This window comes from Diuraphis noxia, unplaced genomic scaffold, assembly GCF_037042655.1.
Source record: "Diuraphis noxia isolate RWA-SAM2 unplaced genomic scaffold, SU_Dnox_SAM2 contig0004, whole genome shotgun sequence".
Lineage (NCBI taxonomy): Eukaryota > Metazoa > Arthropoda > Insecta > Hemiptera > Aphididae > Diuraphis > Diuraphis noxia.
Genome location: NW_028301714.1, coordinates 7752235 through 7824323, shown reverse-complemented (window position 1 = coordinate 7824323; position 72089 = coordinate 7752235). Strand labels below are relative to the sequence as shown.

General features: G+C 29.1%; 3 protein-coding genes and 1 long non-coding RNA gene across 9 annotated transcripts in view; 2 read left to right on the top strand and 2 right to left on the bottom strand.

Annotated features, from left to right (window-relative positions):
- LOC107169480 (uncharacterized) overlaps positions 1-11383 on the top strand; it is a 16035-nt gene extending 4652 nt beyond the window's left edge. Inside the window, exons 11-30 of the mRNA XM_089225788.1 lie at positions 35-267; positions 329-512; positions 582-688; positions 744-1637; positions 1705-1936; positions 1992-2100; positions 2364-2507; positions 2574-2728; positions 2800-2989; positions 3200-3377; positions 3447-3554; positions 3622-3882; positions 3954-4163; positions 4236-4313; positions 4786-4939; positions 5999-6199; positions 6274-6381; positions 6464-6690; positions 6764-6989; positions 10309-11383. Of these exons, the coding sequence (XP_089081914.1) occupies positions 35-267; positions 329-512; positions 582-688; positions 744-1637; positions 1705-1936; positions 1992-2100; positions 2364-2507; positions 2574-2728; positions 2800-2989; positions 3200-3377; positions 3447-3554; positions 3622-3882; positions 3954-4163; positions 4236-4313; positions 4786-4939; positions 5999-6199; positions 6274-6381; positions 6464-6690; positions 6764-6989; positions 10309-11099 (4790 nt within the window). The 3' untranslated portion in view covers positions 11100-11383. The remainder of the gene's footprint in view (positions 1-34; positions 268-328; positions 513-581; positions 689-743; positions 1638-1704; positions 1937-1991; positions 2101-2363; positions 2508-2573; positions 2729-2799; positions 2990-3199; positions 3378-3446; positions 3555-3621; positions 3883-3953; positions 4164-4235; positions 4314-4785; positions 4940-5998; positions 6200-6273; positions 6382-6463; positions 6691-6763; positions 6990-10308) is intronic.
- Positions 11384-22922: 11539 nt separating this feature from the next.
- On the bottom strand, positions 22923-27947 carry LOC149055631 (uncharacterized). Its single transcript, XM_089227793.1, has 3 exons — positions 27795-27947; positions 24417-24570; positions 22923-23673 (listed from the first exon to the last, which is right to left on the bottom strand). Exons 1-3 carry the CDS (start codon positions 27898-27900, stop codon positions 23139-23141), a joined length of 795 nt encoding a protein of 264 aa, XP_089083919.1. The 5' UTR covers positions 27901-27947; the 3' UTR covers positions 22923-23138.
- A 14578-nt stretch (positions 27948-42525) lies between these two features.
- Positions 42526-71875, top strand: LOC107172030 (uncharacterized). Of its 6 annotated transcripts, XM_089225873.1 has the most exons (26): positions 45434-46041; positions 46115-46265; positions 46982-47017; positions 48030-48108; positions 48335-48402; positions 48524-53559; positions 53618-53983; positions 54052-54177; positions 56229-56318; positions 57972-58057; positions 58136-58529; positions 58603-58775; positions 58845-58983; positions 66009-66160; positions 66424-66573; positions 66651-67233; positions 67311-67861; positions 68334-68654; positions 68841-69037; positions 69172-69428; positions 69500-69726; positions 69910-70283; positions 70351-70471; positions 71111-71248; positions 71308-71413; positions 71533-71875. In XM_089225873.1, exons 1-25 carry the CDS (start codon positions 45972-45974, stop codon positions 71407-71409), a joined length of 9987 nt encoding a protein of 3328 aa, XP_089081999.1. In that variant the 5' UTR covers positions 45434-45971; the 3' UTR covers positions 71410-71413; positions 71533-71875. The 6 variants fall into 6 exon arrangements, with proteins under 6 accessions (XP_089082002.1, XP_089082003.1, XP_089081999.1 ...); XM_089225872.1 differs by having other exon boundaries at positions 45435-46041; positions 71308-71875; XM_089225875.1 differs by lacking the exon at positions 56229-56318 and having other exon boundaries at positions 71308-71875.
- LOC149055630 (uncharacterized) lies at positions 43511-44841 on the bottom strand. The gene is made up of 2 exons (XR_016191416.1): positions 44729-44841; positions 43511-44663 (listed from the first exon to the last, which is right to left on the bottom strand). It is a non-coding gene; the product is annotated as an uncharacterized LOC149055630 (long non-coding RNA).
- Positions 71876-72089: the final 214 nt, after the last annotated feature.

The following is a 72089-nucleotide window of genomic DNA, read 5'->3' as shown; positions in this document are numbered from 1 at the left end:
TATGCTATTATTATCGTAATAAATTTGTTTTAAGCTATATCACATATGACAAAAAGTCTTCAAGCAAAACTCCGTGCCTTAGGCAATATTGGAGATATTCTTATTAAAATGAACGACACAGAGGAGGCCCTTAAAATGTATCATCGACAATTCACACTTGCCAGACAAATTAGAGATACAAACATGGAAGCAGCAGCATGTAGTTCTTTAGGACTAGCTAACAGATATATCAAATGTTATGACAAGGCTCTATCTTACCATTGCCAAGTATGATTTGTACAATATAATACTGACTACTGAGCACAGTACTATTTATTGTGATTTTCAGGAATTAGCTCTAAGACAAGAAGTAAGTGACTTAAAAGGTGAATGTTGTGCTCATGGACATATTGGAGCAGTGTATATGTCTCTTAGAAATTATACAAATGCAATAAAATGTTACCAATTACAGCTTGAAAGAGCAAAAGAACTTAGGGATAATGCAATTGAGGCTGAAGCTTTTGGAAATTTAGGTATTATTCAAAAAATATAAAATGTATTTTTGAATGTTAGAAAAATATTTTATTATTTTTTTAATATAGGTATTGCAAGAATGAATATGGGAATTTATGAAGGAGCAATTGGATATTTTGAACAACAATTAGCTACTTTGGAACAGTTATCATCTCACACATCTTTGATAGATAAAGTATATATAATTAATAAGCTAAAAGAAATAAGTTTTGATTATTTTTAATTAACAGGGTCGAGCGTTTGGAAATCTTGGTGACTGTTATGACGCATTAGGAGATTTCGATGAAGCTGTTAAATGTCATGAACAATTTTTAACCATTGCTGTACAACTTCAAAACCTTCGAGACCTTGAAAAAGCCTATTGTTGTCTAGGTCAATCATACAGACGAATTGGACATCTTGATCAAAGTCTAGTTTGTTTTGAAAAAATACTAGTCATTGCCCATGAACTTAACAATTCAGAGATGAAAGCTTCTGCGTATGGTGAATTAGGTTCCAATCATGTTATGATGGGCAATTACCAACAAGCAGTGTCCTGTTTGCAAAATCAAATATCAATAGCAAGAGAATTAGGTGATAGAAATGTTGAAGCAAACGCAGCATCTGCTCTTGGATATGCACATCAATTGATGGGTCAGAATAGTGTAGCCCTTCACTACCATAAATTAGATTTAGAAATTGGCAAAGAACTTAATCAACCACTGTTGCAATGCAGAGCAAATGGAAACATTGGAAATGTAGAAGAAATTTTAGGGAACTTAAATGAGGCTATTAAATACCAAGAAGAACATTTGTCAATCGCTAGCCAAATCGATGAGAAAACAGCAAAGGCTGCAGCATATGGAAGTTTAGGATCATTACATCATACATTAGGACATACTAGTCAAGCAGTCATATATCTCACCCAAGCCTTACAGAGTATTGATATGACAGGAAAACCAGATGAAGAAGGGCGTATAAGATATAAGCTTGGAATGGCATTATTAGCTGATGGACAGTCTGATGCAGCTAGAGGTCATTTAGAACAAGCGTCTGAATTATTAGATAATGCTCTTAACACTATTACCTTAGAACATTCTCATTCTATTACTCAACTAAGATTAGAATGTTATCAAGCTTTACAAGTAAGTATATTAGAGTTTTACTTATAAATCTCTACGAAATCTTTATTTTAAATTTATTTATTTTTAGACTGTGTTAGTACAACTAAATAGATGCGAGGAAGCTCTTTTAGTCACAGAAAAATATCGTATTAGAGCAAAAACTTCTAGTCACAATATGAGAATAAAATCTTCTCCAGATTACCATAAAATAAATTCTGTAGAAAGTTTACTTGACATTGTGAATAAACAAAAAGCTTCAGTTCTTTACTTCAGTATAGCATCTGGTTATTTGTTTTCTTGGCTTATTATTCCTAATAAAGGTAAGTCTATTCAACATTAAACTTATAAAAATATTCATACATATTTGTCATTTAGGTGTTGTTAAATTCCATGAAACTTTAATTCAAACTGAAAATGGCATGGATAATCTATTGACACAGTATCTAAAAGATGTGAAAAGTACACTCAATGTTCAGCAACCAATGTAAGTCTTACCAAATTCTATATATTTGACATGTGTGAATCCAGAATAGAGTATATGGGGAGGGGGAGGAGTAATCTTGGATAACATTTTGTAATCAGCAAGACAATTAACTATTGTATCAACCTGCTGAAAACTGACATTCTATAATTCAACATAGTCTATGGGTGGGAGCTTTAAACCTTACCTCCGCTTGGATCCATGCTTGACATGTGATAAGTTCATGTTCAAACAAACATACATTATTGTAAGTTTTTTAATTTCAGAATTGATTCAGATTTGAATGAAGCTTGTCACTTAGACGAACTAGGAGATAGACTAGCTCAAGAAAATGAACGTAGTTATTTAAGAATGGTGAATCGAAACCATTTATATAACTCTAGTAACTACAGTTTGAGTAGTTTGTTCAGGTACTTAGTTTTTGTAACAATCTTAGTGTATGAAATACAACCAATAATAATTGTATTGTTTTTTAGTGTTGGAAGCTTAGGCGGAAGTACTGTTGGATCTGCTAGTCGACCTGGTAGTGTTAGAGCAAAGAAAACAAAAGCATGGCTAATTCCTGATAGTCTGAACAAACTGTACGAGTTACTGATAGCTCCTTTTGAAGATTTTCTATTTGCACCATGTGGTAATTATTAAAAACTAAAGATAATTAATAGCACATCAATTAAAATATTCTTATTACATTTTTTGATTTAGCTTCTCATAGTAAAGGTTGTTCAGCTAGAAAGGAATTATTATTAGTTCTTGAACAAGATTTATTGTTGGTGCCTTTTTCAATGTTACACCCGAAGATAGATGATGATAGTCATTTATCAGGAGAATATCTAAGTGAAAAATTCAGCTTACTCGTTACACCTTCCCTAATGAAATTCAAAGAAAATCAAAGGTTAGTATTGTGTTGATATCAAATCTAATATTTTTGAAATAGATCAAACTGTTTTGTGGACACACTACATAGTATTAAATTAACTACAGAAACCCTAATTCAAAACTTTTAAATCAAATAGATCAAGAGGATAAATTTCATTGTAAAACCAGCCTTAACGCTTAAGTTAGTTTAAAATCAAAAATTGATAACATTTAAATTTATTTTTAGAGCACAAAAGAAAGCTGGAGTCAATGAATCTTCAAATATGACTACGCTTGTGGTTGGTAACCCATTACTTCCAAATTGTGTCAATGAACAACTAAGTCTAAATGAACTACCACATACAGAACAGGAAGCTAGTATGGTGGCTGAAATGTTACAAACAAAACCTTTAATTAAAGCGCAAGTAAGTAAAATTTAAATATTTATTAGTTATATTTTAAATAAAAATTCATTATATGACATTCTTCTTTAGGCGAATAAGCATAACATTTTAGAACAACTTGTTAAAGCAGAGTGCATTCATTTAGCTACCCATGTTAGTTGGGAATTATCGGCCATCATATTATCTCCAGATGAAACTGTAATGATATTTTAAAATGATGTTCTATTTGTAATGGTTTATCTAATAAGTAATTATGTGTTTGTAGGAAACCAACCCGCAATCTGATATGAATATATCTGAAGTATTATTAACTACAGAAGATTTATTGTCTCTAAAGTTAAATGCAAGACTGGTAGTTTTAAGTTGGTCACATGCACGAGATGATTGGGCTACATCAAAAGGACTATACGACCTTACGAACGGTTTGCTCATGGCTGGAGCTCAATGTATACTTGTATCCTTATGGCCAGTACCAAGTACTGCTGCTAAAATTTTATTAAGAGCATTTTACTCTGCTTTATTACAGGTAATTTTTTGGATAAATTGTTTTTCATACAACATTGTTATAGTATAATTAATATATGAATTATTAATTAGGGATCAAGAGTATGCCGTGCTCTGTGTGATGCAATGCAAACAGTTCAACACACAAAACATTTTTCTCATCCATCAAACTGGGCTGGATATTTTTTAATTGGTTCAGATGTACGTTTATCTAGTAAAGTAGCATTAATGGGGCAAGCTTTATGTGAACTTTTAAAAACACCTGACCGATGTAGAGACGCTTTACGAGTTACTCTCCACCTGGTATTTATATTTATTACTATTTTTATTTTTATTAAAAACATTTTAAGTTATTTTTTATTTTAATATGTTCAGGTTGAAAAATCTTTGCAACGTATTCATAGAGGACAGAAAAACGCAATGTACACCACTCAAAAAAGCATCGAAAATAAAGTGTGTAGAAAAAATTATTTTTGAATACCTAAGTAGTAAACTAAAAGATTTATTGGTGGATTAAGTATATTATTATTTTCTCTTTCAGACCCACACAAAATATAGATAAAATGCATTTACATAAAATTATAATTTTTTTTATGTTTGTTAAATAATCTAAGACTAAAATCACCTATTATGAACTATAGAAGATAATATTTTGGAGGATTTAACATATTTAACGGTTTTATATTCCCTATAATTCTTTTGAACACAATTTTATGCAAGATTAAAAACAAAAAATAAATATTTTGTGTGAATACTTTTTGTCTATGATACATGTGGGCCAGAGAAAGAAAACAATACACCGACATCCTCTTAACATTTTTATTTTAATATGAGCATTGCAATATTAACAAATACAATAAATATACAATCACTGTATAATATAGAAGAACTGTAGAAGTATTTTTTAATTTAATTCTTCTTAAAGGTTGGTGATGTTACTGGATGGAAAGAACTTCTACAATCAGTTGGATTTCGTTTTGAACCTGCTGCTAATGGTATACCTTCTTCAGTATTCTTCCCTCAGAGTGATCCTGAAGATAGACTTACTCAATGCAGTGCTAGTCTACAAGCGTTGCTTGGTATGTTTTTAATTTTTCTATATGTTTTTTAAATTAGATATTACTAGTTTATAATAGCCATTTAAATTTACTAACTGTTAGGTATGTTTAATTTGTTAATAATTTAATATTATCAAAAATTGTTTTAATACTACATAAAACAAAACTAACACATATATCATTGCATTGAACAATATAAAAACCCATTAATAAATAGCACAATGTGTCAACCGATAGCATTGAATATCAACAATTGAGTTTGGTAAACTTAAGTTTTAACTAGATCAACAGGTAGTACTACAACTACATTATAATAATTTATTTTTTAAAACATTTATTAAGTTTAAATAATTAACTCTATGTGTCTACTTGTTTACCTAACACATTTAAGCATTGGCTAGATTTAAATGTACAATTTTGGTTAAACAATCTTTATATAATTTGAATAACAATGAAATAATAATTGTGAGGTCAAATATGTGGGTTTTAAGCGATTCAATTTTAAATAAAATCATAAGCTGGTGAAAAATAAACACTTCTTGTAATACCATTTTAATTTTGAAAAATAATTAGAAATCATTAGCATATTATCCAAATTTTTTTATGTTTTGTAGGTGAAACAATTTTTCGTTTTTTAAGGTGTACATTTTTATTTGAGAAATTAAGTAAATTAATTCGCCAGCCTATCGGCACAATGTAAATATAAAAAAAATGAATTCCATGTTTTAGTATTTTATACATTTTGGCTATTTAAAGATTAGATCTCAGGCATTGACGACTCATCAGAAGTTGCCTATATTTTGACCCTTTAAAATATCCAGTAAGAGACACCTTACGGGGATTATTGGTGTATATTTAGGAATTCATTAAGGGCTTGCGTGTGTAACTTTCGACTGTGTATAAAAATGTATAATAAATAATAATTGATAAATGATTATTAGTGTGTGTGATATGCAGTCCCAGGAACAAGTCAATATATATAATACATATATGATTATATGGATAATACAATGTTAATATTATATTATTTACAGTTAAAAAGTCGAAAAATAAATTTTAAAAATGTTATGTTATTATTAGGTCTGAACAGTACCACATTAAGCGCAATTTCGAAATTGATATTGACGTCTGATGTTACGGACGATGTGATTGCCGTCATACGGCATGTAGTCGAACAATTGAATAATAGACTTCTATCTGAAAATGAACAGTCAGTTGAGATGCCAGTCAACGTAAAACTATGGCACACTCCTGGGTGTCACGAGCTTTTAGCATCTCTAGGTAAACATTTTTGTTATAATATTTATTTATTTTACTACTATATAATTATTTACTTATCAAATTTCCTTATACAGGTTTCGACTTAATTGAAGTTGGAATAGACGAAGTAACACTGCGCACTGGCAAACAAGCCAATAAACGCAGTATTCAATTTGTTCTTCAAGCTCTGTTAGCCTTATTTGGTAAGTTTATAATATATTTAATTAATTGTGTCATTTTTATAAATTTCACATTGTTTTAAAATTGTCGTTTTGAAACGTATAGACACCCAAGAAGCCCCTAAAAGCCTTTCCTTGTGTTCATCAAGTTCACTCGAAAGTGTAGTGACTGTTGAAGACGATAGGCAAAAGGATTCTCCGTTAAAACCTAGTTCAACCAACGCACTGCGAGTGTCTGGAAGTAATGGATCCGGAGCATTTACCAGTTATGTTAGGAAAAGAGGAGAACCAGATGGTAGAACTGCTTCAGATGCGTCCACTCAAATCACTAAGGTAAGCTATATGACAACGCGCATATTATTGTATTTATTTCGCATACTATTGTTTTTTTTTTTTTGTACTCCAGAACTCTACTGGAGTGCTAGTTATGCCTACGATATTGAGTCGCAGATCCGGTGGTACTAATGGCGGCGGAGAAAGTGACGCTGCATTTACACCATCACCACCAGTTCCTGGATTAGGGGATGCATTAAGCAAAACTCTAGCACACCAAACTAAAATCAGAAATCTATATTCTACTCCCGTCAGACCAGATTCGTCGAGTTCGGCTAGCTCGGCCACGGATTGGGAAGGTTAGTGTTTAAAAAATTTTGAACTAAATACGAACCTCTAGTTGCATTTTACCCAACCACCGATCACACATGAATTTACTGTACATATGATACATATTATATATGTCTATCCTATATTATATATATATGTATAGAGTCTATCCCATGAGAGAATATGCCAGTTCCGCTCTTATAGAACGAGGTCTGTCCACCGAATTCCCTTCATGTGGCCAGCTGTCACCGTCGACGTCAAGCGACATTGATCGCGGACCACCCATTGAGAATTTGGTGGTTGTGGTGCACTCACTGAGTGACAGAGCTGGCCCATTATTGCTATCGCGCCTCATGTTCTCTCGAGGAACATAGTACTTAGATATTATAGTTAGCGTGACCACAATTTATTTTATTCAAAGCGGGACACCTGTATATTTTAATAAGAAAACCATAATTTTACGTAAAATAGCAATTTTTTTATTAATTGTTTCTATAAAAAATGACAACAGGAAAACGCAGATAATATATTAATCATATTAGTGCCCCAACAATCTATGGACTATGGGTTTTAGTGTTTTACAGTATATGTAAAATATGTAGGTATACATATATTGTAAACTGTATAGGTATAGTATAAATGTATGATTGTAATTTGTAATATGTGATCAATAAATACCTACCATAAGTCGACTTTTCTAAAAGCAGGACATTTTTAGGTTCTTTGGGGGCAGTGGCAGCGAGACACTTATCTCGAAAGCTAGACGTATGGTCACGCTAAGTATAGTCCTTTAGTAAAAATCATTATACCTATGTAGTATAATAAAATATTGAAGGTTAATCAGTCATTAAAAAGAATTTCAAACAGAAAATACCATGTGTGGATAGACTATAATAAATATCTCGGCAAATCAATAAATGTGTGTACATGTTAGGTATATATTAATTAGTATTGAATTTAGATACGCACATAATAGCATCAAAGTACAAAACCAACTTATTGTGTCGGAGGGTGGCACATTAATTTCTTCGTAAATATATTATTATGCTATTTTCTATTATAATATTATGTTTTTCGTTTAAATCAGTACAAATTATATTAACTATTGTCGACTCTATTTGTACATTATTGTAGAAATACATTACATTAGTCACTCCATTACTTATGTCACGTAACTGTCACTTATTGTCAGTGTACTGTGCTGTACTGCTGTAGTTACTGAACATTATAGCATTTATGGTATTACAGCAGTCTTAGCATTCTTAGCTTGAATGCGTTTAGGTGTGGTCGAGTGGACGCAGCTTAATGAGTGTGTAAAAATAGATTTCTGTTTGGGATATTCGAAGTTTTTAATGGAAAATGTAGACGAGAGAATATTGTGATTATCTAGATTTTGGGACAAAAAAAAATAACAATCATTTGACATTTAGAAGCCGCCAGCCGGTGGAAATAATACCTAAATTTCAAAATAAGCATAAGGCACAATAACTTGGTAATTTTCTTTATTTTTATTTTTAAGTAGGTAGGTATTATTTGTTTTTTATTATGATTTTGATAAGAATTAAGAAATATACAATATATGGTATATACGTACAACAAGTACAATAAATATCTATATGTGATGTATGATAATTATTATATAAACATCATGTTATAAAAGTCATAACTGATCATGAATTAAGGCTCGGAACTTAATGCACTTCAAAAGTACTAAAATAATATGCTTTAAAAATATACAGAATTTTTTTTTCTAATCCAACATTTTCATAAATACAAATATTTTAATAAATTATATACACATAGTTAATATTCTTGGGCTGCTGGATCTAATGTATCTTTTGTTTTAAAAAGTACAAAAATGTTAAAATAATACAAATATTAGTAAATATATATTTTTGATTAATGAACACAATTTCCAGATATTAAACATATAAAATAAAATAATTAATGGTAGTATTTATAGTATGCAAATAAAATAAATAGTATTTTATTATTTTAATAACATATATTTTACGCTAGCGTACGCATATTAATAGATTATGTTTACTTGAAATTTTAAAATTATCATATAATATACCTATAATAGCTACAACACCTAATGAAAACTTAAAAGAAATATTTTATTTTGTTGAAAAATTTTCAAATTATCAATTTTTCATAAATCATCAAATATGCTCAAAAAATAACTACATAAATAATTTGCTCTTAAAACTTCAAAATCACTAATATGCATAAATATTCACTTAAAGCACATAATTTTTTTTCAAGATGTTTTGAAACTAACTTCGAGCTTGTTTGGCAATAAATTTACCACACAAAATATATGCAAATGCAACAACTTCCGAACCCTAAGTTATGACTTATGTTTTTTCTCAATAATTTTAATCCTAAGGTCCAATTAAAAATAAAGGACAAAACATACTTATTTGCTAAGTGCGGTATTATGAAAATGAAATGCTTGAATTTGGTTATATTTGATTTTCTAGCCGATCCCCAAAATTAAATTGGCTCTAAGCATAACATTTAAATTTAATCGCTTTAGCTTTTGTGATGCTCTTAAAACCTATAAGTACAATAAGTGGTGAATATATAGGTACATGGGTAGAAAAGGCAAATTAATTTATTAGACAAGACATTTCTTATTATTAAATAATTCTTCTATTTTTACATATTATGTGGAAAATTTATAACAGTATTTACTAAATAATAATTAGCAATACATTAAAATTAACTTGCCGTTGTACTTGTACGTCCTAACATAGTAACATAATATAATGATTGTTGATAAATGATAATTATACATTTATACCGATCTATTAGTTATTACTTATTTTTTTTTTTTATATATAAAGAATTCGATGTTGACGCCGTAATTTTACTCTACGACTTAAAACATATTATATAGACATATTATTCCCGTACATATAGTAACGCTAGTATTAACTTACCATATTCGGCGATCGTTGACGGCACAAAAATCTTTTTATTTTCGTACGCCACTTATATGGACGCCCATTGGATAATTTTAAAGGGAGGGGAGGCAAAATGAAACTAGATTTTAAAACCTATTTTATATGTTCTAACATATTATTAAATGACTGGTTCACTAATGGAGTAATTAGTATTAAGCATAAGTCTATCTATGGACCTATGGTATCAAGTATAATGGAGGATCAAATATTAATGATGGTATTAAACTATATGAAAAAGTTGATAGATTTAAAGCACATAGAATTTTCTAGGAGTACGCCCCCCCCTTGCTCCCTCAATGGGTGCCCTTAGCCAATTATACTGTTGTCCACGTTGGTTGAACGACTTCTGATAAGTGTTTTTTTTTCGATCTTACAGGAAACGGGCACTCTACCATACTCCGACGTGGAACTCATTCGCTACCTCCTATACCTCCGATCAAGAAACTACACAAGGCCAACGACATTCTGGACAAGATCGTGGCGGTGGACACCGAACCGAACCACCAGTCGGACGACGCAGACAAGATGTCCCTGTATCTTGCCCAGGTGCTGGACATATCGGAAAAGGAACCGCCGCCGTCAAAGGTTCAGCCTAACGTAGACGTGGTGAACAGCGGTCTGCAGGACCACATCAGAACGTCGCAGCTGCGGAAGCTCAACTACGAACCTAAACCGACGATCTCGGAAGTGTACCATGAGCGGAAAATCGGACTTGGTCTGGCGCCGTCCCTGCTCAAGCTGCTGTCCCTCGACAAACAGCAGAATCACCACAATCACGTTCATCACCAACAGCAGCACGCCGGCAAGGACAGCCGGTCCGGTTGGCTGTCGCCGTCGATGCTGAAGAGGTTCGGTGGCGGGGACAGCGCGCAGGAAACGGCGTACGGCGAGCTGAACAAGAGGGACGAGGGCGACGGCCGGTCAGTTGCGGAGTCTCAGTCGAGCACCGGCAGCTACAGAAAGCGGGCCGACCACCTGAGTGCCGCTGCCGCCGCCGCCGCCGGGATACGCAATTTCGAGAGCCTCGTCGAGGAGGACAACGGCGGCGCGTCCAAAGAACCGAAAATCAGGATCAAGAAAAAATCCTCTTACGCGCCCCCTCCGCCACCGGGCACATCGTCGTCTTCTTCTTCTGTTACCAAACCTGCATCTATGACCGACTCGTAACGTGTCACTCATCGCCGCGTTCTGCGATGAGTAGCGGACGACGTGGATTAACCGCGTGCGAGTCGTCTGTTAACGTGTTATTATATTTTTCGTTTTTTTTTTTTTTTTTTTTCATCGTTTGAACAATATTTTCTTTGCAAAAATCTACTACTGGTGTATATAATTATTATTAAAGTTATTTTGTGTACCTATATGTTAATGGGGAGTACACATGTTCTTCCCCTCATAGTCTTAATGTGTATTAAGTTTGTTTTACCTATTGAATACAAAAAAGTTACAAACTATTTTTCGTTTATTTTTATTTTTGCTGCAATGAACTGTCCAATGATATACCTATTCTCCTTATTATATGTATATTATTATGACATCCGTGACGTGTATTTTATTATGTTTAATTTGATTTTGAAATTAATTTTCCTTTAACATTTTATTTATGGTATAAGTTTGTCAGTAGGTAATAAATCATAAATACAAAAATAAAAATAAAATATTCGACTGGTTTGGTAGTTAATGTTTAGTTACTATGACGCCGAATGGTCACCGATGACACTAACAAATAATAATATGTTGGCAATGTTATGTAGAGATTTAAATTAAATTATATTACTGTTGATTTATCATACATATAAAAATGTATACTACTATTCTCGAAAACTGAATTATCGTAAAAATACTTCCAACAAAACACAGATAATATTCTTACCATCAAGTTTTATATTAGGTTTATTTACTAAAATGTTTAAGGTAACGGAGTAAAACAGAAACTGCTGAGCGTAAATGTGTCATGATATACCTATGCGTTTGTAGGACTGAGTCACTGAGACAACAAAACGGGTGTGGCGTCCTCTCAATATTATTGTATTACACATAATAATTATTATTTTAAAAACATTATTATTATTCAAAACAATACAAGCGATCACACACATTTTTGGGTTATTATGGCTCGTGGACGTATTCATGTTGGCCACCCCTGCGTACTATATACAGTGTCCCGCGAGGATTTACCTATTGCGATATCTCACAAAATAATGGAGATATCAAAATTCTGGTTTTATAATAAGATTCACAGGGATAAGAACTACAATTGTTTCATTTTTAAATTTATTTTAATGTTTTTGTAAAAAATTTAAAAAATATATATTTTTATTTAATCATTTCCAAAAAATTTTGTAGAGTTTATTTTTCTAAAAATATTGACGTTTCAAAATGTTATTTTCATAAATTTCCCGATTTTTAATATTTTTTCTAGTTTTAAAGAAATAAAATATGATTATAAATGTATAAACTATTAGGAACATAGAAAGTATTCGGCTGGCCATATGGGAATGCCGCGCGGCGCGGTGGGTCGCATGTTTGATAACATTACGGTGCTAAATAATTCGCAATTTTTCTCGAAACTAAAAAAATATTAAAAATCGGGAAATTAATGAAAATAAAATTTTGAAACGTCAATATTTTCAGAAAAATAAACTCAACAAAATGGCTATCCTTTATTTATTTTTTTTGAAATAATTAAATAAAAAATATATTCTTTAACTTTTTTACCAAAACATTAAAATAAATTAAAATATGAAATAATAGTAGTTCTTATCCCTGTGAGTCTTATTACAAAACCTGAATTTCGATATCACCATTATTTCGGGAGATATCGCAATGGGTAAATCCTCACGGGACACCCTGTATACTGTCAACTTTATTAGTGACGCACTGACGCCATACCTTCGAGCAATTTAAAGCGACTTACTGATGCCTGTCGGTTCGTACACGGGCTGCGGATATTGACTATTTCACAATATATAATAATATGCTGATTTTTGTGTATATAATTATGATAATGTGCATCGAGTTAATCATTAATTGAAAACTGCAGGCGATAAGTGGAAACTCGCGTGTTTCATATTTCTCGACGAATAATTTAATCATACAATTTAAAATATGAACATTTAATGATACGCCTGAGAAATCAATTTAAAAATAAGTACCTATACATATAGTCTGCTGTATAGGCTCTGTGCAATTTATTAAGTTATATACACTTCGGTCGTATTGGACGTATTGGTATTATATGAATATAAAATATTGTGCTTTATACCAAAAAAAAAAATATATATATATAATATATAAATCAGTCCCTAAAATATCTTAATTTTCGTACTACACACATATTATAGTCTCAAATCAGTCCAATCTAAATTATACATAGTACCTATCAATTAATAATAATATGTGTTTACAATAAATAATTTTTTTTAAATAAAGTAGAATCTCTATTTAACAAATTTAAAGGTTCTATAAAAAAATGTGTGAAATATAATTTTTTATTTAAAACTCATTTTAAGTGTACAAAATGCGTGAAAATAATAATACATAATATCAGTAAATAAATAAAAATAAAAATAAATTACCTATAATATAGAATGCAAATTATAGTTTTTTTTTTTATTCTTTGTGGTCGAAGAACTTACTGATAACCTGTATTAATATTGTTGTTTTAAAATTTTATAGAATATTATCATAAAAGTTTAATGTGAATAACACACTTTTAAAGAAAAATTTGAACATCCAACGCCGAAAAGATTTTAATTTCAGACGCTCATAAAAAATTTATTTGAGTAACTTAATTTTTTTTTTTTTTTTTTGAAGTATAAAACTTTTAAGGATTTTATCAAAATTCTAACCGGTTTTTTTCTTTAGTCATTGACTAGAGCGTGCAAGCCAGTGGCGCCGAAGTGTTTAAAATATACTATGACATCGTACTTCAAGGCGCTCCCATCATTCACCCTATTTTAATAATTTAACGTCAATTGCAAATCAAAGCATCTACAAATAAGTAATGTAACGTTTGATCGTATATTTTTTAAGTTTAAACGTATATATTCTGGATGCAGAACACGACAGTGTCTTATGGTGCCCCCCCCCCCCCCCCTATCTAAAAAATCTAATATGACATATTGTGTCATATAATAATATTATGTATAAATTGAGTGATCGGCGCTACTGAGGCAAGCGTAAAAACGATGTGATGCCGTCGATTCGTGTGAGAATACTTTTACCCAGAGTATTTATTTTTACATTTAAGATAACATTTAAAAAAAAATTTTTAAAAGCCCGGATTTTGAAGAAAGCAAAACCATTTTAAAAAAAAAAACAAAAAAATCTTTACTGGTAATAGAGCATAACAGCGAGTACGCATATTATACTGATTATTAGTGATTGACTTCATCCATTACAGATTTACATGAACACTTTTATTATAAATTATGATTTATAACTGTTTAATTTTTTTAATTAACGCTTTACATAAATATTATGATTGTTATATCTTACTTTGTTGAATTTTTTAATTTTGATTTAAATGTACTCGTAATATGATGTATTAGCTATTATTCGATGTAGAAAATAAATCTAAAAACTTTTTGGCTGAACTACTATCATTAATATAAGTTCACTGCAGGCGAACGCACGGGGTATGCAGGGTATGCGTTTGCATACCCTGCGGGCAGACGCTTGGGAGCACATCAACAAATTACTAATTAGTAACCAAAAGTGTAAGATGAAATATCATGCTCATTAATTTCAGGGTCATTTATATCTGTGGGAGAGGGTCATATTTTATCAGCCGCATAGGTACCCTGCAAACAGTGCAAACAAAGTCTGCGCACATGATTATTGAATAGTTTGACGCATAGAGGTATTAGGGGTTCTCAATTCTGAAAACATAATCGTGTATACATTATATTATATCAAAGAAAACTAGTTAGTCGTGTTGATATGCATTATTACTACAACGACTGTATACAATAAAATAAATAATTATAGGATTATGTTCTCTAATAAAAACCATAAATATTTAGTTTGGTAATTTTAGCATATTTACTGCAGACTGTAATAATGTAATGTATTGCAAGTTTCCACACCACCTTAGCTTATTAAACGATGACAATGTATAATATGTCGCATTTAACGTCACATGAGGTATTGCAAGAGGCGCGTTTTTTTTATTGTGGTGTCCCCATGTAGGCCTATTCCACAAAGAGGAGAATGGGAGTGAACTGCCGGCCAACTAAAATGAGACAAACTGAGAAACCGTAAGAAATTTATTATGTCATATCATTATTTTAGCCAATATAATAATGCAGATTAATATAAATATAAAGATGATTTAATAATGTATCTTTTTGCTAACCATAATTCTCCCAATGTCCCCTGTACCGTATTAAATTCAAAACGTGGATATCGTTATCGGTAGTCCTTAAAACGCTTAACACGAGACAAAAGAAAATAATTACAAAATAAATGTATTCTATATACACAAAATATATAATTATTTATATACTGAATTTAACTCGGCAATATTATATTAATTCTACTTATACATAATTTAGATTATACATTAAATAAAAAATGTAATAATAGTAGGTATAGCTACTATTATTGTATACTTTATCTATAGTATTACGCTATACTACTTATAGCTAATTGTTGTAAATTACAGTTAATAATATTATTCCTGGAAAAAACAAACCAACAATAACAATAAACTTAAACAAATAAAATTATCATCTACCAAAAAATTATCAAATTTTATTCACGTACCATTTTTAATCCAGTTTAATTTTTTTTCAATAAAACCATAGCTTGATGATTTGTATATTTAGAAAAATCAATACATCTGAATTATATAATCGTGCCTTATTACGATATATTCTTGTATCTGAAAAATAATTCCCTGCAATAACTGAATAAGAAAACATTAAAATACATTTTCCTAAAACAACTATTTAAACGAAAAATTGACTCTAAAAGTATTAAATAAAAATATTATATTCATGTTTGAAAGTATGAGTATAAAATAAATAGAATTAATAATTATGTACAAAATCACAATAACCGAGAGTCTCAAAACACTTAACAAAATAAACATACTTTCGTTATAATATAGGCACTGAACTCTATAGAGTTCAGTGAATATAGGTAATGCAAATATGTGTATAATAGCCAGCACAGTTTTTAATTTGTTTACTTAATTCCAGCCAACATAATAATAAAATAAGTTGGTTCAATTATTAAATTAAAAATTAAAAACTACCGCAACCGCACTATAATTATCTCTATCGAATTTTAATATTATACACAATAATAGTTGCTTATGTTTAAGTTGGTGTCTCCGTGGAAATTGTCGTCGTTGTTATAATTAGATTTGCGACATTTGCGTATTGCGTGTATTGCATCATCGTACCTTATAAATTTTGTCAGTAATCAACGGTTAACTCAATACCCGACCAGACTTTATGGTTATGGCGGATTGAGTGCTTTAGGCCGTCACGTCGTATATCCGATATACCTTTTCGTATATTATGTAAGCAATTTAAAGTCATAAAGGCCGTGTTTGAGTACCTATCTAGCAAGTCGGTCGTCATCGGCAATAGTCTATAGGTAACTGACTATTAATTTTAGACAACACGTTGAACAACAATAAGTAACATTGCAGTGTTTCGCAGAAACTATAGTTTAAATATTATACATTATAGTCATAAGATCACATAATATAATAATATATGGAGGTCGAGTGTAGTCGAGACCTCCGGGCAGACGCTTGGGAGCACATGAACAAATTAGTAACCAAAAGTGTAAGATGATGTCATGCTCATTAATTTTAGGATCATTTATATCTGTGGGAGAGGGGCATATTTTATCAGCCGCATACCCTGCAAATAAAGTCTGCGCACGCCTATGTATAAGTTACAAACTTTTGTGATCCTCCACAAACTCGTTAACAGAAATAAATACATCGCCCAGTTTACTCAGATAATCTTTTAATGATTCAATGTTTATTTTTTGAAGTGTTAGATAAAATACTTACATTATTCAGATTTCAAAAGTAATTTCATATTGTAGTATGCAAATAGAACCATTATTTATAATTTTAAAAAAACTATCCTGTAATAAATGATAAAAGTTAAAAAAAAACATATTATTAGGTATGAGATGCAATAATAAAAACGGGTCGCTGTAAATTGCAGCCTAGGTATAATTTTTATTACCTACCCAAATATTTTTTATTTAAAGTAATAATTACGTCTAAGGCTTTTTTTGAAAAATCAATATTTTCCTTCTCATTTTTCAGACTTAGGACTGCCAATATAATTATATCAATATTGGTATGATTAAAAATATTGGTTTTGCTGTTTTTAATTAAAAAATATATTATTAGCAATTATAGTACCTAATAATGTGTCTGTAAAAATGTTTATGGTTAAAAATGTGTTATTAAATAATAAGGTTTCGATCAAATGCATACTGACTGCTCATATTAGTGAACATATTATTATTATTATTTTTTTTTATATTAAGCCTCGGCGTCAAAGGCCATCGGCGTTGGTTTACAATAGGTTACATAATATATATACAATTATTTACAGGTTATATACAATTTATAAGCTTGGACTTAATTTTAAATGTTATCAAATTATTAATATTGTTTGGGTGTAAGGCTTCTGATAAAATGTTGGATACACCTGCTTCCCGTTTGTCCGTTTCGTATATGTGGCATTCGGATATGATGTGTTTAATTGTGAGAGGAATACCACAACTGGCACAAATGGGAGGGTCTTCGGTCTTCCTTTTTCATTAGATATGTGTGTCCGAACATATTATTATTATCTACACCGATAATTCAAAAATTAATACTTATATTTAAATTGTATAGCTGACCGGAAATTGGAATATTCTAGACCGCAATTTACGTACATTTCAAATATACCCGGGACGCAATTTACGTATGTTTTGAAGTACATGGGCTGCAATTTACGTCATATATAAATATGACCTTTTTTGGGGGAAACAATTTACCGACTCCGATAAAAACACAGAAGTAATAACGATTAACGATTGTTGTATATAGAGCTATTGTTAAACAGTAATAGTTCCTATACCAAATAATACAAAAAATATAAATCACATGATTGTAATTTGTATTTTGATATGGATGTGTTTAATGTCATTAAATTTAACATAATATAAAAACATTAAATTAAAAATATTATATAAGTAATTTAACTCTTAAGTAGGTATTGATATTAATAAATTAACGGAATATTAATATTTAATGGAGGCATGTTGCAAAGTATGAAAATCAATTGTAAAATAAATGCATCTTATTAATCACGTTAATACTTTTAAGGGCGATTAACAGTTTTTCAGATTGTAAAATTAAATTGGAGTTGAGATAGTATGTCGTTTGAACAATATAGTATAATTTGGATGGAGCTCAGAAGATAAATGCTGATAAGTGATAGAAGAACATCTATAGTCAGGGAACAAAATATTATGAAAAAAAGACCCATAACCTGTCATACAATGTGGCTCAAAATCAAGAGAAGGCCAAAAATCATTAGAATCTAATATTCTAATGTAAATCTAATGACGTTTAATTTTAATTCAATTATAATTTAAAATATTTTTAATTATAAAATGTAGTACTTAATTCATTTCATAATGGTTTTTAACTTTAACTTGTTGGAACATTTACGGAACGTTGTATATAATTTAAAATAATAAAATAAATAATATTATTCATCGATAATTGATTTTATCGTTCTTTCTTTCTAATCTTTTATTTTTACAAATTAGAGTCAGGACGTATTTTCATAATAACATCACTCAATCGACTAACAACTGACATATTCCGTGATTGTCGTATAATATTATAATATTGTGTTGATTCTAGAGCATTCGACGGAAACACCAGATCGTTATCGAATTGCTTATGTCCCGATAAGTGTTCCGCCGAACATTTCAGAATAGACGCTACACGCTAACAAACTATATAATATAAAATTCAACAGTTTTCATTATTTTATTTTAAAAGAATTTTTCTAAATTATAATTTAGTGTGCATAATTACTTTTAATTTATTTATTATATTTGTATGACAATATTGTTGGGTCTTCATAGTTTTTACGTAGGATATTATTATTATTTTAATTATACAAATATAGGTACTTAGTTATAATATTACTTATTTTTAATCAATGAATAATTATATAGGTAGATACAAGTTTAAAATTAAGAATATATTTTAATAAGTACTTTACTGTTTGTTTTAAGATTGCTGTTAAAAGTTGAAGGTACCAAACTAACCTTGAGTCCCTCAGTATTGATTGTAAAATTAAATATTTTGATCTCGTTTAAGATTTTGTTTTATTTAAAAAAATATATTTATAATTTATACGAGACAAAAATATAAAAAGTAAGTGTGAGAAAGTTTCGATTTTAATAAGAGTCTCAGGAGATGCAGTCTCGAGTTCAAAGATTTACGTTTTTATTTTAGATGCGAGCTTCGTTTAAGGCGTTTATCAAATATTAACCCTAAGTACTCGACTTCGTCTGATGAAGGAATTACTTTGTTTTTAAACGTGACAGGTTGGCAATCGGGATTGCGCAATGAAAAAATTACATGAAAATGAATAGACTTGTTTTCATTGATTAAGAATTTATTTAAAAATATAAATATATAAATTTAAAATTTATAAGCATCATAATAATATGTGTATTCACAGCGGAAAGGGATCAGTATTGTGTATATAGGTGTATTAATTATGACTGCGCAAACATTTTTTATCGACGTTAACTGATCAAATTTTTAAATTCGACTTACGTACAAATTGATTATTTATACAAATGGAGAAAATTTCAAGTAGGTATGTACAGTGATTCGAATGATTTTAATTATATCGAAATTAGAAAATCTTTTGGTGGGAATTCGAATAACTATCTAAATTAGACATTATTTAAAACGTTTTACTTACGCACAATTATTGATTTATACAGGCAAAACTTTAGATAGGTACGAATACACAACTCGGCGGATAACGTATTAGGTTATTTGTGTAATTCTGAAATCAATATTTATTAATTCTAAGGTAAAATACTAAAACCTTGAAATGGAAATATTGACGGAATACGAAACGATATAATGACATAAATTATTTAAAAAAAGATTGTTAATGCAATATATAACATAGAATAATAATAATAACCAAGAAATAAAAAATAGGTATTCAGACAATAATATTTAAACAATAAAATCTTTATATCAATAAACAAATACAACCACTAGATGGCGTGACAATAATAAACAAAGTGCGTGTTGCAAGTTCGTGCGGATGAAGTGAACCTTCGGAGGGCATGAAAATATAAAGATTATCGCCCGTCACGGTCATACCCAATGTTAATTTTCATAAAGGTTCACTTTTGTTGATAAATTAATTTCAAGTGGCCTACATCCTGCATGTAACCTATTTTTTTGCTCAAAGCATGCTTTACAGAAAAAATTCTTACGACTCGTACGATTTTAAATAAGGTCAATTTTCACAAGCTTTTGTTATTTTTTGTATGTCTGTTGTGAGCAACAAAATTTAAAATCCAAATCAAGTGCGCTCTATACGAAACTGTCCTTTTTTTAACAAAAAAAAAAAAAAATGAATAAAATGAGACTTCTCAATGATGCGCGAGGGACGTGAGTTTTTCCTGAAAAGCATTTTTTTACTGTTTTGAGCAAAAAATTAATTTCTGGCCATTGACGTGTGGGTGCGACAGATGCATTTTTGCGTGTTTATAAAATGTAGATAGAATGGTACCCGCATACAATGACACGTAAACTAATCTTCATTAACAACACAGTTGCATCAACACAAAGCCAGGGTCAGCGGCAACGAAATTGTAAGTATATCGCCTCTCAATAAAGACACACGACACACGAGCAGGCACCTTAATCGCTAAATATTCAAATCATCAATAGTCCCATATTTTACAATCCCATTATCGTGATTCGTGAACCCTTATAGTACATAAAATTAAAAAACTACTCGAATGTATAATGTATTGATTGATTCTTATATACAAGATTTTCAGAAAAATTATTCACTAAAAAGTTTGCACCTCCTCAGGACACTCATGAGTTAAACTAACATTTTCCAAAATTTTAAAAATCATTTTTTGAATAACTACACTATTGATTTCTTGATGAACTTGTTGAATCACTATTCACTGTGTATAATTATTTTTTTTATCTTATTTTTAGCAAAAAGTCAAAAACTAAATTCAGAAGTTATTGTCTGCAGAATATAGGTGCATGTTTAGAAACTCCTTTCCTTTTGGGGGAAGAGAGAAAGTTCAATATCTATGAGAGAGATAGACTATAAGAGTTCTTGTTTGAGGTTAAGTTATAAAAATTAATAATTTAAGATTCTAATGGTATCTTTGATAAAAATTTGAAATAACAATATATTTTACATTTTACACTATAAGTATTATAGATTATTATATTATTTTAAAATTGTATAATTCTTATTAGTATATAATATCAACTATCAAGTATTAACTAATGACTTCTTCTCCTCTTCTGATTACTAACTATTTTCCATAGTTATCAATAGTAAAGAAACCTTTATAAGTTCAGAAATGATATGGCTTTATTCTCAGTTAATAAGCCCAATCCTATCCATTCTTATAACATATATGATTGCATCATGACCAGTATGAAGTATTTTTGTAATATTGTGTAGATTTGTTATTGTTGTTATTAATGTCGACAGAAGGGAGTCAATTGTTACGACATAACACATAAACCTACCGGCTGCTATCATGTTTACATATTGACTATACGCATTGTGTGCAAATATATTATGTACGACTTGACGAATTTTAAATAACATTCATTATAATAGATAGGTACCAACTTATTATGTAGATTGAAAAGTAACATACTTTATACGACACAGTGCCAGGGCCGGATTAAAGGGGGGGCAGAGGGGGCATCTGCCCCCGGCGCAAAGTTTTGAAATATCGTAGGTACCATTTAGTGCCGGATCACACTATGCGTTTTGTCGGTTGCCGATAAAACGCAACCGATCGGTAAACGACTGCGACATCCATAAATTAACATTAAACCGCATTATCAGAACCAGACTGACCGATTCGGCGAACTGATTTAAAATCGTCAGGAACCGGCCGCAACATGTTGCGGTTGACTTTGCCGATGCGTTTCGGAAAATACCCCAAAACACTTTAGTTAATATTGAGCCGACCACACATGCGGATCATCGGTTGCGGTTTTTTAATATAAATTATAATTTTTTTAAAGTTTAATTAAAATCGGCAACCGATAAAACGCGTAGTGTGGTCGGTCTTCTCGCTTGCGGTTAATCGGGATACATTTTATCGGCAACCGACAAAACGCATAGTGTGATCCGGCACTTAGGCCGGGGCTATACACAGCGTATTCCGCCGCGTTTCGAACGCGGCGTATTCCGCGGCGTTTTCCGACGGCCGAGCTATACAAGACGTATCCGTCGAGCGTATTCCGCCTCATATATTTATACAATATTTAAAAATAATGGTAAATCCCATAATTATTGTATCAATAATATAAATAATAAATATATTAATCGCAATCGAATAGCACAAATTAATAAATAGACACTCATCGATCGATCATTTGCACTAGTCAGTTCGTAGGAGTAGGTTTATCAATTATCATTATGCCAAAAATTACACCAGCTCTAATAATTGCCATAAATGAGGCATTGGAAGAAAAAGGAGAGAAATCTGTACACAGGAAGTTTGCGGTACATCCCTACGGGAAAAAAAGGGCAGAAAAGGGCCAATTCAATATAATATATGAGGACTTACGACGATTTCCTGAAAAATTTTTTAGTTATTATAAAATGTCTGTAAAAACATTTGATGAACTTTTAAATATTGTAAAAAGTGATTTGGAAAAAGAACAAAACATCAAAGGTGATACAATACCGGCAGTGGAAAGGTTATCGATTACTCTAAAGTAAGTACCAATTTTTTATTTGAATAAATACTTTATTACCTATTATTTCTAATTAAATCAAAATTGAACACTTTATATGCAACTTATAAAATCAAATTAAATAAATGAAAAATACCTAGTATCATATTTAAACAAAATAATATTAACACCTGTGCTTAACAAAATAATAAAAAATGAAAATAAATTTTGATCTAATAGTGGGGTGGCCAATTATTACTTGAGCCAGGAATTACATTCTCAGGAACCTGCAGGCCATATTCGTGAGATGTATTCAAAGTTGGCATAGATGGTGGATATTGAATTGGTTGTATGGGTAGACAATATGGTGAAGTTGATTCAGCGGGACGTTTCCTGGCATATTTCTGTATGACCTGCATCAATTCAATCCTAGCATCCATTTTACTGGCGTTATCAATTGCCTTCATTCTGGGTAATAATGACAGAAGAAAATGTTTGTCGTCATCATCATCTTCGTTCTGAGATTTATCCAAAACTTTTAAAAGTTTCTGTTGGAATAAAGAAGGCGAATCACTATTTTTTCTATTCGTGTTTTTTTTTGTTCCCGAGATGGATGTTGGCAAAGGCGTGTTCATGGTGGGTGTATCGATTTGTGCAGTTAAATCACAAGAAGGATCAGCGTCAATGTCTGGTGAATCTTCTGTTGGATTTTCATCTTCCATATTCATAGTATTTTCGAGTGAAAATAGTGAAATATTACCTGATGTTCTGAAATAAAAAAAGTGAGGACTGAGGAAGTGGGTTAGGTTGGGTGGTATCGATAGTGATCGGTCACTGAGTGTCAATTTTGAATTCAATGGTATATTATCATTGTAAACAAAATACGATTCTGAGCGTAATAAGTAATAACGATCTGTCAGCCTATTTCATAATAATATGTTTATCATATTATACTATTGTTATTCACTTTTGAGTCAATATACTACCTTGCTCTAGAACAGTGTGTATAAATTCATGGCATTTGGGCATTAGTTTAAAAGTTAAAATTAATCTAAACATTTTGAAAATGTCATTGTGTATTATAAAATACCTATACGTAAAATATATTATAATATATTTAATTTTTACAAAAATTTAAAGTTCAAATGTGTATAAAAAAAGTTGTAAAAAAACATTTTTTTTTTTTTGATTTTTAGTTTTTAGCATGTCATATGAAGATTCTACTATTAAATTTTCAGCTCCTAGATATATATAAAAAAAAAAAATTTGTTACTAAAAAATATAATTTGCAAATTTTAGGAATTTTGACGAAAATTGTAAAAATTGTGACTTCAACCACTTAAAAAAAATTCCGAAAAATTCTCATGTCTATAGAAAGTTCAAATTAAGTCAAAGCATTTAGAACATTTTATCATGTATGTATAGTATATAGCCTAAAAATTAATTCTATATAAAAAGTAGCTAATGTAGGTATATATTGTTATTTTGTAACCAAAGTAGGCTAAACTTACTGTCGAACTGTAAATGTCGGTGTTAAAAATGACAAAGCATCGTAATAACAATATTTCGGTTTTTTTGATGCTTGAGAACCAGATCTATCATACTTGGTGTGTTCTTTTCTGAAAGCATCGCGTAAACTCTTCCATTTCTTCTGAAGTTCTTTAACTAAAAAAATATGAATTTCAATTAAAATTGCAAGCATATTCTTAGATTTGAAAATAAAAGTTTTTATACATTTCTTACTCAAAATAATTTGAAAATATTCGACATTTTTACGTAATTTGTCAATATTTTAACTTTAAATGCTTATAAAAAAAAACTTAATTTGACTTTCTTATGGACATTTTTTTTTTGATAAAGGTAGTTATCTTATAAGGAATCTTGTATTACATTTTAAAATCTTAGATTTTAAAAGAAAAATTTTTACGAATTTTCAACACAAAATAATTTGCTAATTTTCGTGATTTTTCCGTATTTTGTCAATATTTGAACTTTAAATGCTTATAAATAAAAACTGTGACTAACGATTTTTAATTTTTTTCATATGCCTTTGAAACAATATACTAGGAGCCTTCTATCAAATTTTCAAGCTTTTTTAACCAACAAATAAAATTTTATTGATATTTATAGAAAAAAAAACTAAAAAAATCGAAAACTGACAATGTCCGTAAACAGTTCAAAAAGGGTCGAATTATTTTCAAAACTGTATCGTGTATAGAAACTGCAAATATAAACAACCAGTTAAAATTTCATGCATCTACGATTATTTGTTTAAGAGTTGCACCAAAAACCAAAATCGATTTTCTCGAAAACAGATTTTGCGTCAAAATTCCCGTTTTTCCTTAATTTTTCTTTTGTTTTTCCGGTCGCTTTTGAAAACTAATGAGAAATATTTGACCTCCCTAAGTACCAATTAGATTCACTTTCCTATCAGAAAAGATACTGGTGAAAAAAATCTAAGCATTTTTACTGTCCTAAAATGTAATGACAGGCACAAAAAAAATAAAAAAACACATTATTGTAATATCAATACATTCATCGCTCCACTCAGAATCCTAAATTTGTTAATAAATTAATACTCGAGGCTAGGCATTTATGAGTTTTAGATTCTGAGCGAAGCGATGAATGTATTGATTTTACAATGATGTGTGTTTTTTTTTATTTTTTTTTGTGTCTGTCATCACCTTTTAGGACAGTAAAAATGCTTCGATTTTCTTCAACAGTAACTTTTCTGATAGGAAAGTGAATCTAGTTGGTACTTTGGGGGGTCAAAAGTAAAAATTTCTCAGTAGTTTTCAAAAGCGACGTGAAAAACAAAAGAAAAATTAAGGAAAAACGGGAATTTTTACGCAAAATTGATTTTTATCAAAATCGATTTTGGTTTTTGGTGTAACTCTGAAACAAATGATCGTAGATGCATGAAATTTTAACTGGTTGTTTATATTTGCAGTTTCTATACACGATACAATTTTGAAAATAATTCGACCCTTTTTGAACTGTTTACGGACATTGTCAGTTTTCAATTTTTTTAGTTTTTTTTTCTATAAATATCAATAAAATTTTATTTGTTGGTTAAAAAAGCGTGAAAAATTAATGCAAGGCTCCTGCTATATTGTTACAATAGCAGTTGAAAAATATTAAAAATACATAGGCACAATTTTTTTTTTATAAGCATTTAAAGTTCAAATTTGGACAACATTTATCAAATTTAAAATTTAATAATTATTTTGTAGTTAATCATTTATAAAATGTTCAACTTTTATAGCTTAGGATTGAAAATTTAAAACAAGGTTCCACGTAAGTAGATAATTATGTTAAGAAAAAATCTAAAAAATACATAAACACAGTTTATTTTTATAGTCATTTTAAGTTCAAATTTGGACGAATTACAAATTAAAAAACCTAGAATATTCTTTTTAGTTATTTTGTTGTGATTGTACAATATTATTTTTGGGTACTTGAAACTTCTAAAGTAAACTATTATATATCTGTGATAGTGTCACGGTTTGTTGTTGATGTATTTGGAATTTATTATAGGTGAATTATTTTTTTAATACCATAGATAAGTATATAATATGTCTTAAACCTAGACTGACATACCGTCTCCGCTCAGAATCGTTTTTCTTATACAATGATATTATATCATTGAATTCAAATTTAATACCATCCATTATACAGTGACCCACTTGTAACCTACTGTACAGCAGAGCGACATCCACTTGCCCACCTTTTTTTTTTTAAATTTTAAGTTAAGTAAATCTTATTATTTTTACCAGGTACTTATCAACTGGAGCTACTTTCAATCAATTACATTTGGATTTCTTTGTTGGAAAAAGCACTATTCGTGTGATAATAAAGGAAACTTTATTGGTACTGTGGACAAAGTTACAACCCTTAGAGATGCCTGTACCAACAAATGAAATATGGTTGAATACTGCGGAAGGTTTTTATAAGAATGCGAACTTTCCAAACTGCTTAGGAGCAGTGGACGGAAAGCATATTCGTATAATAAGTCCACAACATAGTGGAACAGACTTTTTTAACTATAAAAAGTTCTTTTCTATCGTACTTATGGCGTTGGTTGATTCTAATTATTGTTTTCTGACAGTGGATGTAGGTGCATATGGTCGAGAAGGAGATAGTAATATATTTAAAAGATCTCCCCTAGGACAACAATTATACGACAATAAATTAAATGTACCCGGAGTTAAGAAGCTACCAAACGACGACCACGGTCAAGAACAACCCTTCGTAATTGTTGGTGATGAAGCGTTTGGTCTACACCAAAATCTATTGAGGCCGTATCCTAAAAAAAACTTGGATGTCCAGAAAAAAGTTTTTAATTTGCGACTGTCAAGAGCTAGGCGTTTTGTGGAATGCGCATTTGGGATACTATCCAATAAATGGAGGGTGTTTCATACCCCTTTACTAGTTGAACCTGATTTTGCAGAAATAATAGTTAAAGGTGCTTGTGTTTTGCATAATTTTGTGAGAAGACGTGATGGTATTAATTATGAAGAAACACTTTGTTGTGAATTGGATTCAATAGACACTGTATTTCGAGGATCATCAGGTACAAACGCTAAAGACGTCAGAGAATATTATGCTAAATATTTTAATAGCCCAGAAGGCTTGTTGGAGTGGCAGTATTTTAAAATTTAATAATTTCTTACTAAATAATAAATATATTTTTATGTATTAGGTACATTAATATTTAATAATAATACTATTATCATGTTACAATAAGTAGCATTACGTGATTAAATTAAGGTGGAACATTATAATAATAATTTTTTTCTATTATGTTATATTATGATCACACAAATGCGTATTATTAAATAAATTTTGGTTATAAATACTATTGTTATTATTATAATGTAGATACTCACTGTAGTCATCCTTTTGTTTCGCAGTGAAATCATTAAAATTAAGATTCATAGTTTTTCCAATATCTTCCCAATCTTTTAACTTTAAATCACGGTTTCTGTACTCCATACATGATGTGTTCCAAATACTTATTTTTTGTTCAATAGATATAATGAAAAAATCAGTATCAAATGTCATATTTTTCTGTAATGTAGAAAATTAAGTTAAATAATGTATACAAATAATTTATAATACATTTTATTATTTTAAACACAATTAAAAAATTAATAATTTTACTTACCTTAGTAAAGGTATAATACTGGTGCACAAAATGTGATATACCTACTTATTAATTATAATAAATGATTAGTTGACCACGAGTCCGTAGATGTCAACGTCACAGTGTCGAACACTCAAATAAAGAAAATAATATGATCACACGTTTATATTTTTCCAATAGTTATTTTAAAATAACAATTCTATTTAAATACTTTGGTAGCTTTTAATTTTATTATACATATTCAAAACAAGACTACCTACAGCTCGAAGGTACGGCTCGAGTCACACAGCTAACCAGCACGGTGGTATGAAAAATAATGCACAATATATTAAAATAATTTATATAAATAGTTTTAATATCCCATCATATTATATAATATAATATTAGTTTAAAAATAAAACAGAAATTATTTAATTTTGTCTTATTATTAGCTGGTTTCATGTTTATGGCTTATATTTGAGTACCTATAACTTATAATTTATATGATGGACAATATTGTACTGTTCCATACTTTCATTGGGGTTTACATAGGTAAATTAGTATTTTTTTGTTTTTAACATAGGCCATTTTATTCACAAAGTTGTTTTAAGTTACAAATGCTCTTCCTAGTGTCCTCGCAACTAGCATCACTCAATTTTCAAGTTATTGTCAGGGGGGAAATAGGAGGAAGCTTCAATGCACTTTGATATACCAATAATTTCTACCAATAATTATTTCTATAATTTCTTTAATTACAACACCACCTATTGAACTTTTCTACGATTGTTCTTTACAAAACTGTTCTTAATACTTCCATAAATTAAAATTAGGTAACCAACACAAATTATAAACATCAATTACTAATTAAACTAATTAAAATATTTACTTAGATATTTTGATACTACATATCAAATATGAAATAATTTAACATTTTTCTTTACATATATTAAAATTAATATAATATAATACCTACCTATATATAAAATATACAATCTATTTATTATTTATGAGTAGGTAGTTAAATTAAATAGATAAAATATTGAATATCCTCGTCAAATTATTGTATTCATAAAATTATGGTGTAAACGCAGCGTTTTCCGTCACCAGTATAGCCCATCCTAATATAAAACAATGTAAAATTAGGAGTTTGCGTTTTTATTACTTCGGCGTTCGTCCGCCAAAACGCAAGCCGACCGGCGTTTTCCGCCGCGGATGAAAACGCGGCGTATTACATCCGTCGTGTATAGCTACTCCGATATAAACCAATGCATTTTGAATTCGACGGAAAACGCCGCGGAATACGCCGCGTTCGAAACGCGGCGGAATACGCTGTGTATAGCCCCGGCCTTAGAGTGAAAAAACTATTAGCGATTACGACAGTGTAGACAGCGCGCAAACTCACATACGCGTTTCCACGAATTTACCAATGTCTGAATTACAAGTTATAACTACTGTCACAGAGTCCACGCAATAATAATAATTATTATTAAACGACTATAATATAATATAGATAACATTTCCACCGACAACTGCGACCGATTATTCAAACGTATAAAAATAGATTATAAATTACCGGATTATATTTCTTACCGCTTACGCGATAAACACAGTACGAGTGAACAATTAAATTCGTTCGTATCTCGACACAATGATTTCTGATTTGACTAAAAGAAAAATTGCTTATGATAAAATTTATAATCAATTTGATTTTTTATTTAATCTTGGGAATCTAAAATCGGATGATATTGAAAAGAAGGCAGATCACTTTCAAAATATTTATTGCGATCTTATAGAAGAAGATTTTGTTCAAGAAGCATTGCAATTGAGTTTAATAGTGATTTTATTTTTCCCAAATCAGACGAATCGAACCAAGATAAACCAAATACACAAAATGTATTAACAATTCTAAGAAACAAAAAGTTGGATAGTTTATTTCCTAATACTAAAATTGCATTAAGATTGTATTATACTCTACCTATGTCTAACTGTTCCGGCGAAAGATCGTTTTCGACTTAAAAAGGGTCAAGAGCTATTTGCGATCTATTCTTTCAAAAGAAAAATTAAATCCATTTGCTATTCTTAATATTGAAAATGTGAAATCTATACTTGAATCTATGTCATGGGATGAATGTATTGACCAATTCGCTAAACAGAAATCAAGAAAAACGTTTTTATAAAAATATGATAAAAAATAACAAAAATAAAATATATTTTTATTTTTATTTACTTACATAATTAATCCCAGTGTTTTATATATCATTTTAATAAATAAATTAAAATTAAATTAAATCATGTTCACAAAATTGTTATTTTAATAAATACATTTACATTATTTATTGTTTAGGTATATAGTAATATTAAAAAGATTGTTATCATATAATTTTAATATATTTCTAATATTATTTAATAAATGTCAAATTATATTAAAACAATGTTATGTTTATGTATCATTAAAAAGTAGTTCTTAATTTGGCTGTATGTAAACTGCGGCAAAATTTACCTTTTTCTAAAAGTCGATGTGTAAGCGGGCGAGACCGTTTTCGACCAAAAACGTACCCTTCCCTTTTCGGCCGATTCACTTTTCGACCAAATTTAAAAAAAACGCCAATTCCCTTTTCGACTAAAATCGTACCCTTCCCTTTTCGGCCGATTCACTTTTCGACCAAATTTAAAAAACATCGATTCCCTTTTCGACCAAAACAAAAAGTTTTGTAATATGATATGTAAAATAAAGAAAATAATATACAATATAATAATATACTTCAGAGTTTAGTTTATACTTACAGAAAATTATTAAAAGTATAAGTTGTATAAGATGTGTAAAATATATAAATAAATATTTATAATATTATAATAATATACTTATATATTATTAACATTAGTTTTGTACTAATATGTCACACTGTACATAATATTTTATAAAAAGAATAACATAATAATATACAATTTTTGTCAATAATTATTACGTATAATAGTAATGTGTATAATATAATATTAAGAAATAAACTAATAGGTGTATAATTGTTGTAAAATAATGGCAAATATTATTAAAAATATAAGATATATTATATAAAAAAAAATGATATAAGGTCAATATAATTGTGTTCTATCGTCGTCTGAGTTTTGTTAGCGCTTTTCATTACATTTGTTTGAAATAATTGTTTCATAATCTGTCGTTACATACTGAGGCAATAATGTTACACTTAAAGAAGTGCATTTCTGTAATATCAAGTGAAATGCATGAATGTAAGTTTCGGTAGTCTTGTTTGGAAGTAAACAAAATATTAATGGAATATAGTTTCCGTTTTTAAGACCATGGATAGTGAACATTTGTGTAAAAAAACGAGCCGAATATTTAAATGTCCCGTCCATATATAATGTCTTGATTTCTTTTAAGAATAAAATGTTCGAGGTACACGAAAATATAATTATGTTTTTCTCTGTATCGTTCACTAGTAAAAAAGGCTCACCTTGTTTAGTTTTTATGTCCATTTTTTCCAACGATGAATGAACTTCTTCTAAACTTGTGGGACACGATGGCAATACTTTGCGCCGAGCGTCGTATACATTTTTCCTTATTCTTTTAATGTCCGTTGTAGTAAATTGTGAAGACTCAATATTTTCACCAACTTCTTTCAAGATAATTGTTTTCGGTCTAACTGAGGGTGCGTCGACTGCTTTCCGCTTGCACGCTGAGCTAACAATTTGCCTCGATATTGTATTCCGATCATATGGCTCATGTCTGTGTGATAAATTTTCACGATGGTCTTGTACGACAATTTTATTTACTGTAAATACTTTAGCATCACAATCTCTTCGAATACATCGCCAACGTGTTGAATTAGTTTTTTTGTTCACTGATCCGATACTAAATTTATAACAATCTAAAACTAATAACGGTTTACCACGATTACTTTCGATAAATTCAGCCATATTAAGTAAAATATAATAATTTTGAACGTTGAAAACTATAAAACCGATGCAACGAGTATGATACACGCACAGACACTAAAGTATTATTGCACGAGCATCGGTTTTACAAAAATTAAACAAGTAACGAGAGAATTTAATCAGTTATTGATATTTTATCTTGGCTATAAAAGATAGAGACTCTCTACAATACGTACAACGATCAGTCTATCAGGTACATACTACATAATATACTGATATAACTATATATTATGGTAGTAACCATCACAGTCGACGATCACCGATCAAATGATTAATGACAACAATTATATATATATAGGTTTTAATAATTTTCAATATGTACCTATAACATAAAATATAATACCTAGGTAGGTATATTAAACTTTTTGTATTGTATAATTTTGTTGTTGTATTTTTTATAAAATATTATACGCATTATGACATATTAACATAACATAGAAATAATGCTAATATATAGGTATTCTATTTTACAAAAATTATATACCAATTATTTTCTTTATTTTACATATCATATTACAAAACTTTTTGTTTTGGTCGAAAAGGGAATCGATGTTTTTTAAATTTGGTCGAAAAGTGAATCGGCCGAAAAGGGAAGGGTACGATTTTAGTCGAAAAGGGAATTGGCGTTTTTTTTAAATTTGGTCGAAAAGGGAAGGGTACAATTTTGGTCGAAAAGGGAATAGACTTTTTTTAAATTTGGTCGAAAAGTGAATCAGCCGAAAAGGGAAGGGTACGTTTTTGGTCGAAAACGGCTATGCCCGTGTAAGCTGCGGCAAAAAAAAAAATTAAGATTATACAATCTGCGACAAAACCGATAAGATACATCATACAAACTGCGGCAATGTATTTTATATACTTTCTATATATACTATATATAGTACATACCTGTATGTACGTATATCGTTAAATTAATTATGTGATGAGTACAAATTGGTAAGGTAAATCCAAATGTATTTTTAAGTTTTAAAGAAACATATCGGTATTATCGATTCCTTTACTTTTGATTATACTAGTTAGTACCTACTTACAAGTGTTAGATGTTACTTAATAAAAGTAGTTAAAAGTTTTGTATATTTTATTCAACGTCATGGAATTTTCAACAATGTTTAGCCAGAATGGCAAAGTATTAACAGTGTTAAACGATTTTAAATTCAAATTTATATGATACCTCGTGTCAATGTACAATGAGTCGTTTCGATAATATAAAAGTGTAGGATTGCATCACACATTTTTCAAACATTGATCATTTACATATTTTGAATTAATAACTACTTCGACTTTTATTAGCACCCCAGGGAAATAATGTTTGGCACCCTGATTAAACGTATGAATAGGTACATATTTAAACATTAGCCACGTTTTAAAATGTTACAACTTTTACCGCTCTGGGACTTGTCCCATTTACCATAATAGCTCTGATTAATTTATTGAGCCTTTTCACTTACCAACGAGTCGTTGGTCAAACTTCACAAATATGCCACCCCAATTATTCAAGAATGATGTCCTCGACCACATTTTTCTTATATGTCTTACATAACTATTTTTTTTATCTTAAATCACTATTGTTAAAAGTGGAATGCCCGTTAAATTATAAACGACGTTTCAAAATTTTAGTTTCATTAATTTCTTGATTTTTAGTATTTTTTCTAGTTAAGAAGAAATAAAATATGACTATATAACTAGTTACATATATAACTCAATGTGAAAACATTAATGCACATAGGAATTTACTCACATATATTTTAATAAAAACAATATGCGTAATTTATTATTTTTATATCTTATATTTTTTTTTATCATTGTTGGTAGGTACTTATTAATTTCTTTATTTCGATTACCTATATACATAAATTTGGGAAAACGCGAGTTGGGTCCCGAGATATTTGATCCCTTAAAAAAAACACGAGTTGGTCCGCGGTATTATTTGATAATACTCGAATTGGGTCAATGGTAATATTGTCGGTACCGGTCGCACACGCCTTCCATCGGCACTGAATATTTTGTATATTATTTTAATAAGATATATAAGATATAACACGATGCAATCAATAATGGACGATGTCCATCTAATAATATATATATATGACGCAACTAGGCTAGTCCCAACTCGTGTACTCCATAAAATCAATGGTCAGCATTAACTAGTTAAAAAGTTAAAGTTCTGTTAAAAAGTTATTTTTTTTTTTAAATTTTTAACTTAAGAGGACGCCACACCCGCATGTGATGTCTTAGTCGTACAAGCATAGCAAATTTTACGCTCATCAGATCACGTTTATCTCCGTTATTTTAAAATTTAGAGTGAATTGACCTATTATAAAAATTAAAGGCAAGATTATTACCGAGTGCATCTCATGGGCTTTTTATTATATTTTAATTTTAAGCCGAGTAATGAGTATTTTTAGGTATAAAAATTATTTACAATTTTAAAATACTCATTACTCGTTTTAAAATTAAAATATAAGAGTGAAGACTAGTTAGTTATTTTTTTTTTTAACTTATGAAACTTATTCAGTTAAATTGTGTATTGTTTTAACTGAAGCTTTTTATAGTTAATTATCATTATTGTATAGTTGTTTTTATGTATAGATGTGGCTTATAACATTCTAGTAAATAGTAATAGTGTAGTACCTATGTACTATAATAATAATTTTAAGTTTTATGTTTACAACAGTAAAGGTTAACTTGGTAAATGTTTATACAAACCAAAATACTCATGCAATTTATGACTTATGAATATTATGACTTGGAAAAAAATTAATAAAATTGTTTACTGGGTTAAGTTAGGTTAGGTAACCTTGTCCATAAATTTTACTTTGATTTTGGTAATTATTATCCACTAATTAATCATGTGTAGGTGAACTATAATATTATATTGTATTACCTATTTTGTCGATATACATATTATACGCGCAGTGACGGTAAGATTGGGTAGAATACGATTGCGTGTGTTAAATACTATTACAACGATTGTCATAGGCGCACATAGGGGGGTGCTTAGCTCTCCCAGGTTTAAAATTAGCACCGCATAAACTATTTAAAATATTTATTATTATATAAATCTGTTTATGTATATCAGGATATTTTGAAAATATCAACAGTTAGTTTATCAGCAGAAATGATGGTTTTAATGAATAGTCTTCCAGCCAGCTTTATATATGAAGGCATGAAAAATCAATGTTATAAAAGTTCGTTTCCAAATGTCTGTATAAGCTATTGGGAATAACAATTCCAATTTCTTCGTCAACGTGTGAACGCTCCTTCTCAGCTATGCGTAGATTGAAAAACTGGTTACGCACCAATATGGGCCAAGAAAGATAGAAAGATTTACCAAGCTATCTACGCTTAGCATTGAGAGTGATCTTACCAATAAAATAGAGGGGGAAATTATATTGCAAACATTTGCAATATCAAACAGAAAATTAAATCTTGTCTAACATTAATAATTAATGATTACATGTTATTATAACTTGTAATATAATTACAAAATATTTATTTTTATTTTTAATAAAATTTATAATTATTGCAATGCAATTATTATGGTATTAGGGTGGTGTAGTGGGGGGCTTCGCTCCCCACGGGTCTGTGTACTATAAATTATTTCAGCACCCCCTAAATTCACACCCTATGTGTGCCTATGACGATTGTGCAATATTGCTAAATTTAATAACACGATTATGCAAATTCTAAGATAATTAATGTCGTATTTATCTGATTATCTCATCTTTTATCGTAATTTTGAATTCCCACCATATGTATGTATATAGTTGAGTTACCTACTAATATCTGCTGTAATATAATTTATCATCATGGAACCAGTAAACGAAGTACGTTCTGAATGAAGACATTTTTTTTCTAACTAAAATTTACATTTTCACTTTTAATTTAAGAACTACAAATAGTCCGGAGTTTTCACCGTACTTTTAACGGACAGTTTTATGCGTGTCATCCTGCAGTTCCAGTAATCATTTCAGTTTTAATTCAAACGCTAGCCGAAACGTCCACAAAATTGTATTCGATCGTCCAAAAAGGTTCTAATAATAAAATGGTAAAAAGAGATAAGCTATATTCAATAATAAAACTACAAGTTTATATAACAATTACAAAAATAACAAGACCCCTGACGAATAAGTATTTATTTAAGTGAACTTGGCCAGCTTTATAAACCTAAGAAATTGTAAAAATAATATTATAATCTTGTTTTATTTTTTGACTGTTAATGGTATACATTAATTAACATATCAGGGTATTTTTTATATGTATTTTATGATTTGTTCGTCTATTTTATTACTAATTGTATTGAATCTGTATGAATTTGGATTAAATTATTATTAAATACTCTCAGCTCAAGCAAAATTAAATTACTCTCATTTTTTTTTTTAATACAAGCACTAAATTAAATTATGCCTAATTTGGCAACGTCGCATGAAGTTTTACGAGCAATCGTACATACATCTTACATAAAATGGATGTTTTATTGTCCCATTAAACCGTGTGCAATCGTATTAAAAGGTAAAATGCACTCAATCGTATTTTACCGATAAAATTGTCGGACAACTAGTTACTGATAAGATATCATAATAAATTACAGTGTTCGAGGAACCATTGTTATATTCTGTGGAGGAACTCACGCACACTATTACCACAGATTATATAAAATATAATATAATATTTATATATTTTATATAATCTGTGCTATTACTATTACATATTTTCTACGCACACACTCACACAGCCCTGCGAGAACATGGAATATTGCCTATATTTAGCCTCTTAAAAATGGTTCTCTCTCAACAGCCTTAAATAATTCGCAAATTTTTCTCGAAACTAAAAAAAAAAAATTAAAAATCGGGAAATTAACGATAATAAAATGTTGAAACGTCAATATTTTTAGAAAAATAAACTCTACAAAAGTACAATATGCGTATGGTAACATTAAACAACAAATTATTTTTATTTTTTTATTTTTAATAAGAAAATATACAACTATACAATTAAGCACAACAAGTAATAATGATGAAGAGGATTACATAACATGAAAAATGGCACGATGTAGGAGAGCTCCCAATGGAGCTACCTACTAGAAATAACTAAATAAAAAAATATACTTTTTAACTTTTTCACTTAAATATTAAATAATTGTAGTTATTAACCCTGTGAGTCTTATTACAAAACCAGAATTTTGATATCTCTATTATTTCGGAGATGTTTTTTTGTTGATGTTTTTACAAATATCACTATAATTTTTAATTACTGATAATATGCATAACATAATAGTTAATCAATAATAAAAATAGGTATAATCATTGTTTCTACTAATAAAATAAAAATAATATATGTTGTTTCTATGGCTCCTTGATAAGGAGGACCAAATATATATTGCTCCAGAATTGCTTTGATCCTTAATCCTTGTCTGCTTAAAATTAATCAAAATCGAATAGCTTACATTTTGAGTGATGACTGATGTATTATTTTTCAAACTTAGGAGTATACTGTTCAGAGGTTGAAAAGTATACTATAAAAAAATATTCAAAAAAAAAAACAAAAATTTTCACTCATCTCAATAGGTAATTGTATTTATTATGACGTTTCTACAACTGTAATAGATTATACTTAGTATATTTTGTTTTGGGTAAACAAAACAATTATAATATCCAAGGGCCAAAGGCGTCCGCAGGAATTTGTCAAGGGGAGGCAAGGTATTTACATTTTTAAATTTTTGTTTCATTACCTGATTGGTGATAAAGTACCTTATTGTTTTTGACGAGTTCTATCATATAGATAAGGAATGTAAAAATTAAATTATTAATTATGTGTTTAGTATGAAATGTTGGAACTTAATCTTACAGTATTAATTTTAATCAAGTAACATGCAACTTTATCTTAACAAATGCATTTTTTTTATATAAATCAAATGTAATCATTGACTTGATATGTTTAAGTTATTTATAAAATTAAATGTTTGTAGCTTCTATAAAATAAATAAAAAATTACCAAACCATTTGGTAGGTCAACTATTTGTTGAAATCGGTTATTCAAATATTATTAAAATAAATCAATATTATTATTTTTTTCGACAATTAGACAACAACACAAATAATATTATATTATTATATTAGATATATATATTTTTTTTATTGATCCAATAAACTCGGCAACTATGGCCATTAGTTATAGACTTACATTTATGGTAGGATATGAAAAAAAATAAAAATAAAAATAATTAAATTAAATTAAAGAGACCTGTTGACTTTAAATTATTATATTATTATTATCGGAAATAGCACCGCTGCATTGTTCAGTATCGCCGTCGTCATTCGGGAAAACATAATTAATACCCACTAAAAATAACTACGCAAAATTCAAATATACCAATATTGATTAATGATTATAAATACTAGTATAGTATTTTAGTATTTATAGTCAATGATACCAGTGAAATCACGAGATTCTACTAAATATTCACATAATATATAAGTCGAAACAGTGCATCGAAAACCGATGACAAAGATACACATAACATTTGTCGACTAAAATAAATAATTGAATGTATAATAAAATTAAATAAAAAATTAAATAAGTGTCCAAATAAGTAACGTGATTGGTAATGAACAGTTAAATACCTATATTCAGGGAAGAAGTTAGATTCTTTTGAATATATTTAAACCGTAGCTCGGGAGCACCAATGATGATAATGATTTTAAGGTTAGAAATAATAAAAGTAGATTGATCCAAATAGTTGAAATAGTTACTAATGCATACAAGTTTATTACTACTTACCTACAAAATTTACTATTTTTATAGTAGATACTAGATCAGGGATGTCCAACCCGCGGCCCGCCTTTGAAAGTTTTGCGGCCCGCGACATTTATCAAATATGTATTTACAAAAAAAAAAATATATAAACACTAATAATTCTAATCTAATCTGATAAAAATATATACGAGTAGACACTAGCTTATAGCAAACTGTATTTTTAAAATAAAAAAAGCTTAGGAACGAGTTGATTAAATACTTTTATATAAATTAAATATATATGATTATATTAATATTTTGGCTGATGACCTTTTTTTTTTTTTTGGCAATCCTATATGTGGCTCACAGGATTGTTACGTATTTACAAAGTGGCCCGCAAGATCATTTGGGTAGGCCATCCCTGTACTAGATGGGGCCGTCTAGGAGGTCGGGTGCGCGTGATGGTAATCGCGGATTACTCATCGTTTCAAAAAATGTTTTTAATTTAAAAAATTTTTATTTTGTGATATTTTATACTACATAGTACATAGTAATTATGATAATTAACCCATAAAAAAGCCAAGGGAGTGGCAGATGCCCCTACTTGCCCCCCTTGCGGACGCCCTTGAATTAATACCTAATAATAAGCTATAAGTTAAAACGTGTTTGTACATTTTAAAATGGATTTAGGACAATCGATCCCCGGACAATTGATCCCCGCGAAAAAACGCAGTATGCGGACAATTGGCCTCCCGTCATAATTTATACACGGACAATTGGTCCCCGGATTAGTTTCGTGATTATGTGACTTAAATTTAATTACATGTTTTAAATCATTGTCGGTAGTAATACTACCATTGCATAGGTTTTTATGAACATAAACCCAAAGTTTACCATTTTTAACAGGTTTTTGAAAAACAAACAAAAAAATTTGGTATCCCAATTTTATTTTCCCGTGACTGGTTTCAAAACATTTTATTAAACAATCCATTATTATAACCAATACGTACGAACTAGACGGATGTACAGCGATAACTGACAAAGGTAAATTGGTCTGTCAGCGATAAAAGATTATTATTTATCAAGGGAAATATTTTACTACAGTTTACTAAAAATAGTTAGTATTATAATGCTAGTATAGTAGTATAGATGAGTATACTCAAAAGTTTCTAATCCATCAAGATTCGTACCTTGTTGTGATATCTTTTTTGTCTAAAAATATTATTAGGTATAACATTATAATTTATAATAACGAATAATACTAGTATAAATTTGTTACTTATTATAATAATAATAATAATAATATAAAAAACTTTGGGACATTTTTTTACATTTTACATAATAGTTATAGTACTATGTAATATAAATTATTTTCATTTTGAACTTAACATCAGGCGTAATCAGGTTTTAAATTAGACAAGGCAGAAATGTATCTTTAAGACACCCGTCGATAATTTAAATTCCAAAATAGTTCAAATATAGTTTCATTTTTTAATAATAATTTGAATTTATTTAATAAATAACGCATTTCTTGAAAAGGCATTTAAATCGAGCCCTAATCATTACAAAATGCTGTCTGAGATAGAATAATTATACCTACTCGTATACCTATTCAAAAATATTGACCAGGGACCGATTGTCCGCATGCGGCATTTTTATGCGGGGACAAATTGTCCGGGGACCAATTGAACGTTTACCTTTTAAAATAAATCAAATGAGTCGAAATCAAGATTTTAGAAATTTCTAAGCATCTACCAAAACATTTTGGATTAATTAGATTCTATTGTCTATATTACTGCAATAAATATAAAATATTGGACGTAATTAAGTTGTTCCACTCTGATGCTATAATGTCTAGTCACGACATTTAAAACCGGTATTACACAATATACTTCAATTTAAAACTTATACTGCATAACAAGTTCAAAATAATAAATCGTTTATTCTTAGTGTCTTGATGTAACAATTCTAAATTCCAATAGTGCACTATTTATCACTATATTTATGTGCATGCAAATAACTACAACACACTTCAATTCGTATGTATATATTATACTGTTGTGAAACGTTTGATTTATACTTGTAAATAATATTATTATGATTGTGGTTGATATGCATAGGCTCGAATAAAGTTTAAGATTTGGGGCAGCTAAAGCTTAATTATAATAATATGAGCTTTAAGCAAAATTTATGAAATGCCTATGACAATCAATTAACAAAGGAACTCTTATAGTATTATCAGTTATGTATAACGCACGAACATGCCCGAGTTCGTGTACAATTTGCACTTATTAAGATATTTGTTACAGGTACCATAGGTTACATAATACACAAACATTGATTATAAATACCAGGTAGTATTATTTCACTTCCAATTCACTAGTGGAAATATCACGTGGTTGAATTGGCTGAACGAAAAATTACCATGTTGCACGTGGACCAGAGAGAAAAAGAATATTGTGCAGGTGTTTAAATAAATTATGATAAAAATCTTTACATTTGTTGTCTGAAATATTATTGTGGAATACATAATTGTATCAAGGGATTCATCACCAGGCTATGCCAATAAAAAAATTACCAAAAGGTATAAGAAAATATTAGGTAAGTGAGATTTGCTTTATAGATGTGTTGTATCGAAATATATCGATTATTAGGATAGTAACAGATTATGAAAACGAGCGAGTTGTCGACTCGATGTCGCCGATGGCATTATGTTATTGATTTATTGTAATAATAATTATTTTTAGACGGCCCATTTATGTTGTTCGATTTGATTGTATTAAAAAACAAACAATTGCTTTGTTATTAGATAATAACAATCATAAATTCATAAACCACGAAGTCGCCATGGCTATAGACATAATACACCATATTTATTTACATAACTGTTCAGTGGTGCCGAATTGTGTTTCATTTCGTGGAGCAAAGCATAAAAATCAGGTTACCACCACCCACATAAATATATAAAAAATTAAATTACTTATCGTAAATTCACCCTAATTAAATATTTGTTATATTAAAATCAGTGTTCAGCGCCACTGTAGTGGACTATTTCACATTTACACTAGTGGTAGTATTGTAATGCCTACGGATTTTAAATATGATTTATATTTTTTTTCTAAATCGCGTATGTACAATTTAATGAAGACATTTTGCGAATATACGCATTACATGGTCATTTACGTTTACACATTAAATAAGTTATGCTTTATAAATATATTCATAATATACGTCAAGTTCATCAAAATCAAATTCTAGATCAACTTAAGGATTATGTTCCGAATAAAAGGTGAATTATATTGTATTGCCTTGTTATAATTATACATCACGGTAAAAACTAAAATGTAGGACTCCGAATACCGTGGCACTCCGTTGGAATTATTCTAATTGGTAGGCTGTCGTCATGGATAAGTATACCTTTAAAGCTGGCTGTTTTTTGTGAAATGCTATCACTTGTTGGCTACTGTACATCGTGCTTAACCGATTAAAATTATGTCCAACCACGAAAATTATAATTATATTTACAGGTACAAAGTTGCTCTAGGCCCTAATATGGTGTGAAATTATCTACACTATTTTCAAAATGTTACGGTTCGCGTCACAAAAGCGCGTGCCCGGAATCAGCTGGTGGTTTTCGACAACTGATAACGAGTACTTATTCCTGATAACTGATTCTGAGCACGTCTATACCAATTGTGTCGTGTAACCATGAAATGTGATCTTGGTGGGAAATATATTTTACACAAATAACACAATTCAGCATTACCACTTCCATATTTCCCATGGTACATGATTTAAGGGTAGCACTGCTTTTGGTAGTAACAGTCGCTGCACATAGAACAGTGGTCGCAGGTTACATACATTCATTTATTTACATCTCCGAAAAACTCTATGAGAAATGGAATTAAACAAAGGATATCAGAGCAATATCTGTCTCCTCTCTCGGACTTACACGTGACAGGTATGTTCATTGTATATATTTTTTTTTCAGTAACACCTCAGAGCAAAATCATAGTGAATAACATATTTGCCGAGGGTTTGTCATGTCGATATTCTTCACTAACAAGTATTTTTTTTTCCGTTACAAATAGTTCTTTGATATTTTAAAATACAAATGAACGCCCGCTCGCCCGCATGTGTTGTCTCCGTCTTTAATAATATTATGTACAACATGGCAAAACTACTGTGCAATGGATACAATCACTATAGCGCAGTAGTAATAGTCAAGTCTCCAAATTGACTTACAATTAAGTTGAGCACATTATCTGTGAAATATCGTTCATTTTTTTGATATCATTTATACGAAACAAGTTTCAAGATCCATTATTATTTGTGCGTTTTTCAAACTAGAATATCTTTTATGTAGTTTCGATATCGAAATAATAAAAACGATATTTCACTATTATGTGGTGAACATTGTGTTTCTTAGTTATGATTGTAGTCTTATCAATTATTTCTCGTTGCAAAATAGTTTATGCTATATTTTACATCTGTGAGTGTAGCGTCTTCTTAAATAATAATTATGACTTTAAAAAAATGGAGTGAATATCTACGTATAATTTGCTATACAACTGTATTTGATTCTACACCAAAAACTAACGTGTCATTAGTACTCAAAAGAAGACGTAAAACAGGAATGATTGTTTTCTACTATTCTGTAATATTATAAAACATGGTAATATGACCTATTGCATTTTTAACGATTCAACATTGTTTGTTTTGTTGCGGATGCGTAGACATTTTCTGAAAAGAGTAAAAACGAATTTTCTTTTGTCACCTTTATCGTTGAACACACAGTATAATATCAAACTAATATATTATTGATATTTTGTAACATGTAAACAATTTGATTTTAATATTTATTGACAAACATCGTATGGAATTTTATTCGGTCATCATTTCCACTGAGAAATCATTACAGAGGCAAGCTTAACATGCAGTTGAACTACAATATACGGATACACTAAGCAAATCAAGTTGTTCTTAAGGCGCTAAACTTAAAAATAAAAAATTGCCTACTTCGCCATATACGAAGTTGGAAAAAGTGAAAAAAAAATTAAAACTATGCCACACAGTAACTATACGTTTTTAGTGACGTAATGCTATTGCGCGTCAACTCGTGACCGCGTTAGTTTTAATTACAAGATAATTAGTCTCAAGATACGTTGAAATCCGTGATTAACTCAAAATCTTATCTGTGGTTACACTCGGATTTGGGATTTCTTCCTTGAAAGAGTGACCATCATTACAACAGCACCTACTAATAATATCGTAAAAAAAATGATGATACATGATTAATATGTCATATTATAATTAATATCGGTACAGTTTTAGTTGCTTCTGCAGTTACGTACTGCAGTCGTGTTCTTATTCCATGGTCGCCGTATTAAATATCGAGACCCATTACAATAACGTTATGACCGGGATAAAATATAATTTTAGACTTTTGTTCAAAACAAACGATTTTATCACAGGCCGGGTAATAACAGTAGCAGCGTCGTATCGAACAGGTTCGCGAATAACGTACGATTTGTTATTTCCGGTGGATTACATCGCATAACATTATTATCATCATCATTAGTGTTGCCGTTGTCGCGAATTACGTCTCGTCGGAATAATATTGAACGATCGGCGGTCGTCGTAGAAAGGAACGCCGCTTGTTGCCGCCCCATTAATGCGGGCGTACACGTAGTTGGTTGTCGTGACGGGCCACGTCCTCAAACGGTATCGAAGTCGTCCGGTGCCCAGAAAACACCACCGTTTGTCGGCGAATTGTTAATCATGGAAGAACCGACTCGCATCCGTTGTTTACACGTGCCCGTGCTATAGTCATTTCTCAAACGTAGGCCGTATAATAGCGACCAGCGAAACGTACAACAAAAAACAACCGATTTTTCAATGACTCAACAATGATTAATCGTGTAATGAACGATGTGATCGGTTTCGTCGTCTGGAAAACAATGAAAGGTTAATGGCGATTATGATTTGTTATAATAAAAACAAAATATTGTGTACAATAACATTGGTAACGTTTATTCATTTATTGCACAATGTGTGTAAAACTACAACTGTAGAACACGAAAACAAAATCGTCATTCGTCAGTGTTGTCGCAGGAGAGCTAAAAAAAAAAAAAAAGAAAAAAACAGCAACCGGAAACCGGGTGGCAACGTGACCATGCTAATCGCGATCTTGTAAACAAGAAGCGATGATATTGTATCGATACAGCTGCAGCAGTAACCCTTGAAATGGATCTTTGAGTCGCCGCCGTGCGTTTTCGTTATCGCGTCGCCGACAGCACTGTAGAAAAGACGCGGGAAATGACGCCGTGACAAAGGCGCCCAACGCGATCGGACGATAACCACGACAGTCTGAACGAAACCTCGAAACGCGACGCTTTCAGCGACTGAAATAAATGTTAATACAGCATAATATTATTACTGCATTAACCGCAAGAACGTCGCGACGCGTCGAACGAATTCGGAGGACTGCCACCGATGACGTGCCGACTAACGCGATAGTGCAATACTCCCCTCCCCCCCGTCACCACCCACCTGAAGCAAAACGGCATTGAAGCGCTGCGTTTGTACGGCGCGCCGCGACAGGCACCACACCGCGCCCCGCGCACCATCAACGGGTCAATCGTAGACCGTACGTCCGTAGTCTCGTCCGGCGTTCGCATGCAGCACGAAGTTACGCGCCACACAGCGCTACACACGAGTTCACGACCACAGGCCGCAGTGAGTTGTTTTTCGCATCAATAATGTCGTTCGAGTGTTTTGCCGTACGTTTATTTCGTCCCTGACTGTCGTCGCTACGCTCGGTGCATGTATCCGGACTGCGTGCACGACTGTTGCAGAACACTTTCCCCGTTCGCGTAAACCGCTGGATTTTCTATTGTCCCGTCGATCATAGCTCGCGGGCTGATAACTCGGTTTGCCCACGCGGATTGTCGTCGAACACTATGTCGTGGATATAATGTGATCGTTGGCGCGTTTTTCCTCCGGCCCTGACGATAATAGTGACCACATGACGGCACGGTGGTACGAGTACCATCGCCGTACCGCCCGAACCAGATTTTTCGGTGGTTCACCTGTAGTCGCTCGCGTCCCTCCCCACCACATTCCTCTAGAATAACCGCCATCTTTGTTGTTTTCTCGTTTGGTGAGTTCATTTGTTACCGGACCGTGGTTGTGCGAGTACCTGCGTCCGTCTACTTTTCGTCATAAGTAACGGGCATATTTTTATTTTATCGAAGTCATGGGTGACGCCGACGACCCGTCTCGGGATGTTAACCAACTCTCTCGGAATGACGGCCCCGCTCCCGAAGGTACGTTGCATTCTTTGTCGTCCTAACCTAACCTAACCATACCATAACCTCTCCTTGTATAATTTGTCTACAGAAGACAAACATTACTACGACAAACTGCTGACGCACCTCCAGTCTTTCTTGCCGTTTCTCACTCAAGTTATTAACAGCAGCGAACTATTAGACATCTTACCCGATCGTGTGTCCAAGTTGCGGTATTTGTACGAACTGGTGGACGCCAAAAGGTTTGCGTCTTACCTTAACCCTATATAATATTATAATAATTGTTTTTATATTGTTGTTTTAATTGTTGTTCTCATCCATGTGTAGGTTTTCTGTTCTAAATTTAAACATTGTAATATATGGTGTATCATGACTCGTTGCTTTCTTGTAGGTTAGGTGGACACATCAAATATAGGTCTTCGGGAGACTTAAAATGCAGTAAAAATAAGTCAACTGATTAAAAAAATTTAAAAATAAAAGATTTTAATTTAGCATTGTTGTTCATACTGTGTTGCCAAATGTCCAACACTTGTATGGTAACATCCGTGTTGTATTTATTTTGTACAATTTTGAATTTGCTAATCAAATGAGTATCTCTCATGTTTATACAGATATTATTTCAACAGAAATTAAGGAAAAAATAATCTTTCATTTGTTTTAAATTTATCTCAAAGTATTTATCTTATCCTAAAATGTAAAGGAAGCTAATATATATATATATATATACATAAGGTTTATAATGTGGTTGATAATGATTATCTTTTGAGAATATATTATTACAGATTATGGTACTTAAAAAAAAATTCAAATTAATGATTTGTAATTTATTAATTATATGTGTATATCTACTTCCTAAATTAATTAACATCTTAATATGTTTTTGAAGCATACTTAATATTTTATTTACATTTCATACGTTTTCTATGTTTCCTAGATAAAATGTATTATGGTTTTTCAGATTATTTATGGGTTTGGATTTATCTTGTGATTTATGGTAAATACTATTTTTGAATTGCACCCTTAATAGTCACTATTTGAAGTTAACTTCATACATTACCTATCTACTATTTGCACATTTTTTTTACTAAAAAACCCCTGCATTTTGTACTAGTTCATTAGGTTGGCCTTTATTTATTAGTGTAATTTTGTTAAAAAAGTATCAAGTACTTACATATTTTACTGTTTTTAATATTATTAGGCTATAGTTGCTAGTGTTATATTTGAAGAGTGTAGTCCAAAATCAATTTAACTTAATATACATGTAATGTGTAGCTTAGGTACTTAAAACACGTTATGTATGAATACATCTTTGAAATACCCGTTTGTATGAAACATTTATTTTATTTTTATTCTTAATTGTTGGGGTCCCTACTTATGTCCTATACCTAATTATTTTTTGAAATGTTGAGTAATATTTGTATGATATTATATGCAAAATAAACAGTCTTAAGTTCTACGCATGAAAGAACAAATATTTAAAATTGAGTTGTGTTTATATAATTATTATATTGAGTTAATATTTATTTAGTTGACCTAAACTATATACTTCTTCATTATATTGATAGTATGTTCAATTGGGAAGTTCTTTTGTTTCCAACTAATTAGAAGTTATTTTATTTAAGTTTATATACCTACAGTCTTCTAAATAATAGTGGAATTATTTATATCATGCAAATATTTTGAAGGATTCTTGAAAATTATTTTTAGGCACGTCAAAAAAAATTTAAAAAATACATGTTAATTAAATCACTATGTTAGAATGTTTTATTATTGTTTTACAAGCAAAATGTATTTAATATTTTGATCAATCGTAATATATTATTATTTGTTTGTCATGTACTTGTTTTTTTTTTTTTGTACCTACTTATTTATCATTAAATCTTTTAAAGTTAAGAATTATAACAATTAATTGAATATTACTATTAGTTGCTACAATATCCGTTAAATATTCACTATTTTCCCAACATGCAATTTTGTTTGTATTTATATGTATATTTTTTTCTTAGGTTGTCACCAGATCGTCTAAAAACTTGTAAAAAAGTATTTTATGATTTATACGATAACTACAGTAATCCATTAAATTACGTAAGTGTTCTATTATATGTCATAATTTAGTATTAATGATTTTTTTTATAATATATAATTATTTATTTGTTTAAATAAAGGTCAAATTATGCTTTAGAATTGTAGATCTTCATTATTACATTTTAATTTTTTATATAATTAAAATATCTTGAATATATTTACTATTTAAAACGATTGTGACATTTAACATACTCTAGTTATAATGTTTATATTTTAACTTTCACAGTATTTGCCTCCAGATTTTAAAACTAGTTGGATGCAAGAAACACAATTAAATGACGAAGAAAATAATGTGTAAGTTGTCTATTATTTATGTATCATTATTTATTTATCCGTATCTAAATACATTTCAAAATTTTTCATAAAAATAAGAAATTATTTATTATTTTTTTTTATTGAATTATTTTCTTTATAGATCCTCAGAAGTAAGTTGTACATCTAACGAAAGTAATCAAAACCTAAATGGTGAGCCTGAACAATCTGATGAATTATCAATTCCAAGTACTAGTCATGAAAAAATAGTTAGCAATCAAATGGATTGTCTCAAAGATATGGCACCAAATAATGAGAATACTATAAATAAAAACTTTGAAAATGTTGATGAAACTGGCAAGCCATCTTGTAGCAAAAATTCAATGAATGATTCTATGCTTGCAAAGAATGATTTACCAGAGTTCTCGGACAGTCGTCTAAGGCTTAATAAATTAATTGGTTTTGCGACCAATGCTTCTATTGAAAAGCTTAATAAGTCTGATGCATCTATTTCTCATACCGACCTTACTACACAGATTTTTGATGAAATGAACAAACAAAAAAATGGTCCAATTATTTATAAAAATATGTTAAAAGGTATTAACATGGATGATATTGATGTTAACTATGTTAAAAAGGTAATAGACGGTATTAAAAAAGCTAGTTGCGTGGAACCAGTTCAGCCACCGCCATTACCCCCATCTGATCTTATGGATTTAGGAGCATCGAGAATAAATTTAATATCAACTACTGAGCCAAATTCCAGTGAATTAACTCATGATGATGCATCATTAAATAAATCTACTATTCATACGCAGTTGAACACCGAAGTAAATCAAATGCGTAAAACAGGTTCATCAAATGAAACTAAACAAAAGATAATATCTGTGTTAAAACCAGGTACTTTAATTGATCTCGAAAATTCAAAAGTAGTTCGCTCTTCTTTGCATATAGAGTCTCTTAGACCAATCATTAAATCAAACGAGAAAAACACTGAAATTAAAACATCCGTTGCTGACATAACTGTCCCTCGTGATCCAAGAATAAGACGTAAATCTTTATTATGTTCTGAAAGCAATGTTAGTCCATTTAATGCAGTACCTGCATCAGTATCATCAAATGTTCAATATGGTTTTTCAACTAATATTCCAACTCCTTTCGCTCCAAACAGAGACAATTCATATGCTAAATTGTTTGAGACCAGAGCACAGGAAATATCTGTATATAGTGGTCAAAGTTCAGCAAGTCATACAATTATTCAACAATTAAATCCACAATATTCTTCAGAACATAATGGTAACTCTATTCAATTTATAAACAGACCATTGTCTCAAAATCAAAACAAACATTATCATGGTAATGATGATAGAAGAAATGATTATAGTCAATTCAGTGATTCTACCAAAATGCATGTTAATCCATCCCATACTGAGCCATTGACAAAATATTGTGATCCAATACCATATAAATCTCACAGTAATGATGTATCGAAGAGAGATCCAAGAATATTGAAAAATTTTAAAACAATTCAACATTCTAATTATAAAGAATATAGAGAAGCCAAGTCCAGAGAAAAAAATAAAAACAATATGAACCAGGATCAAGATCAACATCGTAGCCTAGTCAATGAGAAAATTGAAAGAAATAACATCATTAATTCTTCTTATAATACTTTTGGAACTGTAAATGAAACAGCTAATATTAAAAATTTCAAGATCCCCAAAATTAAATATAATGAAGAACATAATGATAATAGTACAGAAGAGGACTCTAAACTCAAAACATTTTGGGCTGATAGTAAAAATAATATAGATGTTTTAAGAACTGAGAAGAATTCCAAAATACACTTGAAAGCTGATACATTAAGAGGTCAAAATTTAGTAGATGGTCAGAAATCTGAAATAAAAAAAAATAAAACATCAAAAAGAGATTCCAAAATAACTGATAAAATTAATGATAGCAATGTAGATAAAGACCTAGAAATTGGAATAATCACGAATTATAATACAGAAAAAGATCTAAAAATTAAAAAAAATATATTGAATACTGAATCAGAAAAAGATGATGATCGTCCAAAAATTACTGCTAATATTTCAAGTAAAGTTGACAAGGATGAAGTTGATCCTAAATCTGAACAAAATACCATTTTAATAGACCCTGCTGACCAGAATAAGCCCAAGAAACAAAAAAAATGTTCCAAAGAAAAAGAATTTGAAAGAATTGTTAGAAATGCCTCCAAGAGTTTAGATGATGATGTATGGGGTCCTAGAACAAGGACAAGAAGTTCCGTGATGAAAAAAGAAGAAATCTCAAAAACTTTAAAAGTAAACAACTCAAAGCCAAAATTAGAAAAAGACATTATAGCAAAAAATTATAATAAATCAGAATCTGGTGAATGTAGTAAGAACCTTGATAATGTATCAATTCCTAACTTAGAAGTTGTTAGTGGACAGACTGAAATCGGACATAATATTATATCATCTACATCAAAGGAACAATCAGGAGTCGTAAATTCTACAACAACCGAAATTATATGTAAAAGTCAAGAAGAAAATATTGTTTCTTCTAATGAAATTAATTCTACTGCCGATAATACTTCTAAGATTGATGAGAAAACCATTATTGACATTTTGAAAAATCCAAAGTTTATGTCTGTGATGAGTATATTTCAAGATAAAGATAAAATGGAAAAACTTAACAAATTATTAGAAAGTTCAGATGTCAATACCAACAATGATAATTTAAGAAACAATGATACATTAAATAAACAACAACTTGAGATTGATAAAGATAAAAAGATAAAAAGAAAAATGAAAAAAGAAAAAAGAAAACGGAGAAAACTGATGAAGAATGTTAGTGAAGAATCTTCTATTGATGAAAGTAAAGATGAATTTTCAAATGACATTTCAGATGATAGTAATTATAATCAAGCAGAAAACATAGTTATAAGTAAAAAGAAAATTAGCCAATCAAATGAATTAAACGTAGAAAACATTAGTTCTTTAACTGATCAACATAAATTAAAATCTATCAAACGTAAAAAATCTAAAGAAAGCTATGGCAATTTTGAAATTCTAAAAGATAAATGCAAACCTGAGTTAAAAGACTTAAAAATTGTTATTGCTAAATTTGATAAAAATATTAGGAGAAGTGAAAACTGTAATTCAGATATTTCAAGTACAAGTGACGATGTACAAACCAATAATCAACCAAAAAATGTTGAAATACCTCAAGAAATTAAACCGAAGAAGCCTTTTTTAGGTCCATTGAGTGTTAAATTAGCTAGACAAAAAATGGAAATAGAACAAAATAATTCCCAAAATGAACAAGGCTTAAAAAATCAACCTGAATTTGAAATTAACAAAGTTCATAAGGGATCAAACTCTGTTGATAGGTTTGATAAAAGTAGAAAATTAAATACCGAAACCTTAACTAGTATAATGGTAGAACAACCAATTGTTTTAATTCGTCCTATTCAAAATCCTAAGCCGTTTGATAATGAAACCAACTCTAATAAACCAGCTGTGCAGAAGTCTAATACATCAACATTTAATGCCAATAAACCAGAATTAAAAAAAGCTAGACTAACAGAATTAGATAAACTTCATGCTGATATAAGTGAAATGTATGACTGTAATGCGGTATTAAATGCTCCGAGTATACGGCAATGTAGAACCAATAAACAAATTGATTATGTAAATACAAATTTAATCATGTCAAAGAAAAAGAAAACGTCTAATATTGAACAATTAGATTCAAATGATGATCAAAACGAGTTTGTTCAATGTGTAGGAAAAACAAAAAACACAAAAAAGAAAGTTAAAAAAACTATAATTAAATTAAACACACAACAAAAAAAAATTGGTAAAAAGTCAGTGGCAAACGAAACTTCATCACCAGTAGTTGTAAAAAGTGCAGTTTTAAATAAAATGTCTAATAAGAAACTAGATAGTTTAAAAAAGAAGAAAAAGGGAAACAAGAAATTTAAGAAGTCTAATCGTAAGCAAATGAAAGTAGTATTGTTTGATGAATTGAAATTGAATAGTGTGTTAAAAAATAAAACATCTACAGAAATAACATCTAAAATTGTCACAGAAAATAAATTTAAGGACAAATTTTATTTTCAAACTGCTGATAATTCTTTGGAATGTAAATTTTGTAATTACAAGGATAAAGGATTGAATATTGTTCGTCATTATAAAGATAAGCATTGTGGTGAAGAAGTATTACCATCCAGATTGTCCAAAAATTGTACTGAAACATTAATACATCAATCTTTAAAAGAAAATTTTGGATATCTGAATTCTCAAGATTCAAAACTATTTTGTCTTCAATCAGAGAATAACTATACTTGTGTTTTTTGTCAATTCATTTTTCTTGATTATTTTAAGTTTTATGATCATATTACTGGTCATACTGGAGAATATAGGTACAAATGTAAGATGTGTGAACAAATTTATTCAAATGAAGATGATTTGGATAAACATATTTTAGAACACCCAGAATATGATAAAACTGACGGAATTTCACATTTAATATTTCCAAATCCAATTCCGGGTAAATACGTTTTTGGATATTTATGTTCCTTTTGTTATTATGTTCAACTTAATTATAACAACATAGTCAAACATATGGAATCAGAACATTTTGATGAAGATAAAAAATTGAATGGCCATTGGACAGTTATACGTATAAGTATGTCTGAGGCAGATGAAATATACACAGATAATTCTATTGATATTGATAATTTGGTAGGATGTTTACCTCCTATTCAGTCTGATCAAGTTATATCTAAAAGTAAAGACGATGGAGAGCAAAAACAACCAAATCCTTTTTTTGCTATCAAAAAAGAATACAATGAACAAAATATTGACAAAATTCCACAGGAATCAAATATTGATGAGAGTCCGTCAGAGTTTTCTCTTTGTGAAAATCCACCAAATTTAACAATTGATACAAACTCACCTGATTTATCTGTTGCTGGAAATCTTCCAGAATCAAATATTAATGAAAATTTGACAGATATAACTATTAATACAAACTTACCAGAATTAACTATTAATAAAGATCCTTCAGAGTCAAATATTGATGAAAATCTTCCTAAATCAGTTATTCATAAGAATCCTCCAGTATTAGTTAATGAGAAAATTCTGCCAGAGTCTAATTTGCTTCACTTTTTACCAGAACAACCTAATCAATGTAAGTGTACATTTGAAAACTATTGATATTTACTAAAATCTGATTTTTTTTTTATTAGCCCCTACAAAAGAATCAAGAATCAGTGCTGACCAGCATGTGATCGAATATACTGATTACACAATAAAAGGGACATCTAAAAAATGTGTCTTGGCTGGGTTAAGTTGTGAATTGATAAATTCAATGTTATTATTCAAATGCTCTGTATCAAATTGCCTTGAAAATCAATTTTCAACTGTGGTTTTGATTGATTTTTCCAAGCATATAATTAAGAATCATCCATTTGTAATGTGGGATGGAAATTGCGAAGCATGTCATCATAAACTCCAGATTGTTTCTGAACAATGTTATGTAAAAAATGCTTTAGAACATTTAATTTCTCATCATTTGATTTTAAAGAATAATGAACAACAGCTCAATACTATAGGTATGTAATTCTTTGTTGTTTTATTGACATTTTTAAAGTCTATAATCTAATAAAATTAAATTGTTTAGCAAATCTTGGAAGTTCAAAAATCGAGAGTCATCCTTCTGGCCAAGACATACTAAAAAATACACAAATTGTAAAAAAAATGTCGAGAGTTCGAGTTCGTTGTTTGCCCGGTGATACATTATCCATTCGTAAGTTTACATTTAGTTAATCTTTATACTGCAGTGGTTTTTAACATTAATTTTATAAAAATGTTGTGGATTACAGCCATAAAATATAACTATACTTATATATTCAATATCATATTATATATAACAGTTTACATATCAGTGTATCATTAAATAGAAAAGAAATAACTGTGGAGACAATGAAACTTAAAATTCTTCTCCTTTATTTTTGATCTCTGATTGTCAATCTTAGGCGAAGCACCTACCTTAAGTTAATGGATCATCTATGTTCTGTGGAACACTGACTTTTGAACCGCTTTAATATAGTATTATTATTACTGTATGCTTTAAAATAGAAAATTAGATAGACAAAATAATTTTTCTTTTGTTTTATTATTTATGCTATTTGTACCTTTTTTAGTTTTAAATTCATTCCATTGAGTTATTTATGAAACTATAATAAGTTAGCACAATATACAATATTCGTGATTATATTATTATTGTTCTTTCAAAGATATAATAACTCAAAACCCAGACAAACTTCTCATCCATATGAAATATGCAGTGAATAATTTGGAAGTTAATTAATTACAATAAGTATGTTTTACATACAATTTTAAGTGTATAATGTTCATGGTTCGTCGTAGAAAGAGGAATTATAAAGTTATTCAATTCAATCTTAATTCTATCGTAATTTTAAATTTACTAAGGATTAAACTTGACAGGAAAAAAGTTAATAACAAATGTACACTATAATAATATAGGTGGTTGGATATTAGCTCCAATACTTAAACATATTTATTTTGGACATTCCACATTCTGAAAACATCATTCTTGCTACCTTCGTTTATGATACAGTCATTATTTTTTCAACAATTGTTGACTTAACTAGAGCCTATAATACATTTCAAACACAACTTTCTGGCTATGTCCAGGTCTATGCCCCCTCCCCCATGACTTATTACAATATGATTCTCGATATCTCTGAGTTCATCTAGACAACAAACTTACATAGGCCACTCCTAACCTAACTAATAGAAAACCTTTCAACATTAAATTCCACAAATTTAGACATCTCTTCAATATCAAACTCTGAATCTACCAACCTAATTAAATTAATTAATTAAATCCCATCGATGACCTGCAGAATTTGGCTAAAATTTCATTTTTTGGTATTTTTCAATAACTGTAGATACTAGACTTTTGAGAATAATGATTTAAGATATTTTTTTGCAATTTAAAAATTATATAGTAATATATTATGCTGACAGACTGTCTGTGCTAGGTTATTTTAAATTTTTTTTTAATTATTATATTTTCAATACAATAATTTCTATACTAACTTAATTAGAAGAAAAAAACCAACAATCTGGTAAAATAAGTTATGTATACAATCAACTAATTATATCAACATTATAAAGAAATTAGAATGATATAAAGTTATAATTGAGTGGCAGCACCTCTTTCTGGGCAGATGACTGTCTGGAGAGAGTGACCGCCATTCCGCAACCAGGCATGGCAGAAACCTTTGGGTGCGCCCAATTCAAAATGTTGCTAAAAAACCACACACGTCTACCAAAAACTACCCAACCTAAAAACTTACAGTTCTCTATCCACACCCAATGGCTTATGTTGTTGCGGGTTTATTTATAAAAAAAAAGTGTCTTAGTAGTACAGCTTATATGGATAAAGAACATTCTTAGAGAGATAATTGAACAAAACTATTATTTAGTTGAATAATATCTATTATTGTTCTGTATACATTTAACAAGACCCATTTTTTGAACATTTCTACTCCTTTGACAAGCTCCACAAATGTAGTATGGTAAAATTGTAAACTTTTTTTTAAATTTACATATTATATCATATATCCACATTTCCTACTATTTGCATTTTGCACAATTGATAAAACTAAAACTTCTTATATAATATAGTCTTATGTTGTATATATTATTATATATGAAGTGTAAAGTCATATATTTTGTAATGTATTATTTGAAAAAAAATATTTAATTAAAAGTGATTTCTTAATAAATAAATATTATGCCCATATCTATGTTTTTGTTTTTATACAGATAAACCTAGCAGTTCGAGTATTATAAATACTTGTGATATGTCTGTTGATAAATCACTAAGTGATGATACAAATTCCATTAGCAAAAACGGTAATAAATGTATACTTATATACATATCATATTATTTAAATATTAAAATATATTATTGTACTGAATAAAAACTAGGTAAGATTTGAAATTAATTTAATATCCTAGTTGTTTTAATGTTTATTTTACAAATTCTAAATTTTGGAAACACAACATGATTAAAAACCTCAAATAAGTACTGAATATGAATCATGTTTTTAAATTCTTGGAGGAATTGAGGTTTTAAATTATTGACATTTTTTTATTTGTTTAATTTAAGAACTGTACTTAGTTACGGACTTATGTACATTGGTGTGATATTATCATAGTAAGTGTATAAAGAAGTGTTTCCTGTCATCCAATTGAAACTATACTCTGTTCAGCGAGAGAACATGCAAATTTCCATGTTGTGTGAGAGGGAACCAGTTTTAGTTAGTGTACAGCGTGTTCTCTATCTTAACAGAATATAATTGCTGCTGAGAAATTCTTAATTTGTGAGAGAAAATGTGACAAAACACCATTAAGCTGAAATGGAAAACACCAAACTCGCATGTATTATCTTCGTCTTCCAAATGTATAACAACAAAATCTGTTTTGTTAGAGAACTTTACTCCCTTTGTATTTATAGTAGAATTTCCAAAATTACTTAACACATATGGAAGAAATATATCTGTATTGTGGCATTTTTATATTTTTTATAGGACTAACTGATAATTTTAAATAATTAAATAAAATATACTAAAACTACTTATGCTCTCAAATTGATCACACTAATTGTTTTTATGTTATTCAATTAATAAAAGACCTATAACACACACAAATGTCTTCCTATGCATTCTGGAATTTCAGTAATTCTACTATATACAGAGGAGTTAAAGTTGTTCCTCTCAAAACAGTTTTTGCTAAGTTGTACATTTGTAGATGGAGTCAATATTATACGGGGATACAAAATTCTTTTAAGCTTCACGTTACTTTGAAATTTCTTGGATAAAGATAAGGACATTACATAAACATTACGAAATAAATGTCAGACCTCAGTTAATTCTCCAAAGAATTTAGAAAATTGTTATGAAATCTTAAGAATTCAGACATCTATAAATTTAAATTATATAATATATGTATGCCAAGAAATGGATATTTTAATTAATTCTGTTTTTTTACTGATTTTTTTAATTTGATTGATCTACTTGATATATTTATAATTTATGACAATGATTTGATTTGTTTCCATAACTTTAAATATATAAACATAATATTATTTTCTCGCACTGATTCCATACTAAATAATATGTTTGAAAACTGTACAATCTAACCATAAAATATTGATCAGCAACCTATGTTTAATATTAGGTAGTATCAGATATATTTCAACTACAAATGTCTTGTAATTTATTAATTATTTAAAATAAATAATCATACATAAAATAAATTATATTTATCTCAAGAGTTGTAAGTTTGTGGAATTAAAAGAAAATATTTTGAGGGTACCTAAAACAAAAAGAGTAGTAACTCATGTAGAAGATGTTTTTGTATTCTTTATTAAGTTCTGCAACTTACAAGTGGTTACCTAAATGAAATTAGAAGTTGCATATCAGCTTTTATTTTAGTTCAATAAACTTACAGTAAAATTAATTTCTAATGTTGTTTTAATTTATATACATATATATAATATTATAGCGAATCTAGACATTAACCACAGTTCTGATGATGAAAGATTTCCATTATTGAGTCCACAGATTTCTGATGTTAAGAGTTTAAAAAAGGTACATAATTTTTTTTTATTAAAATAAGAAATATTCAATTTTGTAGACCTAATATTTTATTTTACTCATTATTTTTAGGGAAAAGCAAAAAATTCTAAAATAAAATCAAGTGCATCTGATAATGATAATCTTAATATGTGGATGAAAGCAAAAACAAATTGTGAAGTTGTTCTTCCGAATTCAGAAATATTTCTTGAAGCCGGTCAACAAATTGTTAATAATGGTGTGCCCATTGATGGTACAATTTGTTGTTTAATAGACACAGCATATACAAAAGATTACATTAAAAAAGTACGAGATTTGCCGATGAATGTGATGAAAACAAAATTAGCTTTTAATGAAATGTCTGCTCTGCCAAGACTTTTGGGTCTTTTTAAATGTATGGACAGAACCTGCACAAAAATTTTTAGCTCTAAAGATTTATTTAAATTACATATGAAATTACATTTTTCAAATGCAGAAAAAAAAAAAAGTAAAAAGTTTTATTTAAATATTTATTCATACAAAGTAATATTATGTTTTTTATTAACTTTCGTATTTTATAGAAACCCAAATTTATAACGTTGAACAGTTTAAAATGTGTGCCTATTGCTTTAAAGCATTTGAAAATGAAGAATCTTTGGCTGACCACATAGCTGAAAAATACACATTCTGTGAATATTTTTGCCCTCATTGTTTTTATCGTGCTTATACTGCATCTCATGTTTTGGTTCATCAGGTAATATTATTTTTATTTATAATTTTAATATTATAATTTGTGTGTATAAAAATATTTTTATATTTTCAGTCTGTTGTTCATACTGACAAATCCAAAAATTGTATAATAAAACTTGAATATGATGATGGTGGTGCTTTCAAATATCCAAAAGAAATGTTATTGGTGGTAGACTTCAAGGAATTTGTATTGCCTTACAAATGCAACGTTGGTAAGTTTTTTTTTCTATTTTCAATCTTTTATTAGTTAGCAGTTGAAGTTTGTAATTGTATATATTTAATGTAGTTATTGGTGCATTTAGCAAATATACTTCCACAATATACACTGAAGTAGCTCCTTTTTTCAGCATAATTAAGTAATATAGTGCTAAACTGGTGACATAGTCTCCCGACTTCTACTCGCCCACAGTTTATACCATAAATAACTTCACAATAATTTGTTAAATCTTAACGCACCAAAAGAGTTCTAACCATTAATTTGTTTACATAGCTTTAACCTCTCTAAGAAAAATGTCCTTATTGTGGCATTTTGCACGGTATATACAATTACAGTTCCGGTTATTTTAGCGAATGTGGTTTTAGTATAGTCATCGCTAATCACGTCCCGCTATACGCCTATGTAGGAACCAACGACAAAGGTTGAATTTGCCTTGGTGACTTTAAGCTTTAAGCAGTGGTAGATTTTGCCGTGTGGCATAAAAAAAATGTGATGTTACAAATTTGTTCCCTCTTTTTTTTTTTTTGGTTGCCACACGTCAAAGTTTTAATAGCCTTAGTTAGATGTCTACGACTTTAATTCAAAATATAGTAGCGTAATATTTATACTCATATAGGCGTAGATGATCATAATAATATGATATATTGAGATTATAAATTTTCAGTGTATCGTTTCGCCATAAGGTTCTTGAAAAAAAATCATGCCTATGTATCTTTAATATTTTTAAACTTCTGTAAAAAATACTTATGAGGAACCTTGTAACGAAAAAAAATTTGTAGACATTTATTGAAATAAATTTAAAAAAAAAATTTAATTTAAAATCTCTTAAAGCTCAAAGGGATACAAAACATTTTGAAAATGTTACTATGTACGTTTAGAAAATGTTAACATAAGCATTTGGTTGAAATATCTGTACTTATTTATTATTATTTGTTCAGTTATCCGTTTTTGAATCGTAACATAGTATCAAAAGTCGATTTATTAGGAACAGTTAATTTAAGGATGAATATCCAGTGTCTTAAAAATATGAACATCAAACGCTTATAAAAAATACATGTGATTTTATAGTTAGAAAAATTTAATGTGAAATCTTGTATTAAATTTTTAAATCTTAGATATAAAAATAAAACTGACTATGAATTTCGTTAAATTCTAACTCTAAGCGCTTGTGCAAACATTTTTTATATATATTGTATAAAATTATAATATGAACAACTTTGAGCAACTTTGTATTCAATTTTATAACTTTTTGACCTATCAAAAATAAAGCAGATATAACTAAATAAAATCGAAAATCTCATAATTATGTTTGTTATCTGGACAAAAAAAGGATGTATATGGTTTTTAAAAAACTGGTAGGTATTAAATATAAACAATTGAATAAAAATTGCCGTTTTCCTAATTTTTTTTCTGTTTCACGGTTATTATATAAAAACTACTTGGAATTTTCAATTTTTACCTCTACGGTACCAACTCGCTCTGCTGAAGATCTATAAAAATATTTTTTATGTTTTGATGTGAAACACGATTATGATAAATAATGATTGATTTATTTATCCATTGTTCATTGCATTTTGTATTTGGTCTTTTGTTGTTTATCCTTTACTCCAATTTTGACCAGAGAACGACAATCAATAATTGAAGCGTCGCAGTCCTTGTTAAATTAAATTGAACCCTGCGCGAAATCGAACCATGTGGGGTAAGTTACTTATACTACTGAGGACTAACACTAATTATAATTTCTTTCCCATTTTTACGTCTATTGTTGTCTGAAGTGTAGCATTATTTTTACTACGCGTAAATTAAAAATGTTGTTAAGCTATTTTTGTTTTACTTTTCTGTCATATTTAAGATTCAAAGCGGAACAATAATGATTAATTTTACGATGGTTGTTTTTTTTTCATGGTCTCATCTTTTGAAACAGTAAAATGCTTAAGTTTTCATGTACAGCTTCTTTTATGATTGGAAAGTGAAAAAATACCAGTGGTTTTCAAAAGCGATAGGTTTAGTTAGGTTTTCAAAAACAAACAAAAAATTGAGGAACCACTGACTGGTAAATTCTAAAAAAATTCTACTGTAAATACATGAAATTTTCACTAAATGTTAATACTCATTTTTTCTATGCATCAAAAATTTAAACATATTTTGAGTTTTTTTGGACTATTGTCATATTTGTACCGATTATTAGCTTTTTTTAATTGTGTTGATAAAAAAATTTTCGTTTTGTTAAATATTGAGCAGTAATGGGTACATAAGTATAAGGTTCCATATAAGTTGTTGCTAGTGGAAATTTCCAAATTATTTTAAATTAGAAATTCATAAAACGTTTTAATTTTATATCTAAGATTCGAACATTTATTACAAGATCTCGCTTAAATCTTTTCCTACATTTAACAAAACAAAAAAAAAGATGACCGTTTTTGACGAGCGTTTGAATGTAGATATGTGGCCGGTCAAAATAATATATCTGACAAAATTTCTCAGTTTAATAAAATAAACACACAGCGGGTAAGTCGTGGAAGTCGCTCTGCTGTATAATAAGTTATAAGTGTGTTACTGTAATGGATGGAATTAAATTTGAATCCAATGATATTATATCACTGTATACGAAAAGCGATTCTGAGCGGAGACGGTTTAGCTATCTTAGATATATTATAGATTATTAAAAATTTTCAAATCTTAGATTTAAAATAAAATTTTTATGAATTTCTAGCTTAAAATGCAAATTTTCGTGATTTTTACGTATGTTGTCAAATTTAAAATTTTAATGCTTGTAAAAAAAATTGTGACTGCATTTCTTTTATTTTTTAATTGCTGTTGTAATGTAAGATTTTAGATTTAAAAAGAAAAAAGTCGCACAAATGTTTTGAACATTTTACCATGTCTAAGTAAGGCCTAATATAAGTAAAAAACCCTAATTTCAAAATTTTACGAATGTTTCTAACCGAATTCAACAAAAAACTCCCAAAATTAAAATGTCTATAAATAGCTCAAAAGTGGCTAAAATTTTGTGAACTTTTAAAGTTTTAACCGTAAGGAACAAAATCCAAAATACAAAAAAAAGATATCTTGTCATTTTTCATTTGAAGCAATATTTCTGGTTGAAAACGTCCGTAATTATTTAATATTATAAAATCGTGAAATCGTACATTTTGTCTCCTTTAACCACTTATTTCGAGTACTGTTTCGAAAATCGAAAAATGACCTGTTAAAAGTACTAGCTCAAGAACATTACCTTTCAGAAAAGATGCTACACCTGATACTTTTGAGCAAGTTTAGAGGGATAAAAAGTGTTTATAGAATAAATGAGAAGAAGAAAAAGAAATAAACATCATTGTAAAACCAACACATTCCTTGCTCCCCTCAGAATCTAAAATAAATAAATATAAATTCCAATTAAGATATAGTATGTTTATATAATCACTTTAGACATCAGTATTATTATTAATATAATATGATAATACATTGTTTACCTAGTTTTCATAATAACAATTATAAAAACATTAAAATTACTAAAATGTTTTCAAACGGAGACATTTTATACCATACATATTTTCACTGGAGATATTTTAACCTAACCAAATATTTACCAATAAATTATAGCAAATTCTCATACAACGATTTTTTATTTTTTTATTCTTAAAAAATCTAGAGAAATTTTCAAATTATTTTTACTCGTTTTGAGTTATTTAAATGAATTTGATATTCTTTCAATTGTATAAAACGAATAATGATACACTATACGAGACGCTATCACCCACTCCCGAGACGACCAATATTACTCCTCAATTTCGTCAACTCAACAGAACTGCGTCAACTGATTTAAATATTCTAACTTAGATTAAAATGTAAATCCTTAATTATAAGTAATAAGTAGAAAGCAATTATGTAAGTAATTAATGTAAATTTAATATGTAACGCCGGCTAATAACCATGTAGTTGATGCCATAAACAATTAATAAAAAAAAAAAAACGAATAATGAATATTTGGACATGTATAAAATACTCGGAAATCGCATTAAAATTATCAAATACAATAAAAAGCGTTTGAGATTCCCTAGATGGTAGGAACTTTATTAGTATTTATATGAGTTTTTTCAAGAAATATCAGTTTTTATGTGAGTTTTGAGCAACCCTAATTTTTAAACTAACGAAGCTAAGCGTGATATTTTTAGAGTACATTTTACATTTTACGCGCTTGTAAGGCAGAGAAAACAAATTACCTATTAATGATGAACAGTAAAATGTTATAAATCTTATACATTATATGATTGTCGACCATCGCTATTAATAAACTTCAACAATAATATTATAGATTTTGATACAATGAACTATTTCCATGAATAGGTTAGGTTATAGTAGCGCGTTTGAATTTTAAATTTTCACGAAATAGCGTAACGATAACGGTTTATCCTCAAACAATTTTAAATATTTGTAATTATTCAAAAAGTATAAGTGGTATAGATATATAGATACTTGAAAATTTCACAAGTTATTTAGATTGGCATTTTCTTTACATGATTTAATTTTAAAAATATTTTGACTTTTTTTGAGGTATTTATAGACGACTGAAATTTTCAATTTTTCTGAAAATTTTCTTTTGAAGTGTCGATAAAATTTTTTTGGCCCAATTAAAATACTTGAAAATTTAATACAAAGTTCCTCATAAGTTATTCTTATAGTGATTAAAAACTTATAAAAATACATAGGCACAATTTTTTTTTATTAGCATTTGAAGTTCAAATATTGACTTAATACGTAAAAATTACGGCAATGTTCAAATTATCTTAGATAGAAATTCATAAAAGTTTTTCTTTTTAAATCTAAAATTTGAAAATTTAATACAAGGCTCCTAACATATTTTTACAATAGCAGTTGAAAAATAAAAGAAATATATAGTCACAAATTTTTTTTATAAGCATTTACAGTTCAAATTTTGACTAAATACATAAAAATTACGGCAATGTTCAAATTATCTTAGATAGAAATTCATAAAAGTTTTTCTTTTTAATTCTGAGATTTAAGAATTTAATACAAGGCTCATAATATATCTTTACAATAGCAGTTGAAAAATAAAAGAAATATATACACAATTTTTTTACACGTATTCAAATTTTAATTTTGACAACATACGTAAAAATCACGAAAATTCGTAAATTATTTTATTCTAGAAATTCATAAAAAAATTCCCTTTTATATCTAAGATTTGAAAATTTAATACAAGGTTCCTAAAATATTTTTACAATAGCTGTTGAAAAATAAAAGAAATGCATAGTCACATTTTTTTTTACAAGCATTTAAATTTTAATTTTTAAAACATACGTAAAAATTATGAAAATTTGCAAATTATTTTAAGTTAGAAATTCATAAAAAATTTTCTTTTTAAGTCTAAGATTTGAAAAATTTTAATAATCTATAATATATCCTAGACAGATAAACCGTCTCCGTTCAGAAACGTTTTTCGTATACAATGATACCCATCATTGCACTGAAATTTAACCTACCCTAGTCAGAGGTCCACCCCACCCCAAATGTACAGCAGAGCGATTCCTACTTACCCGCTTTTTTTTTTTAAATTCGTAGTTTAATTGTGAAAAAATTAGATATTTAAACGAATATTTAAGATTTTAGTCAGGTATGTGGTTATTAAAAAAAAAAAAAAACATTAATTTTAGTGATTTTGATTTTTTTTCGCTAATATCAGCTATACTGTTATTTTTTCAGACGCAAAGAAATTTTAAAAATAAATAGTTATTTATACGATATAATATTTTTCAATCATTTATAAATAAACTACTATTTTTACAATATTCACACCGTGACCGTGTCACGGTACGCGTAGTATTGATAATTTACTACTTATAAGTTATTCCTCATTTGCTTCCAAATGAGGAACTTTAATCTTAAATTAAATCCTCATACCTTGGCTATTATAGGTTGTCAAATGCCAACATTGTTAGCAAATTAGTAATATACAGGATCTAACTACCTAAGGTTTATGTTATCTTTTCTAACAATGTTGCCTCGGGACTTCTCCCTCTGTTATCACTCCATTATGGGTTTATGGTAATATGTACAAGTTCCGCTGGTAGCGCTAGCAATGAAGTAGGTTTGTTTGATCTGATAAGAAGATTTTGACGTCGCTAAGTCGCTTTAACAAATAACAATAAACAAGGATTGTTATTCTAGTTATTCCTTACGCACTTATGCCACCATAATAATATTTTAACTCCAGGTCTATGGATCTATAATATATCTTATTCTATATTTAATAGCGTTTTCCAAGTGTTTAATTATTTTGTGCTACACGCGAAAATTGACCCCCTTAGATCATATTATACAATATTTGAAACATGAAAGTTAAAATATTAATACAATAAGTTTATATATGGTCTAAGTTGACACCACACCCCAGGGTTCACTTACTACTTGGAAACTACGCTATACTGGTGTAAGTGGAATAACATGTTATCAACATAAAATAATAATAAAAAATAGCCACACCACAGTTAAAATTAGTTATATAATTTTCCTGCTCTCGTGTAGATAAAATATCGCACTTTATCGTGATAATATGAAATTTGCGTTATCTACTACATTGGTAATACTAATTACATCATGCAAACGTAAGCCGTGTGCTCTTAGTCTGCGGTAATGCGGTCTCGACTATACTATTTGGATAGTTGGATGAAAAACGTAGTATTAAATCTCTTATCGGTTATAATATTATTTATTTTGTAAACAATGCCCTGTAGGTAGGTTGTAGACACTAGGCATAAAATTGTGGTTGCATAAATAATAATAATAATAATAATATGTTATAATGTAAGCATGATATATTATATTATCTATGTATAGTCACTAAACTTCAATGATACCGTAACTCGGCTATTTTGTAGTCATTTTATGAGTGTACATTAATACTTATTTTATTTTTTGATAACGATTAAATAGTAATAGTTAATTTTCATTTCTTGACATCAGTATTAATAAACTTTGTTTTAACTTTGATTTGTTAAGGTTGCTGTGTTTTTTCTTGTTATCTCCAAAACGAATTTGTTGAGCATTTGAATCAAGAACATCAACAGTGTGATAAATTTTGTTGCTACATTTGTGCGAATAAAGATGACGGTGAAGGATTTTTTGCACTCCACCCAAGTTTAATGATTACAGTAAGCATAAGTCAGATTTAACAAATAAGGAAATCTTTAATCTTTTAACTATTAATATTTACATGATTTATTTTTAATTTATTTTCCTTCATTTATGAAGTTTTACCGTTTTTATTTTGTTATCAATTGAATTGTGTACATAAAGGTATATTAATTTATGAGATCTAAGAAATTTTTAATTCATGTAATTATGAGATAGAATAATAAAAATAATTTTTCATAATGAAAGCAAAATGTTAATTAATCCTGTTTTTGATTTGCAGCATTTTAAGCTTCATAACTTAAATAAATATCAATGTATTTTCTGCTTGTTTGGCAGTGAAATTATTGATTCAATGATAAAACATTTAGCGTTTGAACATTTTGAATATGAACCTTTATGCTTGGAGCGTTCTACTGTATCTAATAATTGTGTACGAATATTTTTTTTTATTTATACAAATTACATTGATGAAATACTTTCAATCATTAAAATGATTATTTATTACAGGAATCTAAAGATATTAGAAATCTGAAAATTTTGAAATTGACAAAAGTTATTGATAATGGGATGGTAGAGATAGTAAATTTACCAGCAGAAACCATTTCTGGACCTGAAGTTTTGCCACAGCGATCTAAAAAAAGATCTATTGAGTGTCCTGATGTCCTATCAGTAGCTATGAAATCTGCTCGCATTGATGAAGGATCTCAACCATCCGATACAATTGTTATTACAGTTCCTGATAGTGCACAAATGGCAGAAAGTAGTACATCAATGTCATTAGCTATTGATAATGAATTTATTATGATTGATGATGTGAACCAAAATGATATGCAAGAAACATTGAAAATAAATCGCATTTGGTCTGAATCTAAGAACAAAAACAAGGAGCCTAATGTGTCATCAAATGATGACATTATTGTTATTGATGATGAAGACGATGTTGATTTGTCAGACAAAGAAGAATTTAATGAGAGTCCTACTAAACGAATTTGTTTAGAGAGCAAAGAATCAATCATTGAATTAAATAAAACCAAAAGATTGGCATTTCCTATTATTGAATTAGATAAATTGTTTGTTTGTAAAGAATGTGGTAAGTATTCAGTCAAATTATTTTTAATGGTTAATAAATAAAGATCGTTTAATATAATTAAAATGTTTGTCTTGTAGACAAAGTTTTCTCAAATGGTGAAGTGTATTATGCTCACCTATATGAATGTCCCTTTCGGGATTTTGAAGCTGGACAAAAATGTGTGCATTGTGTTAAAGTATTCAAAACTGCATTAAACATGACTGAACATATCAAACTTCATGGACCTGATCGTTTCAAATGTTACTTATGCAATTTTAAAGTACCATCTCAACGCGCTATTACACATCATATGAGAAATAGTCATCAAATTATAAATATAGATTTTGTACCTGAACATCCTACTTTAACAGATTTTAATAAAGATGATTTTATTGCATTTGAAGATAAGACAGTTGAACAGAAGAAACAAAAGATTAATAGCTTGTTAACATGTAACAAGTGTTCATTTAAGGGTAACACTCGTAAAATTATTATTTCTCATATGAAGGCCGTTCATAGTGCTGAGTCAAATGTAGATTGTGAAGATGGTTTATATAAGATAGCTCAAGAAGAACCAAATAGTACTAACAACTCTGACAATTCTTCAATGCTTCAACAAAGTACAAGCTTGAAAAGAAAACGTTCTACTGTAAGTTATTATTTTATTTTATTATACTGTTTAAATCAGGGATGGCCAACCCAAATGATCTTGCGGGCCACTTTGTAAACACATAACAATCCTGCGGGCCACATATAGGATTGCCAAAAAAGGTCATCAGCCAAAATATTAATATAATCACATATATTTAATTTATATAAAAGTATTTAATACAAAAAAAAAATGGAGTAAACATTACTATTTAGTGAGATATTTGTTGTTTCTCAACTCGTTCACTAAGCTTTTTTTATTTTAAAAACACAATTTGCTATAAGCTAGTGTCTACTCGTTTATATTTTTATCAGATTAGATTAGAATTATTAGTGTTTATATAATTTTTTTTTGTGGGCTGCGGGTTGGCCATCCCTGGTTTAAATGTTTAATATCTAAAATTATTTAACTACCAATATCAAGCTGTTTAGAATTTTGTTTGAATGTTGTTTTTTATGTTTTTATAAATTAGAATTTTGGCAACCAAAAAGGATCATTTAAAGCAAAATCCACAATTAAAAACAAATCAAAAAACCTGTATTTTTCGCCTGATACTATTGACAGTATTCCAAAGTCTCATATATTCTCAGATCCGATTGGTTGCTTGTTATGTACATACAATACAAAAGTGCGATCCAATCTCATCATACATTTGAATGGACATACAAAAGGACAAGATAATACTACTAAAGAAATTGTTAATCCTGTACCTTCTATTGGCAAGTCTGAACTCATGTTTGATAAAATGATCAATCTCTCTGCTAGTTCATTTGATGCTATGAATACTGAAAAGGTATACGTTTTTCTTTTCATGATTATTTTTATGGTTGATTTGTATGTATGTATTTTATTTTTTTATAATTGGTAATTCTAAATAATGAAATATTGATTTAAACTTTAATAATACATGATATATTGTGGTGAATTATTTAATTACAGTATTTTTATCATCATTTAACTGAATTGTTCAATTTTACAGATGAAAAGAGACGAACTTGATAAGAAAATTGTTGAAGTAGCCCCAGATGACAATTTAAATACAGAGATATTTCCTCAGTTCATTCCTAAAAATATGCGATATAAATGTTCAATACCTCTTTGTACTTACACAGGTATGACAGAGGATATGCTAAAGAAACATATATCAATCCTTCATCCTACCTATCAATGTTACATGTGAGTAAATTTTAATTTTTTTTTTAAATTTTTTAAATTTTCATAAGTTTTATTTAATTATAAAAATGTACTTATCAAAACGTTTTGAATCTACAAGTGTTCTTTGATAAAATATTCACTATTTATTTTTATAGATGTCCACATTGTCAACCGTCTTGCATTATATCTAAAGTTGTTGAACGAAATCAAATAGAACTTCATCTAATGTACCATGGTGCAAATCTATATCGTTGTCAATATTGTGAGTATATTGACTTCAATAGAGTTGAAATGAGAACACACATGAGGAATACCCATCTATCAGAAATAACTAGTTCAGTACAGTCCAATATAATTGTCATCAGACAAACAATGTTAGAAGATGATAGTATTGACAGAGGCAGAAGCAAAGGTATATTACATATTATAACTTATTAACTCAGAAAATTACAATATATTTATCAATTTGATTTTACATCATAGCTCTGTCAAATGTGCCTCAATGGGTATGTAATATATGCTCTAGCGGTTTAAGATATACAGAAAATGAGATAATATCACATATTGTTATGGCTCATAAAGTATCAAATATGTTTAAATGTCCTATGTGTCCATTTGAACACAAAGATGATGATGCTAGTATATTTGAAGAACATTATAAGTTGGAACATCCATCTGTAGCAGTAAAGTGCTTAAGAGTGTTTGAAAAGGTTAGTGTAGATTTTTGATTGTTTTTATTAGTACTTATATGATGCTTATTGCTTACAATTAACTGGATAAAATATTTTACAACTTAAAATATACTTTCAGTGATCACTAGATTTGAACTTATTATAAATATTAACCTATAATATTGAGTTTGATTTCTAAAGTTATGCGTATTATTTATCTAGATTACTGATAAAGAAGAGTTACACCAGCAATCCAAACATTTAGGTGGTTCAGAAATCATACTAGAACAGCAAGCTTTAGAAAGTATTGAACCTACTCTCGTGCCTCCTACTTGTCGAGGAATTCCTATTGAATCAACACCATTAAAAGTGTACAATAAATCTCGTGGTATTTCAAAGAGTCCAAAGTCAGCTACTAAAAGTTCTCCTATTCAACCTCATAAACAGAAAACATTAATAGACGTTTTCAATAAAAATGATAAGTTAGGAGCAATATCTGCAAATGGTCACTTTGTTTGCCCTAAGTGCCATGTATTCGAGACTTTCAATATAGAACTTTTCCGTGAGCACTTATACAAAGAAGTCAATTATAAAACGTAAGCCATTTTTTTTCTCAATTTTATTTTTATTGCAGAATTTAACTAATAGTTTTGTGATCTGTAGATGGAAATGCTTGATATGTTTTGAAATATCTGATTCTCCTAAAAAAATGGCATGGCATGTTAAAAAACATGGAATGGGAAGCAAATATGAAAAAATTGAAGATAGCGAAAAATTAAAATGGGTAATTAATTATACTTTATTTTTTTTTAAGGCCCTCGGTGCGCGCTATTTATTAGGTTATTTATTTAGAAATGAATTGTTGGCAATCTTATCTCGTTTCAGCATTGTATGTACAATTCTGTGAGTAGATGTGTGAATGGTTATTAATGATATTAATGTGTAATCCTTAAGTATATGATCAATGTACATGCACTTGCAGGTATATGAAATATTTTATTGTCCGTTTTGGTGGACAAAATTAACTTCATGATAATATGGATAACTCGTTGAAAACTGAATTTTTTTTAGATAATTTCAATTGACAAACAACATTTTACAGCCAGCATTATTATACTCAGATTTTTATTTGATTTTAATTATAGGAATAAAATAATTTATAAAAAGAAGCTGAATAATTTATTTTTTAGAGTTATTAGCAAGTTTAAGATTCAAATATTGGAAAACATAGTTTGCAGTGAACTGTAAAATATTTGCCTCTCAAATTTCAATAAAAAAATATCATTTGGTTGATTCTATAGCGAGCGATAATATTTCCTGTAAACTGAGTTTTTGAGAACAATATCTTATTAATTTTGAGCGCTTAAAATGATATTTATTTAAAGTATTATTTAATGTTTTGAATTTATATTTATTCATTAAGGTTGATCGAGTGATTGGACATCAACATATGTTATTGGCTGATTTAAATAAAATCAGTAAAGCAAAACATGTAAAAAGTGTTGAGTCAACTAAAACTGTAATTGTTAATAATAAAAGGACATCTTATTCACCAACTAAAGTATGTATGAATAATATTTATTCGTTATTTATTAAGTAATAAATATATTTTATTTTTAGAAAAAAAATATTGACCGTGAGAAAAAAGTCCCTCAATCTACCCCCGGTCCTGTGTCAAATGACGATATCATTAATCTGGTAGATGACTCTGACGACGAATAATTTGGTACAATCTATATTTACTTTTTTTTTTGTTGCCAATTGCAAATTTTTTTTGTAAAAAATATTATATAATACTAAACCTTAAATTAAATTATTTGATTTTGATTTGGTTTTCTTTTATAGGCAAAGTATAATTGTTATGTATCTAAGACTGACAAATTGGCTGTTAATTATTTAAATTAAAACATTACTATCATTCCAATATGGTAGGAAATTATTTTAGAAATTATCATTTCAATATTGTTGTTATATAGTTATACACACATAAAATGACATATTAAATCATTAAAATAACATTTTATCCTGTGTCAATATCTCAACATAAGAATAATATAATAATAATGTATATATTATTTATGGAAGACTGTTACATTTATTTTTTTGAGTACTATATTCATATGTTTATTATGTGAAAAGGATTATTAATTTATTTTCTAGTATTAGATAAAAAAAATAATAATTATTATGATTAGTGACTAGTTTTTTATTTCTTATGTTTTCATTACGTTTTATATGTATATACTTATAAAATGTGTAAGTAGAATATTGAGTAAATGCAAACAACTTGTAACCTTTTTTTTTTAGATTGATTACAATACCTATACCATATTATATGTTAAAACTTGAAAGTTAGGTTTATTACTATTTTACTATTTTTTTTTTTTTTTTGTATAAAATAA

Bases quoted from the DNA above. Each gene is read 5' to 3' on its own strand.
- LOC107172030 (XM_089225873.1), top strand. From the start codon at position 45,972: ATGGGTGACGCCGACGACCCGTCTCGGGATGTTAACCAACTCTCTCGG. The intron at 46,042-46,114 runs GTACGTTGCATT...ATTTGTCTACAG, and splicing joins TGACGGCCCCGCTCCCGAAG to AAGACAAACATTACTACGAC. The intron at 48,109-48,334 runs GTAAGTGTTCTA...TAACTTTCACAG, and splicing joins ACAGTAATCCATTAAATTAC to TATTTGCCTCCAGATTTTAA.
- LOC149055631 (XM_089227793.1), bottom strand. From the start codon at position 27,900: ATGGAGTACAGAAACCGTGATTTAAAGTTAAAAGATTGGGAAGATATT. The intron at 24,571-27,794 runs GTGAGTATCTAC...ATATTTTTTTAG, and splicing joins GAAACAAAAGGATGACTACA to TTAAAGAACTTCAGAAGAAA. The intron at 23,674-24,416 runs GTAAGTTTAGCC...TTTTTATTTCAG, and splicing joins CCGACATTTACAGTTCGACA to AACATCAGGTAATATTTCAC.